The 72,089-nt window shown below is 38.7% G+C and overlaps 1 protein-coding gene and 1 long non-coding RNA gene across 2 annotated transcripts; one reads left to right on the forward strand and one right to left on the reverse strand.

Moving 5' to 3' along the window:
• Window positions 1-28,260: 28,260 nt before the first annotated feature.
• On the reverse strand, window positions 28,261-29,068 carry LOC145803245 (uncharacterized). Its single transcript, XR_014345370.1, has 2 exons — window positions 28,957-29,068; window positions 28,261-28,533 (listed from the first exon to the last, which is right to left on the reverse strand). It is a non-coding gene; the product is annotated as an uncharacterized LOC145803245 (long non-coding RNA).
• A 3,680-nt stretch (window positions 29,069-32,748) lies between these two features.
• On the forward strand, window positions 32,749-40,667 carry LOC114313507 (cytochrome P450 CYP72A219). The gene is made up of 5 exons (XM_028259888.2): window positions 32,749-33,257; window positions 34,687-34,904; window positions 38,099-38,346; window positions 39,114-39,498; window positions 40,012-40,667. The coding sequence occupies exons 1-5, from the start codon at window positions 32,966-32,968 to the stop codon at window positions 40,435-40,437; spliced, it is 1,569 nt and encodes a 522-aa protein (XP_028115689.2). The 5' UTR covers window positions 32,749-32,965; the 3' UTR covers window positions 40,438-40,667.
• Window positions 40,668-72,089: the final 31,422 nt, after the last annotated feature.

Genomic DNA, 72,089 nt, shown 5'->3' on the forward strand with positions numbered 1-72,089 from the left:
TGGCTATCTAATATTGTGCATGTAGTTAAGAAGAATGGTAAAATGAGGGTATGCATTGATTTCAAAAACTTAAATCTAGCAACTCTAAAAGATGAGTATCCTATGCCTATAGTAGATTTGTTGGTAGACAGTTCAGCAGGGCATCAAATTTTATCAATGATGGATGGGCACTCTGGTTATAACCAAATCTGCATTGCAGAGGAGGATGTTCACAAAACAGCATTCAGATGTCCTGGGAATATTAGCACCTTCGAACGGGTTAAAATGCCATTTGGTCTGAAGAATGCTGGGGCTACATATTAGAGGGCTATGAACACTATCTTTCACGACCTCATTGGAAGGTATTTAGAATGTTATATTGATGATATTGTAGTTAAATCTCAATCCATAGAGGGGCATCTGTTTCACATAGAAGCAGCTTTTGAAAGAATGAGAAAGTTCAAGTTGAAACTCAATCCTCTTAAGTGTGCTTTTGGCGTATCATCTGAAAATTTCTTGGGCTATGTAGTACACAAGAAAGGAATATAGATTGACCAGAATAAAGCCAAAGCAATCGTTGAAGCCAGACCTCTATCGAGTAAAAAGGAATTACAAAAGTTCCTTGGACAGGTTAATTTTCTTTGAAGATTCATTTCTAACACTACAGGGAAAACTAAAGTATTTTCTTCCTTGTTAAGGTTAAGAGATGAAGAGGAATTTGTGTGGACAGTAGAGCATCAAATTGCTTTCGAAGGAATCAAAGCCTACTTGGCCAACCCTCCAGTGCTAATGCCCCCAAAGGATGAAAAGCCCTTGAAGCTATACATAGCTGCAACAAAAGATTCATTGAGAGCTTTCCTAGCCCAAGACAATGAAGAAGGCAAGGAGCAAGCTGTTTATTACCTTTGTAGGTTTTTAAATTCTTGTGAATGTAAATACTCAGCTGTAGAAAAGTTGTGCCTTACATTGTATTTTGCTGTAATGAAGTTAAGATACTATCTTTTACCTACAACCGTTTTGGTAATTGCAACCACAGGTTTGGTTAAGTATATGTTATCTAGACCTATGTTGAAGGGAAGAATTGGCAAATGGATACTAGCCTTATCAGAATTTCATTTAGAATATGTTCCCCAAAAAGCAGTAAAATGACAAGTTTTAGCTAATTTTTTGGCAGACCATCCATCTCAAACAGAAAGCCAAGAGATAATGAAACTTGGTATGGCTAGTGTTGAGCCATGGCAAATGTGGTTCGATGGATCAAAAGCCAATGGCCTAACTGGAATTGGTATAGTGATTAAGTCATCACAAGGAGCAGAAACCACACATGGTTTCAGAGTGGATGAAATTACTTGTTCTAATAATCAAGCTGAGTATGAAGCCTTAATAGTGGGACTGAAAATTCTTATTGGATTAAAAGTTCATGTAGTTGACATATTTGGAGATTCTCAATTGGTGGTTAACCAAGTAAAAGGAATTTTCAAATGTCAAAGTATAAGTATGTTGCCATACTATGTTGTTGCATTACATCTGCTTTCTCAATTTTAAATAGCAAATGTAACTCATGTCTCAAGATTCTTGAATAATAGAGCTAATGATGTGGCTCAGAAAGTTTCGAATTTCAAGAGAATGGATAATGCTCAAAGGGATATAAGCCAAACAACATATCAGAAATTAATACCACCCTTAGGTAAAAGGAATACAGCCCTGAAAGTCAACCAGAATGACTTACAAGAACAAGATTGGAGGCATCCAATAATGCAGTACTTGGCTGGCCCATCTTCGAAGGCCAATAGAAAAATTAAATTTCAATCTATGCAATACGTGATGTATGGTAATGCTATCTACAAAAGAGGGGGAGATGGTTTATTGCTGAAATGTTTAGGCCCAAAAGAAACATTAACAGCTATGGCTGAGGTTCATAAAGGCATCTGTGGTGCTCATCAGCCTGGGGTGAAAATGAGATGGTTGCTTCGAAGGCATTCCTACTATTGGCCAACTATCCTTAAAGACTGCATAGAATATGCAAAAGGTTGCCAAGCATGTCAAAAGCATGGTACAATAAGGCATGTGCCCATAACTGACCTGCATGCAGTAGTGAAGCCTTGGCCATTTAAAGGATGGGCCATGGACATGATGGGAAAAATACATGCACCTTCTTCGAAGCATCATTGTTTCATTTTGGTGGCCACTGATTACTTCACTAAGTGGGTCGAAGCTAAGCCATACAAAACTGTAAACCAAACTAAGGTCATTGGATTTATTAAGGATTTAATCCATAGATTTGGTATCCCACAGACTATAACTGTTGATAATGGGACATTATTCGATGGGAAAATGGTGAAACCTTTTGTGGCAGAATTTAGAATTAGCCTTGTTAATTCCACCCCCTATTATGCACAAGCCAATGGTCAAGCTGAATCATCTAATAAATCCTTGAAAAGGGGAATACAAAAGGTTGTGGAAGACAATCCTAGGGATTGGCATAACTTATTGTTGGATGTATTGTGGGCTTATAGAACTTCCCCAAGGTCAAGCACATGAGTCACTCTTTATGCCTTAGTATATGGGCATGATGCAGTGTTACCTGTGGAAATTAATGTTAAGTCCTTGAGGGTAAGATGCCAAGACCAGTTAGATCTTGAACAATGCCATCAGAGTATGTGCTTGGAATTAGAAAGCATAGATGAAGCTAGAATACTGGCATTAAATAGCATTTTTTTTCAAAAGAAGAAAGCAGTCAAAAATTATAATAAAAAAGTCAAATACATTGGCTTTGATGAAGGTGATTTGGTATGGAAGACAATACTCCCAATAGGGATTAAAAGCCATAAGTTTGGCAAATGGTCACCTAATTGGGAAGGACCATATCAAATTCATAGAGTCCTACTTTTTAGAGCATACCATTTGAGAAATTTAAATGGATACATACATCTCAAAAAGATTAATGGCAGATATTTGAAGCCTTATTTTCCAACCATTTGGGAAACACAAGAAATAAAGTAAACATTAAGTACAAGAATACTCAAATACTCAAATAATAAATAAGAATTTGTTCTTCATAAAGAGTTGAATACATTCTGCCATAAATTGGCCCAAAAATCATTACAATGTCTCAGTTGTTCTTTTACAATGGATTTCTATTCTTAAAAGATGAGAACAACTAGATGGCTGTGGTCATTTCCTGCTTTCGGTCAGCCAGTCCTTGGTTGGTGATCTGCAGTTTAATGTCAGTTCGGATTAAGGCCTGGTTCACTGCGGATAACTCCTCCTCAAGTTAAGCTTTCCTCTCTAGTAGTTGAGTTCGAAAGTGGGAGACAGAAGAATGTTGTTCCTTTAATTCTGATACCTCAGTATGCACTGTGGAAACAAAGCTTTGATCTTCAACCAATTTCTCCTCTGCAGCCTTGGCAGCATGGCAAATGTTGATATAGAAGTCAATAGTGGCTGATGCCTGAGATAAATGACTTGAGACAGTCATGCCAGATTGCTCGACAATCTTGCAGCACTAAAGGAAGCCATTTCTTATTATAGGTCTCTCTAAGGCCTCGAAGGGAACCTCGAGAAGGATGTCAATAGTTCCAAGCAGTTATCAAAGTCTATCAGAGGTAAAGAAGGCTTACTACTGGAGGAAGAGCTCTCAAATATTTCTAGTAAGGAATCAGTCAAAACTAACGGCTCAGTCTCATCACTAGCCATTGGAGAGGTAGAAGGCAGGTCGAAAAGACTAGCTAGTCTTGCTTCAAAAATGTCTACCTTATCTGTGAACATGAAGGGGGCAGAAAGGGCTTTGGTGGAAGGCACAAAGGACTGCATAGAGATAGGAGAAATGGGTGGAGCATCTTCAGCAGTCTCTATGATTCTAGCCACCAATAAATCAAGGGAAGAAGGGCTGGAACTAGGCAAAAGTAATAAACTATGAGTTGGAGAGCTGCCAGCACCCTCTTTAGAAGAATTAGCTACCATCGAAGAGAAGGTAATAGTTGGAGCTTCCTTAGGAGGAGAAGGAAAAGCAAGGCTCGAAAGAAAATTAAATTGAGATAGGTCAAAAGATAAGTAAGGAATATATGGAGTTAAGCCAAAAGAAAGTGATGTAGGAATACTTGGCCTTAGGAAGGGTATAGAAAATATAGGGCCTGGAAGTGGCAGAATTATTTGAATGTTCTCCACATCTGAGTTTGTTCCACTTCAACTGAAACTGAGGTAGTCCTTATTGGAAGAACAGGGTCAGTAGTTGTTGCTGCAAAAGAATAAGTACAAAGTAATGTCAAGCCTCAGTACCTAAATTCTGACAAGGAAAAACAATAGAGGCTTGAAGGAAGTTACTTGTTTCAGAAGTGATAACAACAATAGGAGAGCTACGAAGGGAATAGTGCTCAGCAATATATTGCCTTCTTGCAGTTTCCTTTTGGATTGCATCAGCAGCAGCAGCTTCATCTCTTAAGAATTGCTGCTGCCGTCTTTTCGCAGCTTTCTCAAAAACAATTATGGCATTAAAATGTTCCTGCTCCACTGCCTTGGCAGCTGCCTCATGAATAAGGTCTTCAGCCAAATCAAAAGGGGAGACAATCATCTTTCTTCTCTTTTTTCTCTGTATTGGTGTTGCCTGTTCCTTCTCAATTTCTTTTTCTTCAATCTAGGATTCAGATTCCTCAGAAGTGAGTTCCTCTGCTACTACTCTGGCAGTTGTCTCATGAGTAGGATCTTGAGCCAAATCAGAAGAAGAGACAGTTACTCTCTTTCTTCTTTGTAAGAGTGTTTATTGCTCTTGAGCTTCGTCTTCTTCTTCTTCTGCCAATTGAACTTCAGGTGCTTCCTTGACAGGATCAGGCAAGAGTTTCCTTTTCTTCTTTTGCTATTTGCTCCTGATGAGATGTAAAGGTTGGGTCTTCTGAGGAGAATCTCCTTATGAAGCACCCGCACCACCTTCACAAAAGAAGAACAAAGGATAAGGCTAAGAAGCATTATAAAAAAAAGACAAAAGGAGAAGAAACAAGGGTATTTACCTTTCTTAGAAGCAGCCCGTGTAACTCTAGAGTGAGTGGAAGCAGCAGGAGTAGACTGTGTGGTGGCAGGCATAGGAACTGAAGTGGTAAGAGTAGTGGAAGAAGTGGCAACTCCAGTTCCTTTGGGTTTGGATTGGGGTACGTCTAGCACCATTAATAAGTCTTGAGGAGCAATGGCCAAGTATACTTCCATGTTGGTCACCTACCAGTTTTGGTACCTCTTCAATGGGTTACCTTGAGGGATGAAAGGGATGTATTCAAAATCGATCAAGTCCTGTATAAACTTAGAAGTTGCCTCTTCTAGTCTGGACCTTCGAACCTTTAAATCCCTACTAGTAAGACTCAAATTGGTGTTACTGTAGAGAGGTATTGGGACCCCTTGTGAGAAGCCAAATTGTCTAGCAAATTGAGCAGGACAATAAGGCTCAGCAATGCATTTGTAGGCTCTGGGGTTCATAGTCCCAATAAATAGCTCTCTGGGGATCAGAATAGAAGCCCATATATCTTTATAAGGAGGTGAAGCACAGAGCCTATCATTTAGAAAATTTTTCAACCAAGATGGGCTAATAGTAATGGGTTCGAAGGGACGAAAGCTGTAAGAAGGAAGGGAAGCTGGAAGTTGGTGGAAGAAAGAAAAGTAAAAAGCAAAGGTAGAAGGATAAAGTGAAGCATTGGCTAGCCTCATGCCATGAGTACGAGGGTTTGGCTCAAAAAATTTAAGGCATTTAGACTGTGGCTTAACAAAATAAGTAAAAAGTCAAAGCTGATGTATCCAAAATGGACCTTCTTGATTGGTATTTAAGGGTTTCTCACAGAAAAAAGAACAAGCTCTATATACATGACCTAGAACATATGGGGCTAAGGCTACCTTTTTTTGTAAGACAAGAGCTTTGGTAAGAGGGGCAAATTCAGGCATAATTCTTTGAGAAGAAGTACAAAAAAGAAATTTGCAAAGCCAATATAATATGAAAGAAAAGAATTCCCTATCAGTTATAGGGCCCTCCCTTCTATTCTCGGCCTTGACAAAGTCACTGTAGGATGAGTTAAGGGAGGGGAGGGAAAAAATGACTGGTGAGTCAGGATAATCTGGTCCAATGGGGGTATTCAAAAGATTGAAGGAGAGTTTAATGCAGATGATGAATGACAGTTGCATTTCTGGAAGAATGTAAAGCCTATGCACGTTCTAAGACGTGGATAAAAGACCTAGATGCACTAATATCACCAAGTATTAGGTATATTAGTGCGGGGGGTAATGTTGGCTACATATTTTGTACAAGCCAATTACAATTCGACGCGTGGTAGAATAAGGATAATACATGAAGACTATTCAAATCTTCGATCCTGATCGTACACGTGACAGTTAGTATTGGTTATTACGAGATCTGAGTAATAGTGAATCAACAAAGAGATGCAAGGTGATGTGACTTCAAGGGTTACTCACATTTAAATTCAAATTTAAAAGGGAAGCCTAACTGCAAGTGATAGCATAGTGGAGCTAATTATAAGGCAACATGATCAGCGATTATGGAGGAGCAGTTCGACGGTTAGAAATGCAGTTCGATGGTCATCCTTGAGAAGTATAAATAGCAGAGAAGGCCCACAAAAAGACCTCCAGACTCAGATGCAAAAAACCAGTCTTATTCTACATATTTTCCTCTTCAGTTTTACATTTCCAGTCTTACATTTCATGTTCTTTACATTCCTGTACTTTAAATTCCTGCACTGCATTTCGTTCATAGGAGTAGTTTCAAGTAGTAGATTGTTGTTGTAAACCTCTACGAGACTGAGTTTGGATCATTGTAAGCTTTTCATTTTAATGAAATGCTTCAATTGTTCTTCATTTAATTGTTTTCTTATTTAATTCTCCTAAATCAAGCCACTAGTAAAAGTCCTCTTCATTGAGACTGAAAGAACTAAAACACAATCGTCTGATAATTGGTTGACAATTAATTTTCTGTAAGGACTAATTGATCCTTGCTGGCACGCTCGCAATTACAAAAATAACCTTCGAAAGTCAAAAAATTAACAGATTTGTTCCACGATTTAAACAGATTGAATTGATTTCAATTTTTCAGGAACCGTAAATAAAGAATTGATTCTAATTTTATCCTAATCTAAACTAATCCAGACTATCCTCCTCCCTAATTTATTTAGTTATTTTTTGGACCTGTAACATTACTGTTAAATTCAAGCCTCGCCACACACGATGCATAAAAAATAATAATACTTTTTCGTTGGATGGATACCTACGTTCTTGATAATGTTTTGGTTTGATTGTTTTAGTAATATTTTTAATAATTCTTTTTGAAAATATTTTAAAAAGTTTTAGATTTTTAGAATACTAGAAGAATTATGAAATTTTTTTTAATAAATAGTTAATTTTTTTGCCTTTAATAAAAAAAAAAGTTTTTTTTCAATATACTAATTTTTTTTATATCATATTTTAACCAAAATATTAAAATATTATTAAAAAAATCTACTCCCAAAGGAAAGCTAAATGAATAAAAAAAAAGTACACATTTTTTAAAAAAGTGGTAAAGATAAAACAACAATGATTCATCCCCTTTTCTCCTCACCCCCTTTGACCCCCTCTCTCTCTCATTGGTTACTTTTTCTTTTTCTTTTTCTTTTTTTTCCTGTTCCTCCAATCACCACCCGCCACGTGGCAAAGGGGTGAGGGGATAACCCCCAAAAGGGGGTCCCAAGCATTATTCAAGATAAAAAATAATGTCACGCAACGCAAGACAACTGACGGATTTTTTCAGAAGATGGTTAAAGTTATGTTTAGTTTTGGCTTTTTAGTTAAAAAATATAAAAGATAAAATTGATTACATAAGTTAATAAGATAAAATATCACATCTAAATCATAATTATTATATTTTTTCTCTCACAAAAGTTAAAAAGATCAAATATAAAAACTAAATGAAACTAAAAAAATAAAGCTAAAAAAATTAAAAAAAAAAAAAGCTATTTTAGCTTTCCCAAATGAATAAGTGCACTTTTTGTCTTTTTGAATTAAAAAATTGAGGTTGAAAATATGAATGTTTGGATTAATTTTTTGACTTTTTATGGAATGTAATAAAAAATTGTAAAAATTGATTTGTAGGGAAAAATTCAAATTTGGAATTGTGCAGCCGTAATTGTTGACTTTTAATGAATAGTATTAATTTTTTAATTTTTGAGTAACTTTTTAACTTTTTTTTACAAGTTTCCAAACTTGACCTAAAAATCAATTTTTTGACTTTTTAAAAATATTTTAACTCTTTTTGAGAGATAAAATATTTAAAAAGCTAAAAAATAAGTGCGCTAGGTAAAAGGTCATGCAAGATAATGAGTGCGCGCCAGGTAAAAAGGTCAGGCAAGACAATGAGTGCACGTAAAAGGTGTTTTTTTTTTGCAATTATATTAAAACAATATTTGTATATATGCAAATAACATTAATATAAGAATTAAGAACAAATTATGGGATGTATCTTTAAATATTGTAATTATGTTATAATTAATATAATATAAATGATACAAATGTGGGATTTATTTTTTTATTAATTTTTCATTTTTTTAGTTAATATTTTTTTAAAAAAATAAAAAACTTCTACACTTTTAGGTCATGTTTGATTGACAAGATTAATGATGAAGTATTAATAATCCTATTAAATTAGTGTGGTATTCATTATCCAATTGGATTAATATCCGTTGGATTAATAATCCCACCTTTACCCCATTACTAATAATCCTACAAATTTATTGAATTAATTATCTATTGGATTAATAATCCTAAACCAAAATATTAAAACAAGAATAGAATAATTGGGCTTACGGATTAATAACCCCAATCTCATACTCTAATCCACTCAATCAAACATACCATTAAATTACTAGCGAGCCGCACATGCAATGCATGCGTAATTTTAAAAAATTACAATAGTACAAAAATAATGATAAAAAAAAAAATACATATATAATATTTGTTGTTCAAGTGGTTAGGAGTTATTTTGCCAAACTCATCATCTTAGTTTTAGGTCTTGTCCTTTTCTTGTTTTTTACATAACTAGAGGGTATTTTGGATAGCGTTTGGTAGAATTTTTTTTATTAGAGATGAACTTTTTTCAATTTTTTATTTTTTATTTTTCTGATTTGTCTAGTTAAGAATCTATCTTTTATTCACCCAAAAAAATATCTATCTTCTATTTTAATATATAAAGGGAAGGCTTCAAGGTTGTGTTTGGAGCAACTCTCCAAACATATTTCTACCTCTTATTTGGAGTGTGTTGTTTGTTTATAGTTTTCAAAAATTAATTTCACACTTACTTTTGAAAACTCTTTCCAAAGCGGAAAAATTTGAACTAACCAGTTGTCCTCTCAAACGTTCGGTTGGTTGACCCAAACAGCACTATTTTTTTTTTTTTTACAATTGGCACATGGTATTTTTTACATTTTAAATAAAAAAACTTTGAAATTTTTTTATGAGCTTTGAATAGAATTTTGAGTTGTGTGTTTGATAATAAATTATAAGTTTTTATATCAAATATCACATGTCATATCAAAAATTTCTTACTGAATTTAAAATTCTTTTCAAAACTCATTCACCAAACAAATTTTTCACACTTAAATTATAATTCCAAAACTCACAAACCAAAAATACAACTTCATTCTCAAATTATTTTTTCAACAATGATTCATCCCACTAAAAACATCACCACTAATAGCACTAATGCATTAAAAAAGTAAAAAAAAAAAAATACAACTCCAAAACTAAAACATCACATCATTAATGGCGAGACTCACTGCCACCTAATTAGTGGGAGCACTAATTAATACTTCCAAGCATTTTTCTTATTTTTTATATGTTGACGAGTTAAATCAATGTTTCACCTGTAAGATTTTTTTGTCTAAATGATTGGTTGGAAACATCACATATATGATTTTTGTTTGTCTTAGGCTTGGTTTGATAATCAACTACAAAGATGAATCAAAAAAAAAAAAAAAAAGATAATTAACTGCAAAGGTTTTTTTTTTCTTTAAATTATTGCCTTTTGTGATTATTATTATTATTTTTTAATTTGTGTAACAAAAATTTATCTGTCCAATACGTCTAGTGTAGAAGAATTTAAGAAGTAAATAAAAATTTTAAAAAATTCTCTAAAGAAAAAATAGAATTCAGAGAATTTTTTTCAATTTTTTATTTTATTTTATTTTTACTTTTTTAATTTATCTAGTCAAGTAAAACTTAAAAACGTATAATTTTTTAACTTTTTTAAAAAAATTTCACTAGAAACAACAAATAATAATTAAAAAAATAAATCTCAAACAGTCACTGAGAATAAAAATATAAAATTGAGTAGTTAGTTGTGTGAATTTTTTTCTTAGATGGTAAAGCGTAGTTGTGTGCAATGTTTTAAAAATCAGATTGGTGAGTGAATCAAAAAACTAAATGGGTTGATGAGTTATTGGTTCAACCGTCAGGTTCAACCGGAATCGAATCGTGGTGTTATAAAATATTAAAATTATATTTAAATGAAAATATAAGTAATAAAATTACAAATTAAAAAAAAACTGAAAATATTAATGTAATAACCTACGTTCATGTCTTAGTCATGTTCATGTACATTGCGTGATTTTGTCTTGTTAAGCTTGCATTTGCAGACTTTGACTTGTTTTGCCTAAGTAAAGGTGCCTGTCTTGTTTTGTGCTTATGAGATTTGCCTAAGTGTTGTATGCATGTTTTGTTCCTTCCTTGCTATGCCAAGCCTAGGTCATGCCAAGCCTAGGTCATGTTAAGCCTAGGTCATGCCAAGCCTAGGTCATGTTAAGCCTAGGTCATGCCAAGCCTAGGTCATGTTAAGCCTAGGTCATGCCAAGCCGAGGTCATCTTAAGCCTAGGTCACACCTTTGAACCTCTTACACCTTGGACCATCTTGGAACCGCTTTTGTGACCTCCACCATCACCTAGGCATATTGGCCGAGGTGTTATCACCTAGGCATCCGAGATCCTTAATCCTTGCACCTAGTGATCTTGTTCTGGGACTGGAATGACCTAGACCGAGGTGTGGCACATCTAGGCCGAGGTGTGGCACAGCTAGGTCAAGTGTTATCCTTCCTAGCCGAGGTCATTGGAACCTTACTTGCCGAAGCTTTGTCCTAAGCCGAGATCATTACTTGCCGGAGTTCCCTTGCCATCTAGCTTGTTGAGCACACTTTGTCAGTCTTGTCTTGTCAATCTATCACCTTTTTGTGGAGAACCAACCCGGTAGCGCCACGTGTCCGAGCTGAGTGTTAAGTCAGCCGGCAGAGAGAGAAACCTATCATTTGTTATATCCTTGTTTTGAAGAAGAGAGAGAAGCTCTAGAAGGGGGAGAGGAGTTCTTGAGGAAGAGTAGATTTGCAAGCTTGATCCCTAGAGATCGAACCGTTAGATTCGTGTTCTAAGGTTAGATTCTTGATCTGCTCATGTTGTTCTTTATGTTTATGCTATTACATTGCATGATTGAATATGATTTGTAAGCCATGCATTGCTTTGAAGTTCGGTTTTAGAAAGAGAAAATAGCATTCATGTGTTCTTCAAGAAAAGTCATGTTTTGATCCGAAAGCTCATGCCAAGATCCATGTTTTTGTGTTTGTTTCCACATGATTTTCAAGTATGGGTACCAAGGTCCATGTTTTCGAACTTATAGCATGAAATCCCAGATCTTGTAATAACAAGTTATGATTTTAGCATCCATGTTCTTCATCTTCTTCATGCTCATGTTCTTCATGTTCTTCAAGGAGGAAAACCCAGATTTCCAGGCTTCATTTCCCTAGGTGTGATCACCGAGACTACTTTTGCCTAGATCACACACCTTGGTCTACCTTGCATGATCACTTGCACGTTAGTTTATCTTGCATGCACACCTAGGCTAACCACTGCACACCTAGGCCGACCATGGTACATCCATGCCGGCACCTTGAAACACCTCGGCAAGCAGCTGCATACTGAAGCCTAGGTAACCACACCTCGGCCAAGAGGCGTGGGACCTCGGCCAAGACCTCCTGAGTTCACCAGCTAGGTCGTTTTAGCCTAGATTATCTCTGTGCATCCATCCCAGGACCTGGTTGGTACCCAGCATGTTTTCCCTAGATGTTTCCAGCATGTTTTCCCTAGATGTTTTCAGCATGTTTTCCCTAAATGTTTCCAGCATGTTTTCCTTAGATGTTTCCAGCATGTTTTCCCTAGATGTTTTCAGCATGTGTTTCCCTAGATGTTTTCAGCATGTTTTCCCTAGATGTTTCCAGCATGTTTTCCCTAGATGTTTTCCAGCATGTTTTCCCTAGATCATTTGCATTCATGTGAAGCTTGTTTTTAAGAGTGCATTCAATAGACTTTGCCACGTGTTTGTAGGACTTGGACCTTTGCCTCGATCCCGACGTCCCAAGAACTATGTGAGTGGTATTTTTAATAAAGTTATGTTATAACGTTTTGATAAGCTTTGCCTTGTTTTGATAAAAGTATTTGTTAAGCATGAATGATATCCCTATTATATATATCAAGTATAAGCTTTGTTTTAATGTCAATCTTTGAAAGTCCGTCCGTGCCAGGGGACTTTAAGCATTAGTGGCACAAGTCCGTACGTGCTAGGGGACTTTAAGCATTGGTAGCACACATGTGAAGTCCGTACGTGCCAGGGGACTTTAAGCATTAGTGGCACAAGTCCGTATGTGCTAGGGGACTTTAAGCATTAGTAGCACACATGTTAAGCAAGCAAGTTTTGGAGGACCAAGGTTATGCCGAGGTTATGTTATAAGTTTTGACGCATGTTAAGTATGTAAGTTTTGCAAGATTAAGTTTTATGAACAAGATTTATCTCATGTTTTGTACAAGCTATGATAGGTATGGTTTTGACAAGATATATTATGTATTGTTTTGAAAGACCTCGGGAATCATTCATGTAACCCCTTTATTACTTGTACCATTCACTGAGTATCCAAGCTCACCCTCCCTATGTATATATGTAGGTAACAAGCAAGAAGTCGGCTACGCCGAGATGTGTGTTTTGCAAGATGTTTTGGATGCATGTTATGTCGGCAATGTTTATGTCGGCAATCCGAAGATTATATTTCTTAACTTGCATTTCATGTATTTTGTTTATGTCGGCTTGTGAAAGCCCTTTGTAAGATGTAATATGTATTTTTGTACTTGGCTTTAATTGTGTTCAAGTTGTAAAGCTCTGTAAAGATGTATGCCATTCCATTTGACTTATGCACTGCTCTTATGGACCACTTGTATTTTAGATTATTGCTTCCGCACTTGTGAGCCCCCTATATCTATACTCTGATTGTGTGTGAATTTTGAAAGTTGGCCTTCGGTAATTACGGATTACTGGCCATCACGGCACCAAACTACTAGGGGCGGTTTGGGGTCGTGACAATTAAATTATCTTAAATATTTCTCCTAATTTTTATAATAATATATTTTAAAATATTATTAATTTTAATTTTGGAAGAGGAAACCAAATATTTAATATTCCCTCCATATGATTTTAATTCAAATAATTTGATTAAAAGAAAAATAAAAATTTTGGAGGGATATTAAAATTTCAAGTCTCCCTCTAATAAATTTAATTGAATCCTACTTAAATTTTTTGAAAGAACTTTTTTTCTTATAAATAGGTAGAGACTTTTATAATAATTTCAAAGTCTCAGTGAGATTTCTCACAAGAGGAGACCCTTAAAAGATAGTTTATAATTAATTTATATATATATATAATAAAAAAAGAAAGAATAAAAAAATAGATAGAAAATATCAAAAAAATCCAAAATTTTTAATTTCTTTAACTCGGCTGATTCGCTTGACCCGTTTCCAGATCATTCGGTTCAACGGTCCAATCGCCGATTTTCCAATTCTCTCCAAATAGGCCAATTTTTGGCTTGGAACAGTTTAAGGGTATATTCAGATCACAAATCCGACTGATCGACGGTGTAACCAGTCGAACTGGGTCGTTCGATCTGATTGTCAAAACCATGGTTGTGTGAATTAAAAAACAAAAAATAAAAAATAAAAAACGTGAGTTAAGAGTTTGGTGGTTTTCAAAACCGCATCGTGATGGTTAGTGTTGTATTTAGTTGAGGGATTTGAAAATGAATTTAAAAAGAGAAAGGGAAAATGTGTATGAAACTAAATGAAATGTAAGTGTATTTTATTTATATTTCAATTATTTTTCTTCTTTTCCTTTTAAATTATTTCTCAAATCTCCCAACCAAACACAATTATAATGACATGTCCATTTTTACCCAAAGTTCCACGTGATCCCCATACAGAAAAACTGGATAGAGTATAAAGATCTTGCTAAATTGGGGGAAGATGATAAGGGTACAAGTAATGATACATAGCTCTAATTTGAGAGCTCTAAATGGAGCTCTAGTGAGATGGAAGAGAGAGAGAGTAGAGCGATATAGAGAGGAGTGTGTGCCTTACCTTCACATGAGTACTCTTCACATCATTAGAGTTGTATTAGAGCTCTTAAACATTATTGCAAGGGTACCATTAATCATCATTTTGTTATCAGTAGTGTTACGAATTCAAACATAAAATTTCAAAAATTATTCAAAATTTTATATCAATAATTTAAATTTGTTTCATATATAAATTTTATATTTTGTCAATTTAATTTTCACTACATATATCTATTTTTAAATAAATTATGGTCCCAAATTTTGGGACACTAACTTTTTTTTTTTTTTGTTATTGATCATTGACGAGCCACGTGGTGCGGTGTCCCCATGAAGGGGTCTTTTGGGAAGAAAATAAAAAGTCAATTTTTAACTTTTTACTCATTTTGGGTCATGAACCTTGATTGAGACCCCCAGTAAAGTCCCACCTCCACCACCCCACACACACATGGGAGTTGGTCATTGGATAAAAAAAAAAAAAACTCACCAATCAGACCCCACTGGTGGCCCTGGGGTCACCCCCAGCGGGGGTCCAGACCATTTCTCTTTGGGTCACATCACCTTTCATATTTTTTACCCATAAAAAGACAAAATAGACTAAAAAAACCAAAAAATCAGCTTCTTATCAACTTCCCAAAACACTCCGAAATAATTTCTCAAAATCTTTTGTCTATGTCTATTTTAATGGACTAGTGATATATGTATAAATTAGTGTACTAATTAATGTATTAATTGATGATGTGATATAATTTAAGATATTTTTGGTATTTATAATTTGTATAATGAGTGGAATCAATAATAATATTATAATTAGTGTTGTACACTAGTGAGTACACTAATTGGTAGATGTAACGCCATTCATTTTATTGTGGGCCTTATTATGGTTTTATTTGAACAATTTAAATTATTTATTTTATTATATATTATTTATATAAAATATTAAATTAATCCAATAATCATAATTCATTAGTTCATCAGATTTGTCTGCAAATAAAATTTAAAATAAACAATTTATTTTTCATATTATTTTTGTTATCTATTTTTTTAAAAAAGAAATATCAATTAAAATATATAAACACATTTCTTAGTTCAATTTAATTTTTATAATAAACAATCTACGCGTATTATCAAACAGACTGAACGGTCAAATTTTTTCATTGCATCGGGGTGAAGTGAAGCCCACAAAGCAGTTTTTAAAAATTATTTTTTAGAATTTTTAATTTATATTTTTTAATTTTTAGTAAATTTTTTAATATTTTAATTAAAATTTTACTTTTTGGATTCACATAAAGCAATGCCCATCACACTTTTTATTTTTCACTACTTAAAAGATAAAAAATATACTCTCTTTATTTTGTCAATTTTTTTTATTTATATATTTCAATATTACTCTTTATTTTGGGTTCATTTGAGAAGTGGGTTAATTTTTTAGCTTTTTAATTTTTTAGGCTATTTTAGTTAGGGGTTAAAAAGTCTCATTTAGGAAGAACTTTTGGCTTAATTAACTTTTTTGACTTTTTTGTGAGAGGAAGAATGTAATGATTATGGGTTGAATGTGATGTTTTGTCTTATTGAGCTAAAAAGGCTATTTTATTTTTTGTGACTAAAATAATCAAATAAACCCCAAACTTGACTTCCCAAATGAAGCCTTTTATCTATCCATAGACAAATTATTTAAAGAGTATTTCAAGACTTTTCAAATATAATTGGTATTGAAGAATTTTGTTAAAATAATTACTTCATTCGTCCCAAAATAATGATTCATTTTGGAGAATTCAATTTTTTTTAATAGTATAATTATTATATTTTAAAAATATTAATTTTTCAAAGGGGTTGGCTTCCACAAACTGGAGGATATTGTTGCGCTTGTGGGGAGGCCACAATGGATCCCGTTTTGATAATATGAACCGTTTAATGTGTAAAACTCTTCGAGTACTATATACTTATAAAAAACTACGTTGATCGGATATCGATAATTACGTGATCAAATCAATATTGAATTAAAAAACAGGACGATGAAAAACTAAACTGTTGACAAAAATCTGATTCGATAAGATAGCTATCGATATCCAATCAACATGATTTCTTACAAACATATAGTACTCGTCGAGTTCTACACATTAAACAATTCAGATTATCGAAACGGGAGAGGTGATGGGCCTCCACGGGTCCAACAGTACTCTCAAGTCCGTGATCGGACTGGAGGAAAGCCAACCCTTTTCAAAAATTACCCTTTGATAGTACATTTTTTTGAGAATATCAATTGTCATAATTGTACTTTTTGTGTTAATAATAAATTTAAAATAAGGGCAAAGTAGTAAATTTATATTATTTTATTCCTTGATATTTGAAAAAAAAAAACCAATATTTTAGAATAATAAAAAATAAAATAAGAGACTAATATTTTAAGACATATGGAGTATTGTAATAGTTAGCCATTAAAGTGACTAAAATATGATGGTTTTAGTTATAATAACAAATATGTCCCGTGTAAAGAGTCTCTTGGAGATTTTCTTAATATATGGTGATTATTCGATAGTGTATGGGTATGGTCACATGGTATTTCATGGTAGTATAATTTGGGAACAATGTGGGGTGCCTCTATTTACACACCACCTATTATCTCAAGACACATCAATCCTTAATTCACACCTTTAATAATTTAATAAATAATAAATTTGTTCAATACACACACAATGTTCCATTTTTACCCTTAATCACACACTCCACCATCGCCACCACCTGCAACCCAGCTCTGTCGCCGACGCCGGTGTTAGCCCCTCCCCTTTGCCCTCTCTTCTTCAAGCCACCATTGCGATATGATTCCCCCTGTTATCTATTGCAATCCACGCAGCACCAGCTCTTGATGAATTCGGCAACCAAGCTCCATCAATTATGAACCTGTCAAAACAAGGATTTGGACACCACTTTGCACTATTATTAAAAATAAAAGTTGACCAATCTGAAACATGGACTGTATTCAAATCAATCTATCCATTAACCACCTTTGAAGCAAGTTTGTTGCATTCCCAATTCATTTGATTAATACTAGATAAAATATGATATAGATCCACCACCACTTTCTCAAACACTGCTTTGTCCCTGTATATCCAAATTCCCCAAAGAACTTTAATTGATTCAGCAATAGCCTCATCATCTGGAGCAGTTTGGAACCAATTCTCAATCCATTCTCCTACTGAAATCTGCTGATCCAAATTGAAGTTAATACCTAATCAGGAGCCCCGCCAAATGTGTTTGGAGAAAGAACAGTGAAAACAAAGATATTCTATGGGTTCCGATCACAGTCCTCTTGTTATGGATACTAGTCCAATATTCCAGAGAAAAACGGGGTTTAGAAGGAGATGTGAAAGTCACTGGCGGCGGCGGCGGCGGAAGAAGGAGCTGCTGGCTAGGGCTTCGGAGGAGAGAGAAAAGAGAGATAGAGAAGAAGAGGATATTTTGGTAATTCTCTTTATGGACAGAATAGTAATTAAAAAAATGGTGTGGGATGAGTGAATTACTGGTATGTAAATAGAGGCACCCAACAATGTGGGATATTAATTATTTATATTAGGTGATTGAAGAATGTAAGAGGACATAATGAATGGTGATTGATAAGAAAATATGACCACATGATACTCCAAGACTATTATATAATTTTCCCTTAATCTATATATATTTAAAAAGTAAAATATTTAGGAGTATAAAAAATTATAAGAACATATTAAATTTTTTATAAAAAAAAATTCACAAATTATATTATTGTAAATGTAAAAAGTAAAAAAATAAAAATAAATTAATACATTGATTAAAAAGTATGAATTAAAAACTTAAAAATATTGTTTTGAGTGTTTGAACTTTAGTAAAACTACGTACCAACCAACCAAACTAAGCCTTAAGTCTCATCAAATGAGGTCGGTTACATGAATCCTTCTTTTTCATACGGCTCTATCAAAGGCTATTTCGTTAGTCAAATTAAGTAGATCCATATCTCTATTTACAACACTAGTGAACGATAATCTAAGCCTACCCGGTCCCCTTACACTTTCATTTACTGTCACTGCATCTAGGGATGTAATTGGTTTGGGACGATTGGTATTCAGGTGAAATTTTGCACCGAACCGATAATGTCGGTTTTATTATATTGAAAACCAATACAAACCAATTTTTTTTTATCAAACCGCACTGATTCAAACGGTTTGGCTCAATGCGGTTTAATCAGTTTAAGTACTTTCAAAATTGAGTCATTTCTTAAATTTGTAGTATAATAATAATTTATATAAAAATATTAAATTAACCATTTGTACACAATTTTAACCATATCTAATCCAACCATTCACAAAAATACAAACAAAAAAATTAATAAATGCTAAGGCTTGAAGCTTTTACTGAATTAGAATTAGAAACAAAATATAATCTAAGAACCAAAGTCTTGACATCAAAACAAAACCAAAACTTAAAACTATCATCCCATAAGCTTAAACCACAAGTCTATCAAATAGAGTCACAATATTCATTTTATATTTAATATATATTATATGTAAATATATTCGGTTGGTTTCAGTGCAAATTGGTGTATAGTATATCAAAATCGGCACCGAACTAAAAATCGAAAAAAATTAATTTTCAAAACGAAACAGACCGATTCGTATTAAAAAACCAACCAAATATGACCGGTTCGATCTAGTTCAATCGGTTTAGTCGATTTTTTTCGGTTTTTCTTATATCCCTAACTACATCACATCTGTGTTACTACTGTTTCTGTTGGTCTCCGTTGAATATGACCAAACCAGTTCAATCGATTCTTTCTTAACTTATCTTCTACCCATTCCCGAATACACTTATTCCTAATTCTGTCTTGTCTAGTCTTACTACGCATCCACCTTAGCATCCTCATCATAGCCACATTCATCTTATCTACATGTTTCTGGGTTGCCCAACACTCCATCCCATACAACATCGTTGGTCTAATAGTCGTTCTATAGAATTTACATTTTAGTCTAGCGGGTATTCATTTATCGCACAGTACCTCAGATGTACTTCTCCACTTACTCCATCCCGCCTTAGTCCTATGGGCCATATCCGCATCAATCTCCCCTACCATTGTGATAATCAACCCAAAATAATGAAAATGATCACTCTTAGACAGTTCTTGGTTTTCAATTTTCATTTCTCCTATGTTTTCATTGTTACTGTTACTAAATTTATACTCCATGTACTCTATCTTAATTCTGCTTATTCGGAATCCTTTAGATTCAAATACTTTTCTCCAAATCTCCAACTTTGTGTTAACTCCTTCTTGAGTCTTATCCACTAGCATGATATCGTCTGCAAAAAGCATACAGTATGGCACGTTATCCTGAATATTTCTCGTCAACTCATCCATAACTAAAGCAAAAAGATAAAGACTTAAGGTAAATCCTCAGTGTAACTCTACAGTGATAGGAAATTCATTTGTCTCTCCAACAAGCGATCTAATAGTGGTCACCACCCTTTCATACATGTCTCTAATCACATCAATGTAACCTTTTGTCATCTATTTCTTCTCTAACACCCACCATATTATATCCCGATGCACTCTATCATATGCTTTCTCAAGGTCGATAAACACCATATGAATGTTTCTTTTCTTTTCTCTATACTTTTTTATTACTCTCCTCAAAAGATAGATCGCTTCCATTGTTGACCTGCCAGGCATAATCCCAAATTAATTCTCTAACACCTCTGTTATATCTTGCAATCGGCATTCTATCATCCTCTCCCACACTTTTATTATATGACACATTAGCTTGATTTCTCTATAGTTGTTGTAATTCTGAACATCTCATTTATTCTTATAGATTGGTACTAAAATACTATTCCTCCACTCATCTGGAATGTTCATAGTCAATAAAATTTTGGTAAACAACTTAGTCAACCAAGCAACCCCCTTTTTATCCAAATACTTCCAAGCTTTAATAAAGATATTGTAGGGTCCTAAAGCCTTATTTGATTTCAACATCTGAAGTGTAATCTCCACTTCAAAGTTTCTAATCCTGCGATAGAACCGATAGTCTTGGTTTATCGTATTATTGGTTATTTCTTCTCCGATTGATGTACCTCCATGTTCCTCATTTAACAGTTTCTCAATATAGTTCTTCCATCTCTCCTTAATCTCTTCATCCTTTACCAATACTTTAGAATCCTCACTCTTGATGCACTTAACTTGATTAATATCTCTTGTTTTCCTCTCCCGTATCTTAGCAAGTTTGTATACCCCCTTCTCTTCCTCCTTACTAGCTAGTCTAGTGTATAGGTCATCATAAGCTTTCAACGTAACCTCTCACACTACTTTCTTGACCTCCTTATTAGTCAATCTATAGCTCTTAAGGTTTTTCTTAGTTCCATCATTTTGCGACTTTTTAAAGCATTTTTTTTTTATCTTAACTACCGCTTGAACTTCTTCCATCCACCACCGAGTTTCCCTAGAACTGGGTCCTGTTCCTTTCGACTCTCCAAGCACTTCCCTTGAGATTCTCTTTATACAATTGGCCATCGAGTTTCACATAGTGTCACGACCCAAACCCGGCCCTATGGGTTTAGCACCGTAACTGGCCAGTAATCCGAGATTACCGAAGGCCTGCAGAACAGTAATACAGTAAAGCAGAGTACAGGGCCTGGCGGAAGCCAATACAGTAAATAAATAGTGTCCATTGAGCTGTGACATTCTGTATGCAAAAAGGCTTTTCATATATTTATACATAAACAGTACAGAACAGTATACACAATATTTACAATCATTCAGACTAGGGACTCGACCCTAGATAACAGTACAGTAACACTCGGTCTATACAGAACAGTAAAACAGTACAGAAGGGGGAAAAACAAACAAAACACCCCCAAGCCATAGCATGGCAACTCGGAACTTCGCAGTGAGGCACAAAGGCTGGCTTGACAAAACTGGAGTAACCCTGACGCCTCTAGCTGCGGTCTGGTGCCTGAACACCTACATATATATATGAGCAGTGAGCTAAAGCCCAGTGAATAACATAAAGCGTAAAGGGGTTTAGAATGAATGTCCTTACAGTAATGAAAACAGTTCAATTCAATCAGTATTTCAGTTGTTCAGTACAGCAAACAGTTATATGTGGTACATCCATTAGCATAACAGTAACAGTAGGTCTTAAAAGACCGAACAGTAATGATGGCCATCAGTCAGTAAACAGTAGTGGTTCCACGAGGGAACCGACAGAGATCTCTGTGACAGTAACAGTAACAGTAAACAGTAGGTGCTAAGGATGCCACAATACAGTTCAGAATATAGGACATACATTCATTCAGTTAACAGTAATCAGTTCAGAAAATAGTGCAGTTCATTTGTTCAGAAGATATTCATTTAAGAACATATCTTTACACAATCGTTACTCACAGAGTTCTGGGCTACAGTATGCTAGAGCGTGTCTCCCCAGTCGCCAACCCTACACAGTTAACAGATTGAACACACACTAAGCTACACAGTTGGGAAATATCATAACTTAATTCCTAATTGGCCTAGGTGTGTTCTACAACGATATCCTCATCTAAATGTCTTAAACTAGGCCTAAGAATGCCTAGGATGGGATGAGGATGCAAAAATACACTTAGAAAACATTTCGCAAACTTTGCTAAAAATAGGGGCTTCGCTCGAGCGAGACTTTATCCGCTCGAACGTAAGTCCAAAATCAAAGGCTTCGCTCGAGCGAGGAATCCTTCGCTCAAGCGGTCTGCAAAACAGTAAAAGTACTGGATGCTGAGATTTTACGCGCGATGGTCGCTCGATGGTCGCTCGAGCGGAGCCCTGGACAAAGGTGCTCGCTCGAGCGGGGAATCCTTCGCTCGAGCGAGGAAGCCAAATCTGGAATTTCCAGATCTGCCTCCCAAGCTCAAACCAAGCATTCTACCACTCCAAACTCGACCTCTTGGGCCCAAATTCTGGAAAACATAACTAAATTCAATGTATAACAAGTTTCAAAGCTCAATTTATGAATTCAAGCCCCAAAGGTGAGTCAATTAAAATCACGTTCAAACCCATTTTCAAGAACAACATTCAAACATGCATGAATGAGTTTTAAACCAAATTGAAGCTCCAAAGCTTGCTCAAATGAGCTCATTTCTTTCCAAAACCAGATGAAAGCATGGTCTATAACAACAATATGAGCATGCATGTAACATTTTGCCATGAAAACAACTCAAAATCCAACAATACTACCATGCATGCAAAGATTGGGCTTCAATTCACCATTAATGAACCAATTCATGACAATTGGACATGAACCATGCATGAATCAACTTAAACACAAGTCAAAAGGATGAAATTCATACCTAGGTTCCTTGAATGCAAGTCTAGAGGTTCAAATTAACAATCCACACTTCAATCTTCAAGCAATTCTACCAAGTTCCAAGCAATGCAAGATGAAACTCACTCTCTCCCTCTCAAGGTCGGCTAAAGCAAGGAAAATGGCTGATCAAAATGTGTTTTGATACAAGGTGTAATGAGGCTCAAACATGTATGTTGAGTGGGCCACTAAGGGTGGCAATATGGTAATTAAGCTTAACTCTTTAATTAGCTTATTTAATCTAATTTAATCATACCTAATCAATTTTCAGATAATTATACCATAAAATCACATTAAATATGAGGGTCACGGAACATCAATCGGTTCCTAGTTCGGCCGCCGATAAGGCCTTCAATTAGCAGTTTAAACATATAAACATGAACAGATAATCAGACAATCAAACAGATAGAATGCAATTAACTAACATATACTCAGTCAATTCAGTTTCAATTTCAGTCAGTCAGTTTAGTATTTCATTCAGTTCGATTATCAGTCAGTTATCAGTCATTATCAGTTTCATTTAACAGTAATCGGTGATTATCGGTAATCGGTCAGTCATTAATCAGTAAACAGTATGAGGGTTGTTACAGTCTCCCCTCTTTATAAAGAGTTTAGTCCTCTAAACTCGAGTTACCTTCATTCTGGAAGAAAACAAGATTCAGTGGAAACAGTTCAGGATATCGTTTGGCCATGTCATCTTCCCTTTCCCAAGTGGCATACACGCCACCGTGGTTTTGCCAGTCAACTTTCACCAGCGGGATCTCTTTGTTCCTCAGTTCCTTGATCCGTCTGTTTACAATCTGTATAGGCCGTTCCTCGTATGTGTAGTCATCACTCAACACTACGTGGGTAGGCTCTATTACATGGAAGGGATCCCGGAGATAGTCTCTTAACATAGAAATGTGGAAAACATTATGCATGTGTTCCATTTCAGGAGGGAGCGCAACTTGATACGCCACCGGATTAATTTTCTCAATAATCTCATAAGGTCCGACGTATCTCGGTGCTAACTTGCCCTTGACTCCAAAACGAGTCTGGTCTTTCATTGGTATCACTTTCACAAAAACGTGATCACCCACTTCATACTCTCTGTCCCGTCTTCTGACATCTGCATAACTTTTCTGTCTACTCTGTGCAGTTTTCAATCTTTGCTGTATCAGTTTCACTTTTTCAGTTGTTTCATACACAATCTCGGGCCCAAGCAAAGGCCCATCTCCAATTTCTGCCCAACAAATCGGAGATCTGCATTTTCTGCCATACAATGCCTCGAAATGCGCCATACCAATACTCGAATGGTAGCTGTTGTTGTAGGCGAATTCAGCCAATGGTAAATGACTTTCCCAGTCTCCCTGAAAATCAAGGACACGCATTCTCAGTAAATCCTCCAGAGTTTGGATGGTCCTTTCTGATTGGCCATCTGTCTGAGGATGATAGGCACTACTCAGCCTCAATTCAGTACCCAATGCAGTCTGTAGCTTTGCCAAAACCTCGATGTAAACTTCGAATTCCTGTCAGAAACAATAGACACAGGCACTCCATGCAGTCTAACAATTTCATCAATATGGATAACAGCCAATTTGTCCGCATTATAAATCGTCTTGACAGGTAAGAAGTGAGCAGATTTAGTCAGTCTATCAACAATAACCCAAATTGAATCCATACCTTTTCTGGAGCGAGGTAACCCAATGATAAAATCCATGGTGATATGCTCCCATTTCCACTCTGGTATGGGTAAGGGTTGCAATAGTCCGGCAGGTCGTTGATGTTCAGCTTTGACCTGTTGGCAATGGAGACATTTGGATACAAAATCGGCAATTTCTTTCTTCATTCCCGGCCACCAGAAATTCTGTTTCAGATCTTGGTACATTTTCGTATTCCCCGGATGGATAGACAATTTCGAATTGTGGCCTTCTTGCAGAACTCTTCTTTTCAGTTCAGTATCATGTGGTACACACAGTCTTTCTTGAAATTTCAGTACATTATTCTCAAATTTGAATCCTGGTCTCGGTTTGGATTCTCTTTCCTCGATGATCTTCTTCAAGAAATCATCCAGTTGTTGTTTTTCTTTAATCTCTTCAATCAGCGCCGGTTGAGCAGAAATAGCAGCTAAGATTCCACCTTGTTCTCTCAAAACAATTTCAATTTCAGATTTTTCAAGGTCACAAAGCAACTCTTTCTGTCCTGTAAGCAGATAGGCTAAGTTTCCAATCGACTTCCGGCTCAATGCATCGGCAACGGTATTGGCTTTTCCCGGATGGTACAGTATCTGTAGGTCATAATCTTTAATCAGTTCTAGCCATCTCCGCTGTCTCATGTTCAGTTCTTTCTGTGTGAAGAAATATTTCAAACTCTTGTGGTCGGTATATACTTCACATGTTACCCCATACAGGTAGTGACGCCAGATTTTCAGTGCAAATACTACTGCAGCAAGTTCCAGATCATGGGTCGGGTAGTTCTTTTCATGTGGTCTCAACTGTCGGGAAGCATAAGCAATAACTCTCCCATTCTGCATTAAAACACACCCCAGACCCTTATGAGAAGCATCACTAAATACAGTGTAACCATCCGTACCTGAAGGTAAGGTAAGAACTGGTGCAGTCACTAATCGAGTTTTCAACTCCTGGAAGGCAGATTCCCTTTGGTCAGTCCAGTCAAATGATGTCCCCTTTTGTGTTAACTGCGTCAGTGGTAGGGCAATTTTGGAGAAATCTTTGACAAATCTTCTGTAATATCCAGCCAATCCCAAAAAGCTTCGGACTTCAGTCACATTTGTTGGTCTAGGCCAGTTCACTACAGCTTCAATTTTCTGCGGATCAACAGAAATTCCATTTTTGCTAACAACATGCCCCAAAAACATAACATGGTCAAGCCAAAATTCACATTTAGACAGTTTAGCATACAGTTTCTGTTCTCTTAAGGTTTGCAGGGCAAGTCTCAGATGATGTTCATGCTGTTCTATACTTTTGGAGTAAATCAATATGTCATCGATAAATACAACAATAAAGTCATCAAGGTATGGTTTAAAAATTCTGTTCATGAGGTCGATGAAAGCAGCTGGTGCATTCGTGACTCCAAAAGGCATAACTAAAAATTCGTAATGTCCATACCTCGTTCTAAAAGCAGTTTTATCAATGTCATCTGGTTTAATCTTCAGTTGATGATACCCCGATCGGAGATCGATTTTGGAAAACACTTGTGCACCTTGTAACTGATCAAATAAATCATCAATACGCGGTAATGGGTATTTATTCTTTACAATTACCTTATTCAGTTCACGGTAGTCAATGCACAGTCTTAGTGAGCCATCTTTCTTCTTGACAAACAAAACAGGAGCACCCCATGGCGAAGTGCTAGGTCTGATGAACTTCTTATCCAGTAGTTCCTGTAGTTGCACTTTCAACTCCTTCAGTTCAGTTGGAGCCATTCGGTAAGGAGCTTTCGAAACTGGCTGTGTCCCGGGAATCACATCCACGGTGAATTCAATCTCCCTATCAATCAAATCCCCTGGCAAATTCTCTGGAAAAACGTCTGGGAATTCTCTGACTATAGGAATACAGTTTATATTAACATTAACATCAGTAGATACAGTCAATACAGAACACAGATATCCTTTACATCCCTTTCTAATCAATTTAACAGCTTTCACAGACGAAATCAGATACGGAGGAGGTACTACTCCACTCCCATTAAACACAAATTCAGGCAAACCAGGTGGACGAAAAACAACTTTCTTGGTCACACAGTTAATAGTGGCATGATATTTTTGTAACCAATCCATCCCCAATATTACATCAAAATGATCAATGTTCAATGGCAGTAAATCAATAAACAGATGCATATCCCCAACAATGATTTCACATGCGGGGTACATATAAGCACATGTCATGGATCCCCCTACGGGTGATGATACGGCCAGCAGATAGTTCATAGGTTCTAAGGGTCTATTCAATTTCCGTGAAAAAGCATGCGATACATAAGAATGCGTAGACCCCGAATCAATCAATACATATGCATTTTGCGTACAGATAGAGAGGATACCTGACACAACGGTCTCAGTATTTTGCACATCTCCCGGTACTAGTGCGAACACTCGGCCTTGCCTCACAGGCTCTTTCCCGGTAGCTTTAGGGTTAGGCTTTGGTGGAGCATTTGATGCTGCGCCGCTGGCTGCAGCTTTGCTATTGCCTTGAGGAGCAGAAGGGCAATCTTTAACCATGTGGCCCATCTTGCCACACCTGTAACAAGCTCCAGATATTCGGTAGCAAACCCCCTTGTGCTTCTTGCCACACTCAGGACAGGGTGGTATGAAACCACTCCCTTGGCTGGGGCTAGTTGTCAACCCCGTATTCTGTTTCTTGTTGGCTGGGTTGTGCTTGCCTTTCTTGAATTTGAAACCCTGCCTCTTACCATGCCATTCAGTTGTTGGTGTTTCAGATTGCTTCACCGCTGCAATGTTCGACTCGGCCATCAATGCCCGGTCGAGAACACCCACAAAAGTCGGTAATTTCAAAACATTTATCCGGTCAAGTATTGCCACATTAAGGCCGCCTTCAAATTTCCTGGCCTTCTTATACTCAGTATCCACCATATGCGGTGCATAACGGGCAAGTTCAGTAAATTTGGTTTCATATTCTGCAACGGACATTGTGCCCTACTTCAGCTGTTCAAATTCAGTCACTTTTCTATCCCTGACACACTGAGGGAAGTACTTTTCGAAGAAGGACTCCTTGAACTGAGCCCAAGTCATAACAGTATTTGTGTCGCGGGTTAACATCCACCACCTTCTAGCCTCTTCTTGTAGGGTGAAGGTAGCTAACAACACTTTGTTCGCTTCTGAGCACGGAAACACTTCAAATAGTTTTTCTGTCTCAAGCACCCAAGCTTCAGCCTTTAGCGGTTCCAATCCTCCCTAAAAGGATGGCGGTTTCATCTTGCTGAATTTATGGGTGAGAGCAATAATATCCCCATCATTCACATTCACATTAGGTTCCGGTTGTACCGGAGGAGGAGGAGGAGGTGGGGGCGGTTGGTTCTATTGTTGTTCAAGTCTAGCAGTTATCAGTTCCATCATTCTTTCCATTCTTTCCATTCTTGCCTCAGTAGATGAGGACTCAGGTTCATTTGCATTGTCCATTTCACTATAAGCAGTTATAACAGTTTTAAACATAAGCAGTCATTTGTTTACCAGTTTAACACATTAGCAGATATTCAGTCATAACATAACCACACACTTATCATGCTCATGAGATGCCCTAATCACTTTTCTAGGACACCCTATAGCTCATTTGGACACGTGTGTGCGGTATAACTCGTGGTAAGTATCGCTCTGATACCACTCTGTCACGACCCAAACCCGGCCCTATGGGTTTAGCACCGTAACCGGCCAGTAATCCGAGATTACCGAAGGCCTGCAGAACAGTAATACAGTAAAGCAGAGTACAGGGCCTGGCGGAAGCCAATACAGTAAATAAATAGTGTCCATTGAGCTGTGACATTCTGTATGCAAAAAGGCTTTTCATATATTTATACATAAACAGTACAGAACAGTATACACAATATTTACAATCATTCAGACTAGGGACTCGACCCTAGATAACAGTACAGTAACACTCGGTCTATACAGAACAGTAAAACAGTACAGAAGGGGGAAAAACAAACAAAACACCCCCAAGCCATAGCATGGCAACTCGGAACCTCGCAGTGAGGCACAAAGGCTGGCTTGACAAAACTGGAGTAACCCTGACGCCTCTAGCTGCGGTCTGGTGCCTGAACACCTACATATATATATGAGCAGTGAGCTAAAGCCCAGTGAATAACATAAAGCGTAAAGGGGTTTAGAATGAATGTCCTTACAGTAATGAAAACAGTTCAATTCAATCAGTATTTCAGTTGTTCAGTACAGCAAACAGTCATATGTGGTACATCCATTAGCATAACAGTAACAGTAGGTCTTAAAAGACCGAACAGTAATGATGGCCATCAGTCAGTAAACAGTAGTGGTTCCACGAGGGAACCGACAGAGATCTCTGTGACAGTAACAGTAACAGTAAACAGTAGGTGCTAAGGATGCCACAATACAGTTCAGAATATAGGACATACATTCATTCAGTTAACAGTAATCAGTTCAGAAAACAGTGCAGTTCATTTGTTCAGAAGATATTCATTTAAGAACATATCTTTACACAATCGTTACTCACAGAGTTCTGGGCTACAGTATGCTAGAGCGTGTCTCCCCAGTCGCCAACCCTACACAGTTAACAGATTGAACACACACTAAGCTACACAGTTGGGAAATATCATAACTTAATTCCTAATTGGCCTAGGTGTGTTCTACAACGATATCCTCATCTAAATGTCTTAAACTAGGCCTAAGAATGCCTAGGATGGGATGAGGATGCAAAAATACACTTAGAAAACATTTCGCAAACTTTGCTGAAAATAGGGGCTTCGCTCGAGCGAGACTTTATCCGCTCGAGCGTAAGTCCAAAATCAAAGGCTTCGCTCGAGCGGTCTGCAAAACAGTAAAAGTACTGGATGCTGAGATTTTACGCGCGATGGTCGCTCGATGGTCGCTCGAGCGGAGCCCTGGACAAAGGTGCTCGCTCGAGCGGGGAATCCTTCGCTCGAGCGAGGAAGCCAAATCTGGAATTTCCAGATCTGCCTCCCAAGCTCAAACCAAGCATTCTACCACTCCAAACTCGACCTCTTGGGCCCAAATTCTGGAAAACATAACTAAATTCAATGTATAACAAGTTTCAAAGCTCAATTTATGAATTCAAGCCCCAAAGGTGAGTCAATTAAAATCACGTTCAAACCCATTTTCAAGAACAACATTCAAACATGCATGAATGAGTTTTAAACCAAATTGAAGCTCCAAAGCTTGCTCAAATGAGCTCATTTCTTTCCAAAACCAGATGAAAGCATGGTCTATAACAACAATATGAGCATGCATGTAACATTTTGCCATGAAAACAACTCAAAATCCAACAATACTACCATGCATGCAAAGATTGGGCTTCAATTCACCATTAATGAACCAATTCATGACAATTGGACATGAACCATGCATGAATCAACTTAAACACAAGTCAAAAGGATGAAATTCATACCTAGGTTCCTTGAATGCAAGTCTAGAGGTTCAAATTAACAATCCACACTTCAATCTTCAAGCAATTCTACCAAGTTCCAAGCAATGCAAGATGAAACTCACTCTCTCCCTCTCAAGGTCGGCTAAAGCAAGGAAAATGGCTGATCAAAATGTGTTTTGATACAAGGTGTAATGAGGCTCAAACATGTATGTTGAGTGGGCCACTAAGGGTGGCAATATGGTAATTAAGCTTAACTCTTTAATTAGCTTATTTAATCTAATTTAATCATACCTAATCAATTTTCAGATAATTATACCATAAAATCACATTAAATATGAGGGTCACGGAACATCAATCGGTTCCTAGTTAGGCCGCCGATAAGGCCTTTAATTAGCAGTTTAAACATATAAACATGAACAGATAATCAGACAATCAAACAGATAGAATGCAATTAACTAACATATACTCAGTCAATTCAGTTTCAATTTCAGTCAGTCAGTTCAGTATTTCATTCAGTTCGATTATCAGTCAGTTATCAGTCATTATCAGTTTCGTTTAACAGTAATCGGTGATTATCGGTAATCGGTCAGTCATTAATCAGTAAACAGTATGAGGGTTGTTACACATAGTGTTAGCATTATCTTTTAAGACCCAAGTACCTTCTTTATCCATTCTATTCTTAAATATCTCTAGTTTATCCTCTTTTAGATCTCACTATTTCGTCCTACAATGTCCACCATCTTTTCTATCTTGGTATTGCCCTTTAAAACATAAATCTAGCATCAAAATCTTATGTTGAGAGGCCAGACTTTCTCCAGGAATCACCTTACACTCATTGCATTTTAGGTGGTCCATTTTTCTCACTTAGAAATAATCTATTTGGCTCTTAACTGACCCACTCTTAAAGGTTATCAAATGCTCTCCCCTCTTCTTATACATAGTATTCGCCACCATCAGGTCAAAAACTAACGCAAAATCTAATATACTCTCTCTAGCCTTATTTCTATTACCAAAACTGTATCCACTATGCACCATTTCATAGTCTAATTTAGCTATGCCTACATGGCCATTAAAATCTCCACCTATATCTAGGTTTTTTTCTACAGGTATCTCCTGTAAGATCTTATCCATTTACTCCCAAAAATCCATCTTAGTCTGATCATCTAATCCTACTTGAGGGGCATATGCTAATAACGTTCACTATAATCCCTTCAATAACTAGTTTAACTAACATAATCGTATCCCCTTTCCTAATGACCGCCACTACATTTTTCACAAGACTCTAGCAACTATGATTCCTACCTCATTCCTACGTCTATCCTTACCACTATAATATAATTTAAAACCGATATCTTTAATTTCCCTAGCTTTCTCACTGGTCCACTTAGTTTCTTATACACATGCTATACTAACTCTCCTTCTAATCATAACATCTACCAATTCCATCGTCTTTCCAGTTAAGGTTCCTATATTTCAAGTGGCTATCATAAACCTATAGTATTGGACTAACTTCTTTACACGCACTCGTCCAGAAAACCACGGAACCTTTGCCCATTTTTCATTGCACGTAGGCATCAATGCAGCGCCCCTTGCTCACTTTTCGAAACACCCAAAGGCAAGCGCAACGCGTCACTTGAGGGGAACGACCTAACATTTAAACGATTCAAAGTAGAATTCATTGTCATAAGAGATCCAAGCGGCTTTTTTACATGTTGGCTGTTTTACGTACTCAGACAAAATTATTCAAAAATTATCCAGAATTAACATATTTTGGTTTAGTTTTAGAATCGTGATTACAATCCAAAAATTTCGAAACTCTTTTTAGAACTCATAATTAAACACATTCAAAATTCAACTTAAAAATTATTTTCAAAACTCATAACCAAAAACACAATTCAAAATCAATTCAAAAACTCTTTTGAAAACTCATAATCAAACTCTTCAAAATTCTATTTTAAAAAAAAATCCATTTTCTAAATTTTGTTCTTTAAAATTATTTTTTTATTTTATATTTTTTCAAAAAAATATTTTGTTATTTTTTTAAGTATTGGTCAAATAATTTATCACGATTTAGATATATATGGACGATTTAAAAATTTTAAAATATAAAAAATAAATATAAAAAAATAAATATTTAAAAATATAAAAAAAAATAAATATTTAAAAATACTAAAAATATTTTTTTAAAAATAATTAAAATATTAATAAAATAAAATAAAATAAAGTATTTAAAAGCAACATTATATTTTTAAAATAAAGAAATACAACTCATTTTATATTTATAAATATTTTAAATATTTTAAAAAAAATTAGGACACATGTAGTAAATACAACACATAATAAAAAAAATTATAATAAAAAATATTTTCCCAAAAAAACAAAATTAAGAAAAATTTTAAATATATTAAAAAATAAGTACAAAAAATTTTAAAATAAAACTCCAAACTTAAAATATAAATAGAAACTCTTTTCAAAATTTAAACTATTTTAAAATTTATAATTAAATAAGTGTTTTTTTTTTTTTTTTTCAACCTTTAACTCAAAATAGTTCTTCGACAAGCACAACCATTCACCCAAAATAGTTCTTCGATGAGAAACGAGTTTTTGTCCGAATCGCGTCGTGTTGTGATATTTTCTCGTGCATCACGAGGGTTTTTTGAAAACTACTTTTGGTTCAAAAGTTTCAAGAACCTTATAAGAGAAATGGCAGACATCATAAAATTTTTTTCATAAAAATAATTATGAAAAATTTGTAATTTTAATTAGTGTGTAATGTTTTATTTTATGTGTAATTTAAAAATCACAAATCTTTTATGATTATTTTTATGATAGCTAACCTTGTTGAACTTTTAATTATCAAACAAGAAATGGGCATAAAAAGAGGTCCTCCAGGAGTCCCTCATATTTGTCAGGTTGAAGTTAGGAGATCCTGTTGTGATACTTTCTCGTGCATCACGAGGATCTTTTGAAAGCAACTTTTGGTACAAAAATTTCAAAAACCTTTTTAATTACCAAATAAGAAATGGGCATAAAAAGAGGTCCTTGAGGAGTCCCTCATATTTGTCAGGTTGAAGTTAGGAGATCCGAGAGAGAGCGAGAGAGCTTGGAGACGCTGAAAATGGAAGCGAGGAGTAGTAGTAGTTCAGTGGCAATATGGATCTGGATGGGGTTGATTGTTGGAGTATTAGGGTTATGGAAAGTGTTGAATTGGTTATGGTTGAAGCCGAAGAAACTTGAGAGGTTGCTGAGAAAGCAAGGTCTCCATGGAAATCCATATAGGCTCTTCTATGGAGATATCAAAGATAAGATGAGCATTACCAGACAAGCTTGCTCCAAACCTCTCCATCTTCACGATAACAATGTCCTCCCACGTGTCCTCCCCTTTCACCATCACATTGCCAATAAGTATGGTGAGTCACTTTTTCTTTTTCGTTTTTCTGTTTCACTCTGTTTGGATAACATGATTTGATGAGAAACGGTGAGAGAAAAAAAGCAAAAAAAGTTTGTCTTATGGTGCTTTTGTTTTTTGTTTTGAAATTGTTTGATATTTCTGTTTACACAACTTATTAGGTACGTAACCCAAGGTGGGTGGCATTATGGTTAAGATTTGGAGTTTAAGTTTTAAGATCATGAGTTTAATTTTATTTTTTTTTTGAGTCAATTTTTTGGGTGAGGTACAGTTGGTTAGGAGGTTTTGTCTAATCAGCATTTGGTATGGGTTTAATACTCCCCGCTATGCGAGTCTTGACTTAAGCGGAGCTTGTCTTGGGAAGTCGGAGCAAGTTCTCAGGTTATAGTCTCCTCGCTCGGAACGGCTAACAGGACACATTGATGATCTCTGCAAGGGACGCTGCCTTGGACTTGCAGAAGGATAAGGAGGATTTTCTTGTTAAATAAAAAAAAAAAAAAAAAAAAAAACTTATTTGGTACGAACACTTTAAGACAAATTATAAAAAATTATCAGAATTTGAGTCAGGTTACAAAATAAATTATAAATTTTTAATTTTTTTATTTTAAATCTTATACCTTCCATTTGGATTTGGATTTGTATTCAATCTAATCATTGGGCTATTTTTCAACTATTTATTATTTTTTTCTGATTTTGTTTACCCCACGCACGGACACACTGCCCAACTTACGGAATATAAGCAACACGCGATGAAGACGCAATTTAAATATTGAATTATTTTAGAAGCGAATTAGAAATCACTTTTTAATTTTTAATTTATTTTATTTTTTTATAAAAAAATTTAAAAATAATTTTTAACTATCTTCTTAAAACACCCCATTGTAAGTATATCGTCATTATTTTTTTATATATTAAATTTTTTTTTAGATAAATTACAAATAAATTTCATAATTTATTTAAAATATGAATTATTTCTTGTGATTTAAAAAATTATAATTTTTTTATTTAATAGAATTAATTTAAAAAATAAAATTTTAACTGTTTTTATATAATAATAAAATTAGTTGAATTATTAATTAAAATATATTTTTGATATCATTAAAAATTATTAATTAATTTGATAATTTATTGATAAAAGGATCATTTATTATGAAATTAAAAAACTTTAAGGAGCGAGATATTATTTTTAAAATTAAAAAAGATAATTTATATTTTAAATAAATTTCAGAGGTATATTTATAATTTTTTATCCTTTTAGATTGTGTTTTTTTTTTTTTTTTTTTAAGTGCAAAAAGTAGAGATTTCCGACTTACCATTATTTTTATTTATAAAAATAAAATAAAATAAAAAAGAAAGAAGTTTTTTTTTTGAAGTAGATTCCAAACAACCCTGCTAATCTAGACTATGATGATGATCCATATCACGGGCAGGTAAGAAGTGTGTGATATGGACAGGGGCGAGTCCCACAGTAATGATAATGGAGCCTCAACTAATAGAAGAAATTTTGCTGAAGAACGATAATTTCAAAAAGCCAACACCAAGTCCTACCCTTAGCTTGCTACTTTCTGGCCTTGCTGGCTACGAGGGTGCGAAATGGGCCAGGCATAGAAGAATTATGAACCCTGCTTTCTATCTTGAGAAATTGAAGGTACTTTTTCTCTTTTTTTCATTTGTCGTTTTGCACACAGTTAGAAAGGTTTTATTTATTTATTTATTTTTACAATAATGCTACAGAGCCCGAATATAGAGGCTCGAATTTGGCTCGAAATTAGGGGGAAGAAGAAGGAGGAGGAGGAGGAGAAGAAGGAGAACTGGAGGGGCCAACAAAATCGGGCGGAGGTGGAGGTGGAGGTGGAGGCAGAGGCGGAGGTGGATGCGGAGGCGGCGGCGGGCGGAGGCAGAGGTAGAGGCGGGGCTGCGATGCCGACGAGCGATGAGGGACGAGCTGCGAGATCGGCCGACGAGCTGGGACGCCGACGGGCTGCGATGCCGACGACGACCTGCGTTCTCGCTCTCGTCTCTGTGTTCTCTCTCTCGCCTCTGTTCAACTCAACGAAGAAGAAGAAAGAAAAGGAAGAAAAAGAAGAAAAGAAAAGGAAGAAAAAAAAAAAATATATATATATATATATATCAAAACCCAAAACGACGTCGTTTTGGGTTTTGAGCCAAATTCGAGTCCCTAATTTCGGGCCCTCAAACATTATTCTTATTTTTATAACATTTTTGGATATTCCCACATGTTGTGTTATTATCATGTTAGAATATCACGTGGCATTCGTGTCGTCACGTTTGCCAAATTGCCAAATGAGAAATGTTTGAGGGCCACAATTTTTGTGGTCACAATGACTCAAAACTGTCAAAACGTCATTGTGGCCTCAAAAATTGTGGCCCTCTGGCATTGTTGTTGCCAAATATAGCCTTCGTTTCGGAAGCCCAAACTTGGGTTTTTTTTTTTTTTGCTATTTTAACAATAAAAAAAAAAGTTTTTTAGTTTAATAAAATAAAATATTACATTTAATTTATAATCATTATATTTTTTCTCTCACAAAAAAATTAAAATTTTTTTTCAAACTAAACTTTTTAACCCCAAACTAAAATAATCAAAAAAATTAAAAAATCAACCCACTTCAAACACATGTCCTAAGCATTCTATGCCTCCTCCGTTTGGGAAGTGGGTTGCTTTTTGGCTATTTTAGCCTGAACTATTTTATCTTGGTTTGGGAAGGGTTTTTTGGCTTTTTGATTTTTTTGACTTTTTTTGTGAGAGAGGATTGTAATGATTATGGGTTGGATTTGATGTTTTATTTTTTGTGGCTAAAATAGCCTATTTTATTTTTTGTGACTATTTTAGCCAAAAAAGCCTAACTTTTTTCTTCTCAAACGGAGCCTATGTAAACAAAAACGGACACCTATAGAGTGTTAATTTGAGATCGTCAATTTTAGATATGATATGAGGTTCTTGGTCTTATTCAATGTGTTTGATTTTATTTTTTTTTTAATTTAATTTTTTAAAAATTAAAATTTTTATTTTTTGTATTTTTTTATTTTTATTGAATATTTTTAAAATTTTAATTAATTTGTTTATTTTTTTAGATGCACCTTACTTATATGCACCTTACTTAGATGAATCTAAGTGGTAAAATATTTATGAAAAAATATTTTTAAAAATTAATAAATATATAAAAAAAATAAAAATGTATGAATTTTTACATTTTTTTTTATATTTTTGGTATTTAATGAATTTTTTAAAGATTTTTTTCACAACTATTATACTTTTTAAGTGTATTTATGTTAAGTGTGTCTAAAAATTGTTTAAAATATTAAAAAAATTTAGTGAAAACAAAAAAATAAAATTTTCTGAAAGGTAAATTGTAAAAACTGAAAACCAAACTTATATATTAGTTTTTTGTGACCAAGATTATCAGTGAATTCTATCAAATTTAACAATTAAGTCTTATTTTTCATAACTTATTCCCAAGAAGTTCAATTTTTCCTAACAGTATGCTTTATTATGATTACTAACTGTTTAAACAATTTTAATTTACTTCAATACTATGTTTTTAAATTGTCAAAATTAAACAAATTACATCAAACAAAATTATGAACAATTTGATCAAAAGAACTATGTCATAAATCATTTTCTATTACCTCACATGATCAAAAATAAATTGGTAAACAAATTCAAAGTGTCTAGTTTTATTAATATTCCATTAAAAAATTGTGGAAAATAATATTGTTGAAAATTCATATTTTTTCAAATTGTGAGACAAAATAATGAATTTTATAAGCTTTTGTTTAATAAAATTTGATTATTGTTAAATTTTAAAAATATTTTTAAATAAACTATTATTTTTATAAAATTATTGTTCATATATATTTCAACATATAGGGTAAACTTGGAATGAAATATATCATAAGAGAATTGAATTTTTCGGGAACAAATTATCAAATAGAGGACTTAAAATATATCACTTGTATAATTTTTACTATTATGCTTTACTCTCTTTTCCCAACAGAAATAGTATTTTCCTTGGTAAAGTTAGATTCATTGGCTTTTTTTTTTTTTTTTTTTTTTTAAATGCTTAACATAATTTTAAAATCAACTTTTTTTAATTTTAATTTTAATTTTAATTACTCGTTAGTACGTACTCTAACCTAGATCTTAGGGGAAAGGAAACAGAACCATCCCCCCACGCCCCGCAAGGGACGTGAACTAACAACCTACATTATGGTGGTTAGACAGCATAAAACTATCGCACAAGGTTATAGTTTGTAACTTATTTAATATAATGATATTTAATTTTAATTTTATTATATTTTTGGCATTAAATATGAATTGTAGGTTGAATCTTAACGAACAAATTTAGGTTTCGTTTGGGATGTGGGTTGGCTTTTAATTTTTTGATTTTTTGACTATTTTAACCTAGAGTTAAATTGTCTCGTTTGGGATAGTCTTTTTTATTTTTTTGACTTTTGAGAAAGAAAAAAATAACATGATTATAGTTTAAATGTGACATTTTGTTTTATTGGATTAAAATGCCTATTTTATCTTTTTGTGACTATTTTAGCAAAAAAATCTAAAAATCTTTTATGCCAAACAAAGGTTTTTTAAATAATTTATACAATATTTCAAATTAAAAATAAATATTTTTTTTTACAAACTTACCCAATTTCCTCATTTTTAAATTTTTTTTTACTATATCGATGTACTAGTAACAATATCAGTACCCGTACACATGCGTCATAGCAAATTTCTGATGCATTTTAACTATATGTCGTCTGATCTTGTCGGGCTATGTTCTTGATAGTTTCTTGGCATTATTTTTCCTATGTTTTATACAGCACATGCTACCAGCGATGCATGTGTGTTGTACAGAGATGATGAGCAAATGGAAGGAGTTGGTCTCAGAAAAAGGAGGTTTATGTGAGTTGGATGTGTCACCTCATCTCCAAAATTTAGCTGCCAATGTGATTGCTCGAACAGCATTTGGTAGTAGCTATGAAGAAGGCAAAAGGATATTTGAACTCCAAATGCAACTAGCCAGTCTTGTGTTTCGACTTTCACAGTCAATGAGCTTTCCAGGACGGAGGTATATCTGAAATATGTGACAATTGAAATAATTTATATTTTAATTACATTGAATGGTTTTTGATTGATGTTGAGTAACCGGTTTCCTTGTTCAAATGCTAGAATATCACTACTTAAGAATAGTTGCAACTAGTATTCAGATGTTCAATATCTCTATTCACTACTAACAAAAAAAAATTGCCCCTAAAATAGCTCTCATAGATAGGAGATTCACTGAGTTTACCATAGATCTGAAAGCTATGATTACTGGGTATTAGATTGTTATACTTAAAGGTTCTAGTTAATGCGATCATGAGATGAATATAGCAGGTTTCGTTTCCCTTATTTACTCCCGGAAAACTTGTTTGTTTTTTTGTTTTTTAATAATGTAAAGTTTTTACCAAATTCTAGCAATATAAAAAAAGCTACTTTCATCCGTTTTTGAACAAGTTTTCATTCCTTCCTCCCTTCCCCACCTCCTCCAGCCACCTACTGCTTATCACCACTGCTGGCCAACCCCACCTCTAGTCACAACCTCCGACCCCTCTAGCCACCCCCTTGTTTTTAAATTAAGTTTTTGAAACCATGTGTGTTAAGCGTACATGTTTTTTATTTTTTGTTTTTAGCAAAATAAACATAAACATGTTTAATGTTTTCTGTAAACAAAAAACCGTAAAATCTAAACATTATTTCGGTTGTTTTCTTACCAATCAAAGTATTGTTTCTTTCATAACATATTGATGTTGTTACAATCAATGCCTTTTTGATGCTATAAATTTTCATTTGTAGGTTTCTACCAACAAAGATAAACAAGAGAATCAAAGCAATCAACAATGAAGTGCAAATTCTTGTGAGGGAAGTCATCAATGAAAGGGAGAAAGCCATGAAGTTGGGAGGAGCAGGTGACGAGGACTTACTGAGTGTGCTATTGAAAGCCAACTTGAGAGAAATCAAAGAGCATGGAAACAAGAATGCAGGAATGAGTATCGATGATGTGATTAAGGAGTGCAAGCTAATGTACTTTGTCGGCCAAGAGACTACTGCACAGTTGCTCGTTTGGGCAATGATTATGTTAAGTTTACATCCAAACTGGCAAACGCGTGCAAGAGAAGAGGTTCGACAAGTTTTTGGGAACAATAAACCAGAGTACAATGGGATAAACCACCTCAAGATTGTAAGTATATATATGCGTTATACTTTTTTGTTATTTCTGGAGTAGGCATGAGATGGATTTATATCTATCTTTTTAAATTAGTTAGCTTTCTTAAGTAAATAATCAATATTAAAATTTTGAAATCACAGCATATAAACTGTCTTCAAAGGATTAGCATCAACACCTTTAGAGAAGGTACAATTAGTTATCCACCTTGTACCTTTTCACCTTACCTTCTTGTTCCTTCTTCAGCAATAAGATGAGGAAATTAATTCACTTCCCTGACAAATGAAGCATAAAATGAAAAAATTGAGAGAGAATAGTAGGGCAAGTTCAGAGAGAGAATAGTAGGGTTTATTTGTACATACATATTCATATATACGGATGTGTGTGTTTGTATAGAAACACATCAATGATTTTGTTTCTTTTTGTTATAAGAAAAAAACACTTTTGTTTTTCAATGACATTCCTAGTAGCACTATCACCCACCTAAATTTTAACATGATTATAATTTCTAAAATCGGTTATCTACAGGTAACAATGATATTGAACGAGATTCTTAGGTTATATCCACCAGCAATAATGATGTCCCGTGTTAATCATAAAGAGACAATGTTGGGAGACATGGTGATACCTTGTGGAACAGAGATCATGGTACCTATACTCTTCGTCCATCATGATCGTGACCTTTGGGGAGAAGATTCAGAACAGTTCAACCCAGAGAGGTTTTCTGAAGGAGTTGCTAAAGCAACAAACAAACAAGCATCCTTTCTCCCATTCGGTTGGGGTCCTCGGATTTGCATTGGGAACAATTTTGCGATGTTGGAAGCAAAAATGGCTTTAGTAATGATTCTTCAAAACTTCTCATTCGAGCTTTCTCCATCCTACACTCATGCTCCTTTCTTCCGTGTTACCCTTCAACCTCAAAATGGCGCGCACATTATTTTACATAAAATATAGTGTCGAAATCTTGGTTGGCTAATAGTATATATCGTATGCTGATAAGCTATATAATATGTTGGGTCTATTTGGTGTAATCAAAAAGTAGAAACCAAAAGTACCTCTTCTCCAGTTTTTAAATAATTAGTTTTTTTCAATTTATTTAAATTATATGTACTTAAGCAGAATTGTACTGAATAACCCGATTGTTCTAGTAACTAGCTCCATTGCGAGAGATGTTTATGTTGCAATTTTGTTCTTCTTTTGTTGTTGTTGTTGTTGTTTTTTTTTTTTTTTCATTACCCTATGTGGGAATCTCAATTTGCTAGTTTATTATTGTTTAGATGTTTGGCCAACTCTGTTTCTCTCTCTCTTTCTCTCTCTCTTATATTATTCTAGCCTAAGAATGAGAAATTATATAGATGTATTAATGTCAAGAGTTGATGGCATGGGAAGATTTGCTCAATGCCAACAGAAAATGATATAAGATAGCATTTGATTGACTAGAATGAAATGGAATAAAATGATTATTCCGTTAAAATATGTTTATTCTTAATGTTTCGTTGATTAAAAAATATAATGAAAAATATATTTGGAATCATCATTGATTCATTGTACAGGTATAATCATTTTATCTATTCTATTTTATTCTAATGAACAAAATAGATTTTAAGGTCATCTACGAACACTAATTTATTTTGTCTAGATGGCACCATGACTATGTGATGCACAATGACCACTAAATTTTTTTTGAATTTCTTATCGTGGTCATGAAAACATGTGTGGTGGAACTGTTACAATGTATAATTCTTTTGTGAGTGCATAGGTGTTTGGGAAGTAGGTTTTTATGTAAGTTTTTTTAGTTATAGAAAATTATTGGATAAAAAATTTTTGGTGTTTGAAAAGATAGTTGGATTTTTTTGTGGTTAGATGTGATGTTTGTGAGAGAAAAAGTAAAATAATTATAGTGTTGGATGTGATATTTTATTTGAATTTATTTTTTTAGTTTTGCAAAAACTTTGTCTTTTAGTGAAAAAAATAAAAAAAAAAACCCAAATTTTTTTTCCCCCAAACACCGCCTTACTCATCTTTGTTGAGCATAGTCAACCAGAATTCTATTTATACCGCACCTTCATTTTTTTACGCTTGCCATTTTAAACATAATTTTAGTCACATTTTCTAAAATACCTCATGTGTGAGTGATTTTCTGACTACACTGCCCACCTCAGTACTCAGTTGGAGAACACTGGCAGAATAGATGACACCTGGCTAACCTGTAACAGAAAGAGAAGATTCCGGCGGTGGTTCGTCCACCCGGGGGCACTCCGACGATCAAGTCAGTATATTTCTCAAAAATAATCAATAATGCTAAACTCAATGCTCAAAGCATAAAATTGCGTACCTTAGACCCATGGAGGTGCCTCTCTTTTATAGTTACCTTAATCCTAATCTCAATAGAAGCCTGACTTCTATGGATTCTTGTTCAGTACTTACTTTGGACTCCTTCAGAGATAAAGATAAACTCCCTAAGAGCTTTGTCCTTATCTTGGCTAAGTCTCCTCTTTATTCTAGGACTCTGGTCCCTTATTCGCTTTTCTCGGACTCCGATATCTTCGGAGATAACCTCGGCTTAACTGAGATCACCTCGGCGTCATGACCCTGACACGTGGCACCTTGGTTAACACGTCGGCGTCACCTTGCCACGTGTCGGTACTCAAAAATATATCCCCACAACTGTCCCCTAAGTTCTATTATCTCGGTATTCTGAGGTGATGGAACCTATATCATTCCTTTCGTTCAGGATGTTAGTTCAGAGTATTTCAGCCGAGATCATTATGTTGGCCGACATGTCTTCGTTAAAGAACAAGAATTCCAAATGAGCGCCTTCATGCGTATGAGCTGTCAAACATCACTTTTCAATCGTTTCATTCACGCGTTTCATTCTTATTGGATCGTGCTTATGACGCGCCAAAAAACCGTCTTGTCTGCGTGCGCCGTCTGACGTACTCGTTTCTCTAGGTGCATTTAATTTCCTTTTGCCGTCGTTTCAATATTTTTGACAAAAACTTGTTTTTCCTTTTTCATCGTCTTCACTTTTATATCAATTTCTTTGCTCTTTCTCTCTCTAGCCTTTGAATACGCCATTGTTCCAGACCTCAAGCTCTGCAACTGCCTTCATTCTTCCTTTCTGGTGAAGCTTTCTGCCGTTCTGCTACTTCTGTAACCATTGACTGACTTCGGCGATTCTTACACCAGCCTCTTTTCTTCGGTGAGTTTACTGTTCCTTTCGTTTTCAATTTCTTGATGTTTTCCATTACTTGCCACCACTACTGTATTAGTTTACACCTGAATGTGTTTTTCCCACGATTTTGCCCTTGCCCATATCTAGAACACACGCACTGTTTCACCACTTCTTTGTATTTTTGCCACTGTTCATGGCCCTATACCTCTTGTATTCTTTATGTTCTTGATAAACCATCTCTGTTCATGCTTCTGAAACTCGTTCCTGTTTCTGTTTTCCAGATTCGTTCCTTCAATCTTCATCTTCATAGCTTTAGGTTTGGGATTTGTCTGTAGAACCCATAATTTAGGGCAAAACTGAAACATCCCTTACAAATTTCTGCACCAGCTCAAACCTAGGTTTTTTGCCGAGGTCCCAATAACCCTATTTGAAACATCTGCTTACTGAAATCCAATACCTTTAGTTATCCCAATATCATGGGTATGTGGAAACATCGAGTAGATACCCCCCTCTAAGCAAGAATTTTTTAGGCAAGAGTTTGAAATCCCAGTCGATGTCAATCTGAGATTGGCTGGGGATGATGACTCCATCATGCCTACGGACAACTCTATGCCCTTCCATGTGGTTGCTTTTATTGAGTGTGGACTTCGATTTCCACTTGACCCCTTTTTCCGTCCAATTTTTCACCTCTATAAGTTGAACCCAATGCAACTCGCCATAAATTCTTACCGAGTTATTACTGGTACCATAGCTTTAGTCAAACAAGAGAATGCCAGGATTACGCTTGCCGATTTCCAGTACTGTTATACCATGTGTCACCTTAGAAAAGACACGGACTATGTCTATTACCTCAAGCCGAGATCCACCGAATATAAAATCGTAGCCGACCTCTCAGACTCCAACAAGGGAGCTGGAGACGATTACTTCATCGTCTCGGGCAATTGGGAGTTTCAGCCAAACGATGACCTCCATCTTTATCCCTTAAGCCGAATTGTTTTGGGGGAAGGAACTGGTAAGGGCCACCCTTCATCAGTTTTCTTATTTTCTTGCATAAAGTTTTCAATATTCTGCTCTAATGTCTGTGCTGTTCTATCTTTGCAGTTCTTCCTTAACCTCCAAAGAACTTTCGCCAATCCTTCCTCCCCAGCAAGGATTTGAAGAAGCTACTGAACCTTCCAGTCCATAAACGGAAGGCGCCTTTGCTTCTAAATTTTATCCCAACCTAGAAGTCAGCTCTGCCCGACGTCCCTAAGAGGAAGAAGAAAAGCCTCTGTCAACCTTCTGCCACAACTCCACAGAATGCGTCCACATCTCGGACAGATCAAGGGTCAACTTCCGATCCAGCTGATCAGCCATCAACCTCGGCTCCATACTTGATTCCAATATCACAACATCGCCGCCGACGCCGAACAGTTTCTACTGCCAAGATGGGTCGCCCGAAACCAATTGCAAAAGATCTCTTGGCCAGCATCCCTTCTGATGTTGATGCACAACCAATACAAACCCTGCCTCCACCGAAGCCAAAAATAATAAAAAAGGCTCAGCCCAAGGCTAAAGTTACTCAAATTGAGTCTGAGGATGCTCTGCCAATCTCCAAGTTGGCTGAGAGTGACAAATCTCAACCTTCTGCTGGGAAGAGGCGCTCTGAAGCCCAACCATCCGAATCGCCCAAATCAAAAAAGCCGAGGTCATCTTCTGTAACGACCTCGGGGTCTAAGAAGCCTGCTGCCCCCTGGGCCCCTGAAATAACCTTGGAAGATAAGCCAGTCATGGCCAATGATAGCGCCGAGGATATCAATGTCGGCGTTGCGCTCAGTACTACTCTGCTTCTACCAGGCGATTTGGAGCGAAACGCCGGGTTCAGTGAGCATGAGAACTATTCCTTGATGCTTCAGCATTCTGTCCAAGTAAGTGTCTTTCATCTGGCACTTTTTTCCTTCTTTTTCATACTTAGAAATTTTCTAATAACTTTCGTTTTGTTTACTTTCAGGCCATTTAGCATGCTCATTCCTTTTCAATTTAGTCTTTTGAAAACCGAGAGAAGTTGGCCGAGATGAAGAGGGAGTTCTCTTCTCTTCAAAAGACCAATAAAGGCTTACAGTAAAAAATGAAGAAGCTGGAAGACCAAGCTGAGGCCGCCATCAAAGCCCAAACTAATGCCGAAGAAAAGACTGAATTTGCCGAGGCCATCAGGAAGGTCTCTGAGGCCCAAAGGAAAGAGGCCGATGAGAAGATGGCCCAAGCAGAAAAAGAGCTTCAAGAAGCCTTGGCCACCAAAGAGGCTGAAATTAAGGACGCCGACGAAAAGGTATACGCTCAAGGCATGGCCGATGTCACGGAGGCTTATGAACTTCAAGTGAAGCAGACATGCAACAAGGGTTTCACCCTTGGTTGGATGTCTCTTCTAAAGAAGCTTAATGTCCCCGAGGACTCGCCCTTCAGAAATACCGACCCCATTCCTCTTCCAGTCCCTCCAACCCCAACTCCAACTCCTGCTCAGTTTGGTGATGAATCTAATTTTGAGGATGAGGCCGAGGAGAAAGTTTTGGTAAGGAAGTCCAAAGATGCTATTGGGGCCAAGTCTCCTCCTCAGAATGAGCAAGTCCTGGACTTGACTCAAGATGAGGAGGATGAAGAGGTTCACAAAGATGCTGCTTCCGAGAAGACATCAGCCGATGTCACCATTGCCGAGAAGAGTCTTGAGAAAACTTTGCAAGAAATTGATGCCGAGGTTGCGGTAGAAAAGGCGGCCGAGGTGGCTTCTCAACAGCCTTCCGAGGTCCAAACCGAGCCTGTTGCCGATGCTGAGGAGTCTTAATTTCCATGTCTTTTCTTTTGTACTTTGTTTTTCTTTGTTTTTGAAACAATGTAAGCCTTCCGTATGGCCGATGTTCTTTCTCTTTGTTGAATGTTAATACAACTTTTGCATGTACCATTGTCTTCTTTTGACTGCTTTTGTGTGATTCTATACTTAGAATATTCTGTATGTCTTTAACATATTCTTCCTTCTCTGTGCATTCTTCTCGGGGTGACATACCTCGAATAGACAAACTTCTCAGTTTAACTTAGCTTGTAAACTTGTAACAAGTGTTGAACATCATATCGGTTTGACTCAACTTGTAAATTGTTACAAATTTCAACAAGTATTTAAACAATAATCTGGGTTTAACTTAACTTGTAAATTGTCCACAAATTTCAACAAGTGTTAAACAAATGATTTTAATTTAACTTGTAAATTGTCCACAAATTTCAACAAGTGTTAAACAATGATTTCAGTTTAACTTAACTTGTAAATTGTCTGCAAATTCCAACAAATGTTAAACAATGATTTCGCTTTAACTTAACTTGTAAATTGTCCACAAATTTCAACAAGTGTTAAACAATGATTTCGGTTTAACTTAACTTGTAAATTGTCCACAAATTTCAACAAGTGTTAAACAATGATTTCGGTTTAACTTAACTTGTAAATTGTCTTAACTTAATTTGTAAATTGTCCACAAATTTCAACAAGTGTTAAACAATGATTTCGGTTTAACTTGACTTGTAAATTGTGTTAACTTAATTTGTAAATTGTCCACAAATTTCAACAAGTGTTAAAACAATGATTTCGGTTTAACTTAACTTGTAAATTGTCCACAAATTTCAACAAGTGTTAAACAAAGATTTCGGTTTAAGTTAACTTATAAATTGTTCACAAATTTCAACAAGTGTTAAACAAAGATTTCGGTTTAACTTAACTTGTAAATTATCCACAAATTTCAACAAGTGTTAAACAAATGATTTTAACTTAACTTGTAAATTGTCCACAAATTTTAACAAGTGTTAAACAATGACTTCGGCTTAACTTCAACTTGTAAATTGTCCACAAATTTCAACAAGTGTTAAGCAATGATTTCGATTTAACTTAACTTGTAAATTGTCCACAAATTTCAACAAGTGTTAAACAATGATTTCGGTTTAACTTAACTTGTAAATTGTCCACAAATTTCAACAAGTGTTAAACAATGATTTCGGTTTAACTTAACTTGTAAATTGTCCACAAATTTCAACAAGTGTTAAACATATTCTTCTTCTTTCTGCCCCCTAATGTGAACCTGAGTTCCACTTGGGTTCTCATTATGCATGTATTTTAGAGACAATGTCAAATATCTTGAAAAGAGAACTGAATCTTTATTTATTTACTTCGGCAAATGGCAAAGGAACAAAGAAATTTTAATGACAGAAAAATTTCAAATTACAAGTGTTCCAAGGTCTTGGCAACTCTTTGCCCTCATTATCTTCAAGTCGATATGCCCCATTACCCAGTACCGAGATGATTCTGTAGGGTCCTTCCCAATTTGGGCCAAGCTTGCCCTCTCTGGGATCCTTCTTATTACCGACGACTTTCCTCAGGACTAGGTCGCCGACTTGAAACTCTCTTAGATTGACCTTCCTGTTATAAGCTTTTGCAAGTTGCTGCCGGTATGCTGCAAGCTGGATTGCAGCTTTCTCTCTTCTTTCTTCTAAAAGATCCAGATCTCGGGATAAGAGTACATCATTAGTCCCGTTTTCTACTCTTTGGGTTCTGATTCCTAGGATGCCGATCTCCAGCGGAATGACTGCTTCTGTGCCATAAGCCATGGCGAAGGGGGATTCTCCTGTTCATCTTCTCGGCGTAGTCCGATATGCCCAGAGTACATTGGGCAATTCGTCTACCCAATTGCGTTTTGCTGCCTGTAGCCTCTTCTTTATTCCATCTAAAATTACTTTGTTGGATGCTTCTGCTTGTTCATTGCTTTGTGGAAAGCTTAGGGTTGAAAAGTAGTTCTTGATCTTGAACTTTGCATAGAAGTTCTTGATTAGCTTGCTGTCAAATTGAGTTCCATTGTCTGCAACAATTGCTCTCGGAATCCCAAATCTGGTAATGATGTTTTTCCATATGAAGTTCTTGACATTCACATCTCGGATCTTGGCAAGAGGTTCTGCTTCTATCCATTTTGTGAAGTAATCTGTTACTACCAGCAAGTACTTTCTTTGTCCAGTTGCTTGGGGTAATTGCCCAACGAGATCCATGCCCCATTGGGCAAATGGCCAAGGACTGGATACAGGGTTCAGGTCAGCAGCTGGCTGGTGTATCAAAGGTGCAAACCTTTGGCATTGTTCACACTTCTTCATGTAGGCTTCTGTATCTTTTTGCATGTAAGGCCACCAATACCCCTGGGTAATAGCCCTGTGAGCTAGTGATCTGCCCCCAACGTGGCTTCCACAAATTCCTTCATGGATTTCGTATAAAAAATCTTCAACCTGCAAAGAGTGTACGCACCTTAAAAAGGGTCCAGTAAAGGATCTTATGTAGAGGTGTCCCTCTGCTGTTAGACTGAATCTTGCCGACTTCAATTTGATCTTGTGTGCCTCTTTGCGGTCGTCTGGCAGCTTTCCTTCTTTTAGGAACGCAACAATTGCGTCCATCCAGCTTGGTCCCATGTCTACGCACATTGCTTCATGTTCTGTGGTTGCTGGTTCAATGCTCGGCCCCGACAGGTAGTCAATCATTATTGTCCTTGCTTTTCCAGGTTGTACTGCACTTGCTAAGTTAGCCAACGCATCGGCGTGGCTGTTATCATCTCGGTTTACCTGAAGTAGTCGGCAGTTCCGAAACAGGGCTGACAGTCTGATTACTTCTTTTGCGTAGGCTGACATTCTTTCATCTCGGGCTGCAAACTCGCCTGTTGTCTGGTTAACTATCAGTTGTGAATCACAAAAAACTATTACCTTATCTGCTTGCTCTGCTGCTGCCAACTTTAGTCCTGCAATGAGTGCTTCATACTCTGTTTCATTGTTTGAGGCCTTGAACCCCAAACGAATTGACTGTTCTAGTACCTGTCCATCTGGGGATATCAATACCACTCCTGCCCCTGCTCCTTGTCGGTTGGAACTCCCATCAACGAACAGTCGAAAGGAGTCGCCGATGTAGATGCTGCAGGGTCTGAGTTTTTCTTCTTTCTTTTGTTCTTTTGCCTTTGCCTGGGCTTTTCCTTGCTTGTCTGGACATCGTTCATCTTCGTTCGACGGAGCTTGATGTTCGATGGAACTTGGCGTAAACTCGGCCACGAAGTTGGCCAGAACCTGGCCTTTAATTGCTGTCCTTGGCCTGTACTCCAGGTCATACTGGCCTAGGGTGACTGCCCACCTGGCTATTCTTCCTGTCAGGTCTCCTTGCTGCAATAAGGACTTTAAGGGGTGCTCTGTTAGCACCACAATTTTATGAGCCTGGAAGTAATGGTTCAACTTCTTTTGAAGCCATTACTAAAGCTAGTGCCAATTTTTTTAAGGGTAGATACCTCGTTTCTGCATCAGCTAGGGTTTTGCTTACATAGGAAACAGCCCTTTGCTCCCATTTTTCTTCTCGGATTAGTACTGCACTTATCGCATGTTCTGAAACGGCTAAGTACAGACATAGCTCCTCTCCAGGTTCTGGGTTTGAAAGGATTGGAGCTGTGGTCAAGTACTTCTTTAGGTCGGCCAAAGCGGTTTCGCATTCTTCTGTCCATAGGAAGTCTGTGGCTTTCTTCACCAAGTTGAAGAAAGGTCTGCACTTATCTGAGTTTCTGCTTATGAATCTATTTAGGGCTGCGGCCCTTCCAGTTAGCATCTGTACCTGTTTTGCTGACGTCGGGTTCTTTAACTCTAGGATGGCCTTGATTTGATCTGGGCTGGCCTCGATGCCCCTTCTAGTCACCAAGTATCCTAAAAACTTACCAGATCCAACTCCAAATGCACACTTCGATGCATTGAGTCAGAGCCGATATGTTTTAAGGATTTCAAAGACTGTTTTTAGATCGGCAAGATGATCCTCAGGCTCCTTGGTCTTAACGACCATGTCGTCGATGTAAACTTCTACTGTTCCGCCAATCAGGTGTTTGAACATTTTGGTTACTAGCCTTTGGTAAGTTGCTCCTGCGTTTTTCAACCCGAAAGGCATTACTCTGTAACAGTACAGGCCTTTTGGGTTGATTAACACTGTTTTCTCTTCGTCTGGGGGGTACATGGCTATTTGGTGGTACCCCCTGTAAGCATCTAGGAAGCTCATTCTTCCATGCCCTGAAGTGGCATCTACTAGCTGGTCAATCTTGGGTAAAGGAAAGCTGTCTTTGGGACAGGCTTTGTTGAGGCTGGTAAAGTCCACGCAGACTCTCCATTTACCATTCTTCTTCTTTACTACCATAGTATTGGATAGCCATGTTGGGTAGTGTACTTCTTTAATGGCCCTGGTCTCCAGAAGTCTGTCTACTTCTTCCTCTACTGCTTCGACGTGCATCAACATCGGTCTTCTGGCTCGTTGAATTACAGGTTTGGCCGACCTGTCAACATTCAGTTTGTGGCAAACGGCCGCGGGGTCAATGCCAGGCATTTCGTAAGGTGTCCAAGTGAACACCTCAATATTTACTCTCAAAAAAGTTTCCAACTCTTTTTCTTCTTCTTCGGCTAAGCCCGAGCCGAGAAGAAAGAAGCGTTCTTCATCCCTATCCTGGAAGAGAATTTTCTTCAGTGCCTCTTCGCTCTTCTCGGCTGGCTCCTTGCCGACGTCTTCTAGGACTTCTACGTCCTCATCTTTAATTTCTGCCTTCTCTGGCTCTTGTATGCTGCAGGTAGATTTCATTGCTTCCATGGAGCAATTCTTCGCCTGCAGCTGATCGCCTCTGACTTCCTCTATCCTATGCTCTGTTGGGAATCGCAATAGTTGATGCAATGTTGAGGGAACTGCCCCCATTGCATGCAACCATGGCCTTCCCAAGATGATGTTGTAAGGGGAGGGTGTGTTGATGATGGTGAATTCTGTCTTGATCTTCTTGGTGCCAGCCTGCACCTCCAAGCTTACTGTTCCCAGTGGCCATGTCGGCGTTCCATTGAACCCGACCATTGGGCCATTGGATTGTTCCATATCATCTGGGTGAAGGCTAAGCTCCTTGTAACATCAGACGTACATGATGTCGTAAGAGCTGCCTTGATCAATCAGGATGCGTTTCAGTTGGCACTCCCTAACCTGGAGAGATACTACCAAGGCATCATTATGCGGATGCTGGACCATCTCTAGGTCGGCTTCAGTAAAGGTTATCATTGGTCCCTGGTACTCTTATGCCCGATGTCTTTTCTCCCCGACTTGGTAGACATGTTGCAGGTGCTTCACTTTCTGGGTCTCTCCTCGGATTTCGTTTTCGTTGACCTTCGAGTGGTTTACGTTGATTACCCGAGGTCCTCCGGCCTGCGGCTGCTGTGTTGGGGGAGGTGGGGCTGCTGGTGCCTGAGGCAACCTTGCCCGTTCTTCCCTTGTCCTGGTCTCATCGACAAGGTCTCTCAGATATCCTTGTCTCACCAGGTCTTCCAAATATGTTTTCAGGGCTCTACAACCTTGAGTCGTATGCCCATCTTCATTGTGGTAGGCGCAATGTCTGCCAATGCTTCTTCCCATGAACTCTCCTGGAGTCCTCTCTGGCATTCTGAAATAGGGTTGGTTCCAAATTTGATCCAGGACTTTGGGAATTGGGATTCGGAACACAGTTGTTACTGCTTGTGTGGTTCTCAGTTCTGCCTCTTGCCTGCTCGTTCCATTGTTACCTCGGCCTCGCTTCGGCGAGCCGTTTCCTTTCTCTTGTTTTATCTCCCTGGTTCCCGACGTGTCTTCTTCGGCTCTGGCGTACTTCTCGATTCTCGCCATGAGCTCCTCCATACTTTCTGGCAATGTCTTTGCCAAAGACTTTCGTAGTGGACAGTTGTCTTTCAAGCCGTTCTTGAAAGATATGACTGCCATCTCTTGATTACATTCGGGTATTCGATTGAACACCTCATAGTATCTTTTTGCATAGGCCCTAAGGCCTTCATCCTTGCTGATCTTTAGAGCCATCAATGCGTCCACCCTTAATGGCTGTAGCTTGTTTGTCACAAAACTGGCCACAAACATCTCAGCCAGGCCTTCCCAAGTCTTCACGCTTCTCTTCGGTAGTTTGTGGAACCAATCTGATGTAATCTCCTCGAAGGATGAGGGGAACATTTTGCAGAGCAACGGCTCGTTCCCACTATACAATGCCATTGAATTCAGATATAGTCCAACGTGAAAGTTGGGGTCTGACTTACCATCGTATATTTGAAACCACGGCATACTGAATCGCTTTGGTGCCTCAAATCTATCTAATTCCACCGAGAATGGTGTCCTTGGCTTATCTGGAGAGGTTACCTTGGCTTCGGCATTCTGTTGCTTCCTCTTGAGGTAATCTCTTAAGTCTTCTTTGCTCCGCCTAGGAGCTCAGCTATCTTTCAACTTCAGTCTTTTCGGTATACTACTCTTGGTCTCGTAGTGAGCCCTTTTCGATCATTCTCTACGAGTTGTGTCGAAGCACAGTGCCTGCCCCTGAACATGCCGATGTCCTTTGGGGTCTGCCTCCTTTATGCGATGTGTCCTCTGTGATCATTCTCTTCTTGATTCTCTTCGTCTGTCCTCCCTAGAAGGTCGGTGAGAGTATCTCTCATTTCTGTTGTACTGAGGGGCTACGGGGATTGTTTTCTGTCCTCCCTTCTGGGTATTGGCCGCTGGAATCGGCGTGTCTTGCAACAGGAATGGTGGCTGCATGACGTTATTTTGCATCATGAAATTGACGACTGATTGCAAGTCTGCCAATTTGTTTTCCATCTCTTTTACCTCTTCGTCCCTCCGTAGGCACCTATCCTTCCAAATTGGAGGTCGTCCTCGTTGTAATACCTGTTTTGATCAGGTTTCTTTGGCGCGTCGCCAGTCTAGCCGACGTCTTTCACTCCATGAGTTTGTTCATGAGTTTCTGTGTTCGACCTTTCTCCTTCGCCATCAAGGTCAATAGGTCTCTCACTCCCAGTAGGAGTGTCGTCCCCAATCTTTTCTTTATGTCCGTTACTGGCCATCTATTCTACTTTCGTTCCCACAGACGGCGCCAAATTGTGTGAGTGATTTTCTGACCACATTGCCCACCTCAGTACTCAGCTAGAGAACACTGGTAGAATAGATGACACCTGGCTAACCTGTAACAGAAAGAGAAGATTCCAGCGGTGGTTCGTCCACCCGGGGGCACTCTGACGATCAAGTCAGTATATTTCTCAAAGATAATCAATAATGCTAAACTCAATGCTCAAAGCATAAAATTGCGTACCTTAGACCCACGGGGGTGCCTCTCTTTTATAGTTACCTCAATCCTAATTTCAATAGAAGCCTGACTTCTATGGATTCCTGTTCAGTACTTACATTGGACTCCTTCAGAGATAAAGATAAACTCCCTAAGAGCTTTATCCTTATCTTGGCTAGGTCTCTTCTTTATTCTAGGACTCTGGTCCCTTATCCGCTTTTCTCAGACTCTGATATCTTCGGAGATAACCTCGACTTAACTGAAATCACCTCGGCGTCATGACCCTGACACGTGGCACCTCGGTTGACACGTCGGCGTCACCTTGCCACGTGTCGGTACTCAAAAATATATCCCCACACCTCCCATCATGGTCAAGAGTAGCGTTGAGTTGGAAAATAATGTCTCGTTTGACAATATTTTGTTTTAATTAAAAAGTTAAAAATTATTATAAATTATCATATCACTCTTTTTATTTTTTTGTACATCCTTTCTTAAAAGGAAAACGGTTGAGACTCTCTTTTTCTTTGATTCTCACCACCCCTAATATATTAAGATTGGTCAACTTTTTTGTTTTTTTGTTCTCCTAACATTCACTGACTTGTGACTGTGAAGGTTGTGAGGGTCAAGGAAAAAATGGGTCTCTATCATTTCTGTTTTTAAAAAGTAAAAAAATTCCTAAAATAACATATTTCTAAACGAGACTTAAGTGAGAATTTCATGTTAACAAATGTAATGATTAGGAATTCTAGTTTGACAAAAAATCTTCCTTCATTTAGTTTTTTTTTTTTTTAAAAATGAGTAAAATTTTAGATAAAAGATGGAAAGAATTGCGTTTTTATTTTTTGTTTTTTAAAGTCGTAGTGTGGAAACGAGAGAAATTTACAAGTGTGAAGACTTTATTTATCTTTCAACTCTGCACCTCATATCCTACTTATTGTAGTTCGAAGGTGATGATGATCAAATTGAGGATTTTTTTATTTTTTATTTTTTTTAGACTGGAAATCCCCTTTTGTAGAGTTGCTATAAGATGTCTCAATAGTATTTGATTTATTAACACAATTATTTTGTTCTCCAGGGAATGTGAAGGAGGTGTCATTTGCCTCTATAAATTTTAAATCAAAAAATAAAGAAATAGGGAAATTTTCACTGTTAAACGATCATACTTTTGTCACTTTATCTCATAAATTGTGAATTTGAATAATTAACTCTTTTAATTATTGACATTATTTTATTTTATCCCAATGCATCAACATAGCTAATATTTTTTTGATTGAATATCACATTTGCTAATATACAAAAATATTTGTGTGCGTGGTTTGTTTAATGTGATTGTATCTAGAGACAATAGTATGATACAATTAATTGTATTTTGTATTTTATTAAATATTATTATAATTGATTAGGTTTTCTTATCTATTACATGGATTTATTTTTTATTTTTTATTTTTAGAAATTTAAAGAGACAAATATGCCTCAACTAATCACATGTGTTAGCAAGTTGTTATTCCATTAAAAATATTAATCTTATTTATACGTTAGAATAAAATGAACTAATGTCAATAATTTAAGATGTAATTGTTCAATTCAAGCAAAAATTAGAGTAATCTAACATTAATAAGTATTTTGTCTTAGGGTTAGGCTACCTCTAGTCCAAATTTGGACTGAAGGGTGTTATTTGGGCCTATGAGGTCTACTAAGTTTTCATTTTGATAATTTTAATTGTTCATTTTGTAAGACCTTTCAGATACATTAGCTACATAAAAAAATTAGGTTGATTCGATAATTATAATATATTTAATTTATCGCATTTCTCATATATATAAAAAGTTAGATGGTTTACTTTCAAAAAAACACTTATCTTCTAATTTTTTTACACACAAATGTGGTACATGAATAGGTTATGATTATTGAATCAATTTAATTTTTTACATAAATGATATATTTTTTTTATCAACAAAAAGAGAAGTTTTATTGATGATAATCAAAATATTACAAAGGCATCAATCAATAAAGACGAAGGGTACAAATAACATCACAACAGAACTAGACAACCTTAATTAAGTTGACACTAACTAGGGATGATAATTTGAACCCGGCTCAACGAGGACCCAGTCCCCGACCCCGATTAGAATGGTTTTTTCTCGACAAATACCCCAGACAGGCCGGGGATGGTATTCGAAAATATGAATCCCCAACAATTTTCGGACCGGAGATGGTGATATGTTCCTTAGCCCCGGCCCCGGCTTGTCGCTGTTCCCGTCCCCATTTTCCCGAATCGAAATTACTATTATACCCGTCTATCCATTCATATATATACCCCTCTATTATATACCCCCCCCCTCTCTCTCTCTCTTCCCTCTACGCTCTCTTACTCTCTTTCTGACATCTCACCAATTTTACTTCCTCATCGTAGATCACTATCTTGACGACAAAGATAGTGCTCTGATCGCCATTTTTGGCAATGACAGAGAGGTTCACGTGAGAAAAATGGGGAAGAGAGAGAGAGAGAAGAAAGCCACCAGGGACCTCGCGGCCCTCGTCCTTTTCACAGCGCCGCTTCTCTACCGACTCCTTCACCGATCTTTTCTGTTGCCCTCATTCATCCCATATGTAATCCTCCATACACAGGTCTAGAACATCTTCTGATCAGAGCTCACCTACCACTTTGTCTCCTCTCCTTTCTCTCTCTCTCTAAGTATGCTAACTTGATCGTTGGAGTGGTTTTCCGGCAGCACACCGTTGGGTAGCTCACCGTCATTATGTTCTCAGGTCAATCGGAGGAAGGTGCAGCTTGGACATGAGGAGCACGGATTACGTTGGATATTTGGCTTCGGTACAATTGGCACCGTTTGTGGGAAGCTCCGATAGACAAAACCTTGTCCTCCAAGCTCTTCCGATCATCTTTCATGACGAACAACGACGATGTCACACTGTCCGCCATCGACGGCATCACTCCGGAGTCCGTTCGGAGAAGAGATGGTCTTCCTGTCATCTTTACCATGGCTGGCCTGGAGACCTCTCCTAGAGGGCTCTCAAAAAATGCGCTAGACAAGCGTGCAAGGAACACTGACCACTCGTAGAGTCCCGACGGGCACCGGCAGTGAAGAGAGCCGCATGCGTAGCGTCTGGAGCATAAGCTAAGAGACCAAGACGCCATCATTCGAAGGATGACAGCGAAGATGGAGGCGTTGAAACAACATGTCAAAGGAAAGGGTGTTGCTGGAGTGGGTAACCACAATGAGTGCACCCAACGCTGTCACTCAGGCAGCCAGAACCAGTGACGGATGCCCTTCATCTTCATCACTAGAGGTTATGGGGCTGGTGACACTGACCCGCCAGCAGAGAAGTTTTACGCTCGAGACAGTAGTTACTGTCTCTCACGTCCGTCGACGACGTCGAGATATTCCAACTCTGCCTGTTCAGAGGAACTGAGGGACATCTTAGAAGAATGAGTGCACCGACAGGAGGTGCAAAGGGTGCCGGTGTTCCAAAGGTTATCCCACGGAGATCGTGCCAGTGAAGAAGTCGTAATGTCGCCACCACGTCTAGTTGTATTTGTCCCTTTGGACAGAGACTTGGTGAGACTGAGCGCCACGCCTTTCTTCTTCAAGATAGAGACCACACCACTCCCAGCAGGCTTTCACCAGCCCAAGTTTACACTCTACGATAGAAAAATGGATCGATACATGCACGTGAGCCACTTCCGGTAGGTTGTGGCTGGATACAGGCGTAACAATGCTCTTATGTGCCTTATTTTCCTGTCAAGTTTGGGTGAGTTAAGCCTGAAATGGTTCAAGAGGCTGTCGGAGGGAAGTATCGAAAGGTGGCAGTAATTGGCGGAAGCGTTCGTGACCTGATTCAAAACTAACACCAAAACGCCGAAAGAAGTCGACCACCTTTTGAGCGCCAAGATGGAACTGGGTGACTCCCTCAAAGCATACAACACCCAATATTGGGAAACCTTTAATGAAATCCTTGATTGCCCAACCAACCTGGCAATCACCTAATACAAGCGCGGTCTCCCAATCAGACATAGACTAAGAGACTTGCTCACCATGAACCAACCAACGTCCATGGAGCTACTAATGCAACGAATTAACGAGCACATCTAAGTAGAGAATGATACTGTCGCGGTCACCACGAAGACGAATCCAGTGACAACGGACAAAAGAGTGGCTGAAAAGGTTCACGCAGTTAGACAGGAGGCAAACCGTTCGAGTAACTACAAAAGAGAGTCAGACCGCAGTGCAGATTGCAACAATTGGGGTAAGGGTCATCGCAACGACCAAGCTGATTACCCTTGTGACGCCGCGGAAGATGCGAAGAGAGAGTTGAATGCCCGAATAGGTATCACCACAGTTTTCAAGATCCCAATCTACAGCATCCTTAACGAAATTCGCGACGAGATGTACGTCCAGTTTCCGGCTAAGTTGGGTGACGCACAGAGGGACTTCAATCTACGGTATCACTGCACTTTTCATGGCGAATGAGGGCACCGTGCTGAGGACTGTCTACCTCTGAAACAACATTTGGAGGAGTTGGTGGCCGTCGGCTACTTGGACCGTTACATTGATAGAGGCGTCAAGGCCGCGCCTCACGTTTCAGCTGAGCCAAATGGTTTGGCCACCCTAGAAGCACCCCCTCCAAGGCGTGATCACTGTGATCCATGGTATCATCGAGCTAGCGCTGGTATGCGAGCTCCTATGGATGATCAAAAAAGTAGAGCATATGAGGAAAGTCCTGTCAGTCCAGCCCGCGATCAAAAAGAGAAAAACCGAGGTAAAAGATGTGTTCAGCTTTTCAAGCCGAGATCTTGAACGATTTCAAACGCCACACAATGACTTGCTGATAGTCACCCTTTGCGTCAGGGACTTTAACGTTAGGCGCATTCTGATCGACCAAGGCAGCTCGGTCGAAAGAATATACTACGATGCCTTCAAGTAACTCAAGCTAAGTAATAAAGACTTGGCCTCAGCGACCTCACCACTAGTCGGTTTCAACTCGCAACCGGAGTGGCCCATGGAAAAGATCATCTTACCAATCAAAGCCGAGTTCGTGGTCAAGCAAGTAGAGTTCTGGGTGTTGAAGGTGCCCTCCACGTACAATCTGATCTTAGGCAGAGGATGGCTTCACGCCATGCAAAAGGTGGCTTCGATCTACCATCAAGTCATGAGGTTCCCCTATATTTCGGGGATGGTTGAGGAAATTTGGGGCGATCAAGTCATGGCCAAGCAGTGTTTTGTGGCCGTAAATGGGAGCCGACTTACCAAGGGCTTCGTGCAAATGATCGAAGGATCGGATGATCAAAGTGTCTTGGATGATGTGGGTACCAAGGCCGAAGAAAAGGCTGTTGAAGACTTGGTGAAGGTATGAGTCAATGAGAGCGATTCAGAGAAGTTCTTTCTGTTGGGATCCAGCCTGACCACCCAAGAACGGTTGGACATGGTTGAGTTCTTGGTGGCAAATATCAAAGTATTTTTCATGGACACCTTACGACATGCCCGACATCGACCCAAACTTTATTTGTCATCAGCTTAATGTCTTTCCAGATGCCTGGCCTATCATTCAAAGAGCCCAGCGATCCGCGCTTCATCACGCCGAAGTAGTGGTGGAGGAAGTTAAAAACTTGCTGGCAGTTACCCACAGTGGGTTTCCAACACGATCTTGGTACCAAAGAAGAATGAAAAATGGCGGGTTTGTGTCGACTACAAGACGGTCAATCGAGCTTGCCCCAAGGACAGTTTTTCCTTACCCAGAATTGACCAACTGGTGGACTTAATGGCAGAGCACAACCGGCTCAGTTTCCTGGATGCTTACCACGGCTTCCACCAAATTGCCATGCATGAGCCCGACCGAGAAATTACTTCTTTCACGACTCCAAGAGGATTGTTCTGCTATAGAGTTATGCCCATTGGGTTGAAGAACATTGGGGAAATATTTCAGAGGATGGTTACGAAGATGTTCGCTCCCCTGCTTAGTTGCACAATGGAGGCCTATATCGATGACATGGTTATGAAGAGCAGCTGCGCAGCCAACCGCTTAACGGACTTGGCGGAGATGTTCGCCATTCTCAAACGACACAAGTTGTGTCTGAATGTGTTGAAGTGTACCTTCAGCGTGGGGTCGGGAAAATTCTTGGGCTTTCTGGTCACCAACTATGGCATCGAGGTGGATCCCTCTCAAATCAAGGCCATACAAGAATTAAAGCAGCCCAACTCAACGAAGGACATGTAACATCTTGCCGAGATGGTAGCCACGCTTAACTGATTTATAAGCCGATCATCAAATCGTTGCCACCCTTAAATCCGAGCCTTGAAATCCAAATTTTCCTAGGACAAAAAGTGAGACAGAGCCTTAGCTGAGTTAAAAGCATATCTATCTTCCGCTTCGCTGTTGGTCACGCCGAAGCAAGGCGAGGAACTTTATCTTTATCTAGCCGTTTCTCGCCATGGTGTGAGCACAGTGCTTGTTCGGGCAGAAGGCATCCAACATCTACTGATTTTCTACATAAGCAAAACCTTGCTCCCGGCGGAGTCGAGATACTTGCCGTTGAAGAAACTCGCCTTGGCACTAATTATGGCCTCAAGGAAATTGGCACACTATTTTCATGCTCACATGATCGTGGTGCTGACCAAGTTCCCTTTAAAAGCCTTGTTTGAATGAGTAGACTTCTCCAGCCGAATCCTGAAGTGGGCAGTTGAGTTGGGGCAATTCGACATCAAGTTTCAACCCCGAACCGCCATCAAAGCCCAAACATTGGTCGACTTTGTTGTGGAATTCTCGCTTGGAATTCACCCAATTTGCCCGGTGGATCTTACCAACACAACTAGGCTGCAGGGGGTAGGCACGATAGAAATCGCACAGCCTCCAATCCAACCGAACATTGAAGACGACGCGAAAGTTACACGCCCGTCTACAGACCCATCACTTGAAGGCCCACTTCAACTTGGCAATACGTTGTTGGATTTGAGAACAACAGGACAACCTGTTGGATCTAACGCCGTATCGCCAATGGGGGATGAAGGCATGTTTATTACAATCGTCAATGGCGCGCTTGCCGCGGAAGTAGCCAAATAGCTGAGCAGCTCTGATCACCTAAACCTTCAAACGTCCCAGGATCCTGCAGAATGTTGGAAGCTTTTCATCGACGAAATGTGGAAACTTTTTGTCTATGAGGCCTCAAACAGGCATGGAGCCGGGCTGGGAGTAGTCTTGATCTCCCCAGATAGACTGACCATTAAACATTCCATCACGCTAAGATTTTCTACGTCAAACAATGAGGCTGAGTACGAAACGCTGCTAGCCAGATTGAAAAACGCATTCCAAATGCAAGCATCCGAGCTGATGGTCTACAGTGACTCCCAACTCGTTGTAAACCAAGAATCTGGGGAATATGAAGCCAAAGATGACAGAATGGCCAAGTACCAAACTTTGGTAAGAAAGCAAATCAAGAAATTCCAAGCCAGAAGAGTCTAACAAATTGGCCGAGAAGATAATGGCCAGGCAGATGAGTTGGTCGATTTAGCTTCCATGGCCGACAAATCAACCCCCAGCCCTCTCCTGATTGAAGTCCTCCTAAGACCCAGCATTGAAGACTCAAAGCAGACAGAAGTTCTCTACACCGAGGTAGATCTTTCTTGGATAGACCCTATGATCCTTTTCCTTAAAAAAAGGATCCTGCCTACCAACAAGAAAGAAGCACACAAAATTTGAGTGAAGTCTGAACGGTTTTGGCTCTCTCCATCCTGTGCTTTGTATAAGAAGTCATTCACCGGTCCATACCTCAAGTGCGTTTATCCAAATAGAGCCGATGCTTTTCTTTACGAGATCTACGAAGGAATGTGCAAAAGCCATATCGGCGGGAGATCTTTAGCCAACCACGCTATTTCGCAAGGATACTGGTGGCCGTGCATACAGGCAGATGCACAAAAATATGTGAGAAACTCTGAAAAGTGCTAGAAGTTTGCCCACCAAATTCATCAGCCGGTTAGAGAGCTCCTTCCTCTCACAAGTCCTTGGCCTTTCGCAATGTGAAGACTTGACATAGTGGGATCACTCCCAACCGTGCCGGGCAACCGTGAGTTCTTCATAGCGGCGACAGACTACTTCACCAAATGGGTCGAAGCCGAGCCCTTGGAGACAATTAAAGAAAATGATATGAAGAAGTTTGTCTGGCAGAACGTGGTAATGCGGTTTGAAGTCCCTAAGGCTATGTTCTTCGATAATGGCACCCAACTTGATGGACGGTTGTTCAGAGGACTTTGTGAGGAACTAAAGATAGAATTTTATAATTCCACACCGGCCTACCTGCAGTCCAATGGCCAAGCCGAAGCATCAAACAAGACCATTCTAAATGGATTGAAGAAAATGTTAGAGAAAGCCAAGGGAAAGTGGGCCGAGGAACTTCCAAATGTCTTCTAGACTTACCAAACAACACCAAGACGCTCGACCGGGGAGACGTCTTTTGCTTTGGCATATGGCATGGAAGCATTCATCCCATTAGAGATCGGTATGCCCACTATCCGCAGCAAAAATTTTGAGCCTGACTTAAACGCTGAAGCCATTGCTCTAGAATTGAACCTTGTAGAAGAACGCCGAGAAAAGGCGCTAATCCATGTCGCTACATATCAACAAGAACTGTACAAAAAGTATAACAAAACAGTTCACCCCAGACCATTCAAGGTCGGGGATTGGGTCTTAAGGAAAGTGATGGGCAACACTCTTGTGCAGGGCGAAGGGAAGATAGAGGCAAACTGGAAAAGGCCCTACAAGATAACTGGTCTGGCGGGCAAAGGGGCATACCATCTAGAAGACTTAGATGGCAAAGCTATACCTCGGCTATGGAACGCAGCCCATCTGAAGTTGTATTATTTTTAATTTCAATCCTTGAATGTAATTCTTTGTAAGGGACAAGCATTCCCCTCAATTTATCAATATAATTCTTTCAGCCATCATGTGAATTTATGAAAGCTATATGTAATATAAATGAATTATTATACATAGAAAATTTGTCGTGGTTAATGGATTGCAATCAACAAGGGGCAACTGTCTCCCAGCCGAGGTCATTTTACCCGGTTAAAGGAGTTGAATTATTCAACTCTAAGCTTTTGACCGAGTTGATTTTACCTGGTCGAAAGAGTTGATGAACTATTCAACTCAAAGCTTTTTACCGAGGTGGCTTTACTCGGTCAAAAGAATTGATGACTTGTTCAACTCTAGGCTTTTAGCCGACGTGATATTGCCCGACTCAGAGAGTTAATGAATTGTTCAACTCTAAGTTTTTACCGAGATGATTTTGCTCGGCCGTTAGAGTTGAATTGTTCAACTCTGGGCTTTTAGCCAAGGTGATGATAGTTGATGACTTGTTCAACTCCAAACTTTTAGCTGAGGAGAATTTTGCTCGGCTAAGAGAGTTGATAAATTGATCAATTCCAAACTTTTAGCCGAGGAGAATTTGCCGGCTCAAAAAGTTTATGAATTATCCAAGAGCTTTTCACCGAGATAACCTTGTTCGGCTAAAACACTAGTGACTTGTTCAACTTTTAACTTTTGACAATGATGCATGGATAAAGGAACAGATAAGTTTCCAAGTTCAGAGTTGACAAAATGTTCATTAATTGAGAATTTAAGTACAAGTGGAGAGGCTTGTATCCCGACTACAAAAGGTTCAAAATAAAAACAACAAAATACAAAGCTAAACTACGGCAACGGGAAGAGATCTGCAAAAGCATCTCTAACCTCGGCGCCGGTCTCCTCCAGGTCAACCATGGCAGCCGCCTTGTCGCGCTTTTTTTGGCCGATCTCATTCTGACCCCCTTCTTGCTCGACCTCAACCTCAGCTTCATCCTCGGCCTCCTTTTACAACAAGTTGAAGACGTCGTTCACGTAAGGCACCATATAGACTGGTAGGAAGACAAGGGAAGGAGAGGTGAACACCTTGGTTTCAGATCTTTGGCCGAGCTTCTCACAAGCTGCCTTCCAACTGGACTTGAAGAAGATGTCCTTGGTAGCCTCGACCTGTTTAGTATAGCTCTCTTCAGCCTTCTTGAAGCCGAGATTGTTGGCCTCCACATCATATTGCCTAGCCTTCTTTAACTCTTCTAGCTCGGCACAGAGAGAGTGTTTTTCCTGCTTGGCGGTACCAAGTTGGCCGAGCAGTCTAGCGTTATCTACGTTGGCCATCTCCAACGAGGACTTGGATCACCCCAGCTCGGTCTCCAGATGTTTGGCTAGGTTAGAGACGTCGGATACCTTCTGCTGGAGACTATGAACTCGGTCCATGATAAGGTGTTATTTGTGGATGGCTTGTAAAAGAGCAAGGAAAGTTAGTTCAAATAAGAAACCAACCGTTGTAACACTTTGACAAATTTGCCAAACTCTTACCTTGGTCATAGATTTGATCGTAGACTTTATAATGCGAGTGTCAGGCACGTGGTCGCTGCCGATTATATCGCTCGGCAAAATAGTGCCTTCGACAGATCATAGGCCAAGAGGTACTCTTTGTCCCCCTTAATCGAAGCACTGACCGGGATATCCTTACCCCAGTGTTTCAACTTCGGCCTCCATAGAACCCTCTGTCGGTTGCTCGGTGCTCAACTCAGCTACGAGCTCGGCCTTTGGATTGGCGGAGCGAGGCCTTTTACTAGCTCGGCGAGTTTCTTTGTTGGCTTGCGCTGCGGCGGTTGAGGCTAGGGCAATCATGGTCCCAGATGTTTGACCAGTAGTAGGGGCAGGAGGAGGAATGCTAGGCACCTCAGTGGATGTGGCGGTGATGAGATTCTTAATTTGGCTCCGTTTGGCCATTTCATGTTCCTCAGTTAACTGGATTAAGGGCACGTCCAGAAGTGTTGGATTTGGTGGTGGTGATGGTGCTTAAAAGAAGTCAATAATCCTACTTTTGCAGGGAGTCGAGTACCGGTAGCTCGATACATAACCGAGAAGGTCGTGACAATCTCGGTGGCGATACCTCAGCATGGCTCTGATTATAGCCTCGTTTGGGTTGAAATAATTCGCTTGCAAGGCTTCAATAGCTACAAGAACAAAGCAATCAGTACAGAATAGTAAAGAAAAATAAATTGACCGGTTAGAGAGCACAACTTACATGTTAAACCGAAATTCTTACTGATGTACCAACTGGGCATGTCTGATGTCTCATAATTCCCTAACACCCAAAAGAAGTCATCGTCGTACATGTCTTTATCTGGTGTGCCGGTTACTAGCTTCTTTTATTTTCAAGTAATAATTAAACCCATCGGTCGTACGACCGAGGGTATATTGGTACAAGATCTCGGCCAAGCCTAGGTTCAAGCCAAGCCGGTGATTCAGTTCGGCAACCCTGTTTATTATTCTATATGTGTTCGTCGAGACCTAAGTCGGTGCTAGCCCGGTATGCCTTAGGAACTCACAAATTAAGGGCTACACGGGGAAACGGAGACCTCTCTTGACAATTGACAGCACGGTGAAGGGGCACTAATCTAGCCTGCCCCAGGGAGAAATATCTTCTTCATCGAGCTCAAAGTGGACATCATCAGTGATGCTGTACTTCTCGCGAAACGTGGCTAGTGCGCCCGGCGTGTTTATAAGGAAGCGATAGCGCCCCATTAGAAATCGGCTTAATAGCTCGGCAGAATAGAGTTGACTAAAGTGTGCGCGGTGTTGCTCGGTCGTTGAGAGCCCTGATATTGGTGTGCTTGGTCCCCTAGGATTCTGCAATTGAAAACCAAGTATAAGTGATAGCAAGGTCGCGCATATGAGCTTGATTTTAGCTCGGTCACTTCTTACCCCGATATATTGTTTGGCAAACCTTAGCCCGATCGTGGGAGCGGGCCAGATGTTGGCCCAGCTGCATGACCGTATATGCTAGATAGCCTGGTTTTCTACTCCAACTCTGTAAATAACAGATTTGCTCGGTCACCCTTATTTGCAAATCAAAAGTGTATTTTTTAGCACGGTGTAGACACCCCATTTTTGACCGTCCTCAAGACTTGGACGTCATCGTTTGACCACTTGATGATTATCCATGTTCGTGTTTATCTTGAATTCTCGGAGGTTTCGGCCGCGCGCCTTGCCTCAAGACCTCTCGACTTGTTTGTTTTGTGCTTGGTTGTGGACCAAACACTTGTGTTTTGCTTCTGAGGGCAGGGAATGGTTTGTCGGCAATCCCCACACCTCACCGGCCATGGCTTGAGGCCACCAGCCCTGTTTTCTTGCTACCGGCCAAAGGTGTTGGCCGGTCGGCAATGTTTTTTGGTCGGCCGGCCATTGTTTTGATCAATCGGCCACTTTTTCTGGCCGAGACCTTTTCTTAAGGAAGCTTGAACCTTTTGAACCGCTTGTTTTAGCTTCTTGAGGAAGCTTGAACCTTTTGAATCCCTCATTTTGGCTTCTTGAGGAAGCTTGAACCTTTTGAACCCCTCGTTTTAGCTTCTTGAGGAAGCTTGAACCTTTTAAACCTTTGTTTTAGCTTCTTGAAGAAGCTTGAACCTTTGCCTAGCTTCTCCAAGAAGCTTGACCCTTTTGCTCCAAGCTTCTAAGAGAAACTTGAACCTTTCTTAGCTTCTTGAGAAAGCTTGACCCCTTTGCTCTAGCTTCCTCAAAAACTTGACCCTTTTTGCTTTAGCTTCTAAGAGAAGCTTGGCCCCTTTGCTCCAAGCTTCTAAGAGAAGCTTGGACCTTTGTTTCTCTATAAGAGAGAGCCTCTCCCTCATTAGAAAAGGTTCCAAAAAATTTTGCTAAGGCATACACATATATCTCTCTTTGTCTCTACACTTAGGCTTAGAAAGAGTGAAGCTCTTGGCCCCTTTGCACACCAACTCTTAGCCTAACACCTCCATCATCAACCTAAGGATCTTGGAGGCCATTTTCAGAGATTGAAGGCCTGGTTTTTTGGTCACAAAGTTGCTGGTTTTGCTGAAACTATAAGGGTAACACACTTTACCCTCTTTTGGTCTTTATTTTGCTTCATCTTTTAGCCGTACTTGCAAGAATTTTTGAGTTTTGTCATAAACTAAAAAAAGTCTTATTTTGAGCTCATTTTGAAGTTTGTTTAGACCACTTTTGTGTTTGGGGTTGTCTACCCCCTCTTAGGCCTTGTTTGGCCTCATTTTTGTGCATTTTTTGTGAGCTTCGGGACCACCTTGTATTGGCCTTCTCACCACTGAAATCCAAAGGGATTTCAGTGGTGGGGATGATGTTTTGAGGTCCTAAGAAGGAGAGGGCCATCCCCTCTTCTTATTGTCTGCTTTACTTGTATTTTTGGCCTTACAAAGGAGCCCATATTTGCATGCATCCCAAGCTTGGTTCAAGCCCTTTTTGGTGAGTTTTAGAACCTGCATAAGCTCTGTCCAGAGCTGGTTTTGCCATATTAGATATCCTTCTTATATGTGTAGAACAACTCCTTTCATGGCCTTTCAAAGGAGCACCTCATTCTTGCATGTATTAGACACATTTCAGTGGGTATTTGGTCATATTTTGGCATGCCATGAATCTTTTTTTGGCTGGTTTGGTGGTCCCTCATATGCTCCATATGCTTGTAGTGTAAACCATGCTTACTAGCTTACATTGCATGTTATTTTGGCCCTCCATTCTAGCATATTTTGGCCATGCCTTAAACTGATTTTGTGCATGTTTTAGACTGCCTTAGCTCTATTTTTATGTCCCATCGTCGAATGGTACTTGCCATGTATGCTTGTAGTGTAATAGCCATGCCTAATCTTGAGTTTTGAAGCCTATTGCATGCTTATATTGAGGTGTTTACATGTTTTGGCATCATTGGGTATGATATTTCAGAGCTTATACTTGTGCCATACTCCCATGTTTTCCATGCTTTAAGTGCTATTGAGAGTTGTGCTTGTATGCCATGTTACAATGTGTTGTGCATGTTATGTTGTTAGCATTGTGTATGCCATGTCACTTCTTGCATTGTGTATGCTAGGTGGTTAGTGGCATTGAGCATGCCACAGTTCATATAACATTGTGTGTGCCATATAGTCCATAGCATTGTGTATGCTAGGTTGCATGTTTGCATATTTAGGTTGTATGCCTATTGCATATTGCTTGCTAGCATACTCATTTTGCATTAGTTTGTTTGCATGCTTAGGTCGCATAGCATCGAGCATGTATCCCTTGCCTCTTGATCAATCATGATAGAGGTTGGGGCCCTTTATGTGTTTTGTGCATTTCATTCCATATTGAATTGCACACTTGACTCTTTGGCTATCATGCATGGAAATGCGTGATTGGTGGCCCGAGACTCGAGTACCATACTCCCTTGAGTCTTAAACATTATAGGAAGGGTGGTTGTGCATACATTACTTTGAAAATGCATTGCCATGATCTATTTTCCCTCTGCTGCTGTCAAACAGAATTCTGCAGGAAGAGATGGCCGGTCGGCCATCTTCAGTGCCGGCCGACTATCCATTGTTGGCCGAGAGCCTCACAATTGGTCGATGACCACTTTTCCATGGTCGGTGACCATTCCTCTTGGCCGGTGACCTCCCATAGTGTTCAGGGAGTGTTCCAGAGCCGACCTTGGGACTCATGCAATTTTCAGAGGCATAAAGCAGTACAAATAGAGGCAACTATGGCATGGTGATGGATTTTCGAGCGGAGCCGAGCATGCATACATTCATCCCTCTTCCCGAGGCTATTTTACTTCTTTCAGTGCTTAATTAATTTGTCAATTAGTTAGGTGGTTTTGTAATTAATTAATTAGCTTGTTAATTGATTAATTTGTATTATTCATTCGGTCCCTCCGAGAGAGGGCAAATTGTGTAATAAGCGTGCGTGTATGTGATGAATGTCTTCCAATCCCACGTCTTTCTCCCTTTTATTTAACCGCTTACAATGGTTAGTTTTAGGGCACGTTTCAATTAGCATACTTATGATAGCATGTTTGCACACATTCATTCGTATTGCATGCACTGGGCTCGGCGCATTATGCTAACTGCATTGTATTTCAATTCCAATTTGAATACATGTATCAAGTTGCATTTCACATGACATCTTAGAATAGCTGAACCTATTTCTAGTTGCATTTTGCATGTGTTGCATTAGCCATCTTAACATGAATTAGGATCATATATTTGATTACTAACTAGTTTCTGTTTTGGCTTGGAGTACTAGGTAAGCATTTACGCTTTAGCATCCTTGCATATGTGTGAGTGTTGCCATGATAGCATGCTTACCATGAGTCTATTTGCGTATGTGATGTAACTGCTTGAATGCCTGTGGGTGAAGGTTGGATTGCTTGAATTGGGACAATTCATTGAAATTCGTATTTTAGCCTACTTGCGAGTAGCAAAACTCAAACCATTTTTCCGAGCAAACGGATATGCAATGCTTTATTCCAAACTAGGCGATCTAGTCTATACTTATTTTGCTGTGCGCATCACATAGTAACTCTAGCTAATTAACCGGAATAAGAACACATGTGTTTTAAAAAACAAGATATCGTGTTTAGTAGTGGCCGATCTTTGATCAGGCGAGCGGGGGTGCTCATAACTGACCTTCCCAAATCGTACCCAAGTTCCCGAGCCGAGGCAACTTTGGTGATGACAGACATGTGGCCTTAGGCAACGAGTCAGGGTTTCCTAAATCTTCCAAAAATAAAACATTTAGTTGGCGACTCTGTATCTGGCAAAGCAGTCCATGTTTGGCACTTCTTTCTAAAAATCAGTTTTTTTTCAAAAACGATTTGCCGGATTTGGACTCTTTGATGGTTCATCGATCTTGCATTGCACTCTGCGAGATTAGATACAGGACCGTGACATTGAGTCCTGAATTGTAGTGAGCCCAAAACGAACAGAACGGGATTTCCTCCGGGGACGTTTGGGGACGTCTACAGTTTCTGGCGACTCTGCTGGGGAGTTAGAGAACTTGACTCGAACTCATGATATCTTGTTTTGATTACACTTATGTGTTTCTTTGCATTGTATTTGCATTGGTGCGCCTAGGACACCGTGTTTGCCATCTGTTATTCCTGAACGGTTTACCGGAGGCTCGCTTTGAGAAGCGTGCCATAAGCCTGACCGGTTATGGGCTCTGCTACGATGGGAACACAAACCCCGATTTTTACCGGGGCACCCTTTTTGACCATTCGACTTGGTGCATATTCGGAATCCATAGTGACCTTTCCAAACTAGGACAGGTTTCTTACCCGATTATAAGTTGTTTGAAACCGCTGTGTGCGTAATGAAACCCTAGTTCCTGACAAAATAGGACAGGGAAATCCTACCCCACCATAGAGGTGTTTTGGCTCTCATTTGCTTCTTATGTGCTTTTAGAGTGTGCCTCTACAAGGAATGCATGTATCAGCTTGCGAGTCTGGGCTTCAGGCTTGAGGACATCAATATTTTGAGGGGATCAGTTTTACTCAAAGGTATCAATTTACAGGCAGAGTTTTGGGTAGAATTCAGTAGAGAGCACAGTCGTTCAGCTATGTTTATACCTGTTCTGGTGAAATCAAGCTGAGATGCTGTCTGTTTTCTCTTTTGCAAGGTAGTCGTGGAACTATAACTTCAGAGGGCTCCAATATCCCCCGGGTACATTGGATTCGTGCTAATAGACTTTATCAACAGTCAGTGTTCCTTTGCCAGAGGCAGGGTAAAAGGGTTTGTCAGGCACAGATCACCAGTTCAGCAGTTACCAGATCAGTGGCCCTTATCCACCGCACCAGTGAACAGTCAGGCTGAGGTCTCAATCTCTACTGCAGGGATAAATATATCGGTTGTCCGAATAAACCAGCACTCTATGGCAGGAATGGAGGAAATGATGCGTCAACTCCAAGAAAGTATGAAAATCATGCAACAGGACGCTGTCCGCCAAGCGGAATTTTCCAAACAGCAGGCTGCGACCATGGCCCAGCAGGCAGAGCTAATCACCAAGCTGCAACAGCAAAATGGAGCCTCTACTTCGCATCAAGCTCCTCTCCCACCAAGGGTTTCGATACCCGGAGAAACACCAAATGTCCAGGAAGGTACGGACATTCCGACGGGACCGGCTCCGCCCCCAATCTTACCCCAGCTATCCAAAACACCTACCAACCTACCGGATTCTCCCTTCGAGTTTGAGGTGAACCCTACGGCATTAAAAGTGAGCAAGCTTGAAAAGCTGTTCAAGAAATCTCAGGGCGTCAAGTCCATCCCAGATATCGAAGATGGGTACACCGACGCGGCCGTGACGCTGCCAGACCGATTTAAGATGCCACACATAGACCGCTTTGACGGGTCTGGAGATCCCATGGTGCATCTACGGTTGTTTTCAGACATACTAAGGCCAATGAGTCTCACCAGAGTACAGAAGCTTTCTTTATTCGGCCGGACCCTGTCGGGTGTAGTAGCCATCTAGTATGCAAAATTGGAAGACGATGTTAAGAGGAATTGGGATGAGATGGCCGAGGCTTTTGTCGCTCAGTACTCCTATAATACACAAATCGAGATTACAACCCGTGATCTTGAGACAACTAGGCAGGAGCCTAAGGAGAGCTTTTCTGAGTTTGTAACCCAATGGAGGGCCAAGGCCTCAATGATAACCACTAGGCCCACTGACAAAGATCAGATTCGGATGATTGTGCCTAATCTCTAGCCCAAACACATGCAAAAGATGATCGTTCTCCCCTTCTCTACCTTTTCAGATTTGCATGAGATGAGGGTACAGATCGAGGACGCTATGAAGTAGGGCCTCATTGACCAGGAGAAGGAGCAGCCCCGGAGGGCGTTTTCCCGCAGTTCGAATGCAACCACCAGTGGTGATGCAGTTGCAAGATCTTCTGAAGTAGGTATGGTCACCACCGCCGCATCAAGAACAGCTACCCCATTTATCGGTGCATCCGGAAGTAGCTCACAAAAAACCAAATATCCACCTCGAGTTAAGAGGGTTTTTACCCCACTTTATATGCCTTTGTCAAAGGCTCTAGAGGTCTTACTCCGGAAAGGATATCTGAAACCATTGGAACAACGGCCTCTACCCGATCCTATTCCTCCAAAGCATGACCAGACTAAATACTGTGCCTACCATCAACAAACCGGTCATGACACCGACAGTTGCTTTCGTCTTCGCCATGATGTACAAGATCTGTTTGACAACAACGTCATCGCCGCACCAGCTCAGCAAAGTCTATCGCCACTGGATCAGTGAACTTGAGGGATAATACGGATATGTGATCAGGGGATGAACCACCTGCAGGCGGCACTCAGTTTACTCCAGATGTTGCATATGGCACGCACTGTTTTGAGCATTTGTGAATGCTGGTTTTTGTACTTTCTGACTCTGGTATTGAGTCAGTTTTGCTATGTCGTTTAGAGTCTGTCGCGTTGTATAGAGTCAGTCTTTTCATACTGAGTCAGTTCGGTCTGTCTTGTTATATCGAGTCAGTCCTATTTTGTTAGAGTCGGGTGATTTCGGTGGTGTTACCTCAGACATCACGTACTTGTTTTGTGCTTGTCTTTTCATTTTCTTGAGTCTGTTTCTGCCTTGGAGCCAGTTGTGCTAACAGATTTTGAATGAATAGCAGTGATTTTCACACCCTTGTGTTTGCTTCTGCCTTACGCTAGTTGTGCCAAAAAGTTTGAATGAAACGGTAGTACTTTTTGCCTACTTTTTTGTGCCTTGAACTCATTGCATGGACCTAAGTTTTTCAAAACTTTTCAAACACTGTGCTGAAAACGAAGAGGGAGGAATTTCTCGGGTTTTGCAAAATTTAATCAATTGAGAGAAAGAGAGGCATGCTAAGCCCTTAATGAATGAAATCATGTTTGTTAATGTGAGTACTGAGAAGGATCCTGGCTTGATCCAGATTGGTTCTACACTGTCTTCAGCGCAAGCGATTTGTCGCTTTCATAAAAAATTTCAAAAAATGTTTTGCGCGGTCCTGCGAAGACCTGTGGGGAATCGCTCTTGAGATTGTGCAGCCTAGGATCGCTCTCAGCCTCGAGACTCGACCCCTTACTTTCGAACCTTGAACTTGGATTCAGAATGTTCAACAGTCAACCACCATGTAAGGCCTGTGTGGCCGGATCAGAAGCAGCCCTCGAACTAGGGGCAGGGAAGTCAGATCAAGAAGATCAGATGTCGTCAAAAGAAGCTTGCAAAGCTAGATCAGAAGCACCCCTCAAACTAGGGAAAAAAGATGTCAGATTGTGCTCGAAGAGCCGAAGATGGATCATTCCACAAATCAATGAAGATCGGCAAGAATGCCAAACCCCGGAAGGGAGGAAAGAAGAAGACATTGCTGAAGCACAACCGAGTTTCTATCCATAACACTAGGGGAAAATTCACCCTCCATTTCTACATCGTCGGCGAACAAC

This window comes from Camellia sinensis, chromosome 11, assembly GCF_055761805.1.
Source record: "Camellia sinensis isolate YWXY chromosome 11, ASM5576180v1, whole genome shotgun sequence".
Lineage (NCBI taxonomy): Eukaryota > Viridiplantae > Streptophyta > Magnoliopsida > Ericales > Theaceae > Camellia > Camellia sinensis.

What these genes read in the sequence shown, in the direction of transcription:
- LOC114313507 (XM_028259888.2), top strand. Translation starts at nt 32,966, where the DNA reads ATGGAAGCGAGGAGTAGTAGTAGTTCAGTGGCAATATGGATCTGGATG. An exon ending in TCACATTGCCAATAAGTATG is followed by an intron (nt 33,258 to 34,686) that starts GTGAGTCACTTT and finishes TATCACGGGCAG; the next exon opens with GTAAGAAGTGTGTGATATGG. An exon ending in ATGAGCTTTCCAGGACGGAG is followed by an intron (nt 38,347 to 39,113) that starts GTATATCTGAAA and finishes TTTCATTTGTAG; the next exon opens with GTTTCTACCAACAAAGATAA.